The 72,089-nt window shown below is 37.6% G+C and overlaps 2 protein-coding genes and 1 non-coding gene across 6 annotated transcripts in view; 1 reads left to right on the top strand and 2 right to left on the bottom strand.

The window, feature by feature from the left end:
• The window catches only part of LOC103713386 (AT-hook motif nuclear-localized protein 1), a 13,037-nt gene extending 6,829 nt beyond the window's left edge, over nucleotides 1–6,208 (bottom strand). The window contains exons 1-2 of the mRNA XM_008800293.5: nucleotides 5,392–6,208; nucleotides 3,988–4,055 (exon numbers count right to left, since the gene is read on the bottom strand). Coding sequence (XP_008798515.2) covers nucleotides 3,988–4,055; nucleotides 5,392–5,827 — 504 coding nt within the window. The 5' untranslated portion in view covers nucleotides 5,828–6,208. The remainder of the gene's footprint in view (nucleotides 1–3,987; nucleotides 4,056–5,391) is intronic.
• Nucleotides 6,209–11,849: 5,641 nt separating this feature from the next.
• On the bottom strand, nucleotides 11,850–53,626 carry LOC103713385 (metal ion-binding protein). 4 transcript variants are annotated; one of them, XM_088717541.2, is made up of 21 exons: nucleotides 52,929–53,626; nucleotides 49,235–49,366; nucleotides 48,997–49,068; nucleotides 44,061–44,131; nucleotides 43,872–43,971; nucleotides 43,663–43,761; nucleotides 36,496–36,622; nucleotides 36,019–36,152; nucleotides 35,871–35,930; nucleotides 35,459–35,694; nucleotides 34,604–35,033; nucleotides 33,973–34,296; nucleotides 33,240–33,848; nucleotides 32,910–33,083; nucleotides 31,257–31,343; nucleotides 26,560–26,790; nucleotides 26,202–26,485; nucleotides 25,840–26,118; nucleotides 22,512–22,634; nucleotides 13,265–13,456; nucleotides 11,850–12,488 (listed from the first exon to the last, which is right to left on the bottom strand). In XM_088717541.2, the coding sequence occupies exons 1-20, from the start codon at nucleotides 53,121–53,123 to the stop codon at nucleotides 13,324–13,326; spliced, it is 3,900 nt and encodes a 1,299-aa protein (XP_088573667.2). In that variant the 5' UTR covers nucleotides 53,124–53,626; the 3' UTR covers nucleotides 11,850–12,488; nucleotides 13,265–13,323. The 4 variants fall into 4 exon arrangements, with proteins under 4 accessions (XP_088573667.2, XP_088573668.2, XP_008798513.3 ...); XM_088717542.2 differs by lacking the exon at nucleotides 22,512–22,634; XM_008800291.6 differs by lacking the exon at nucleotides 31,257–31,343.
• An 11,095-nt stretch (nucleotides 53,627–64,721) lies between these two features.
• On the top strand, nucleotides 64,722–64,802 carry TRNAL-AAG (transfer RNA leucine (anticodon AAG)). The gene has a single exon. It is a non-coding gene; the product is annotated as a tRNA-Leu (tRNA).
• The last annotated feature ends 7,287 nt before the right edge of the window (nucleotides 64,803–72,089 follow it).

Genomic DNA, 72,089 nt, shown 5'->3' with positions numbered 1-72,089 from the left:
ATGGAAAACTTAGAAGTCAATTTGAGTGGGAAACACAGGGAATGATAGATCATCATCCATCAGGGGGTAAGGTGGTGGACTGAAAGTTCCAGTACACCCAGGTGTATAGCATCATTATTTTGGAAGAAGTTGCAGGTAGAGAACTTCAGTGAAAAAAAAGAAAGACTGCAAGCTACTCTCTCCTTTTTCTTCTTATTCTGCTTTCTTATCTTTTCAATCTTCTTCTGTTCCTTTCCATTTCTACCAAGTCATATTCATTGTTTTAGCAATTTATTTCTGATGTTACATAGCGGAGTACTTTTAATCAGATCTGGCAAACAGATTTGATAAATCTATTGAAGAGATTCTATTGGTGGCAGATCTGTATTTAAATTTGAAGTTGAATTAAACAATCTGTTGGTGGAAAGACCAAATACAATTAGATAATTCAGAAAGAATAATCTTAAAATTAAATTGAAATCATTTACTCACAAATAAACTCTAGCATCCATAGGAGTTGCATCGCAAATGATGAGCATATTGTGAACCTGAAATGGGCCAGGACAGCTGACCACCAGGCCAGGCTTGGTCTCAATGGGTTGAACCTTGGGCTTGGTCAAGCTTAAACTTCCAGGCCAAACTAAATTTGAGCAGGTTTAAGCTGCACTCTGCCAAACTAGAGGCCAGCTCAACAAATATCACATGACAAAGAAATGAAACTCACATGCTGGGCTACCCTACGTTCCCAAAACTTTTCTCCAGGCTATGAAAATGTCATTTTTGAACAAGGTTGAAATAAATAAATTTCTCATATATCACTCTCCTATATTCCTCTCTTTCCCTCTCCTCTCCTCACCCTTTACCTCAATCCATGCAGGTATGGAATTAGCATATAGCCGCTCCATCCACACCTCAACCACTCATATGTCATGGTTTTGCTGCACCCTAAGGATCACAGAATGACCGGCTCCCTCAACCCACTAATTGGATGTCTTCCTTCATAGCTCCATTGTAATCAAGTTACCCACCATGTCACCAACTCTCTCTCTCTCTCTCTCTCATGCACTTCACCATCCACCCCCCCCCCCCCCCCCTTTTCCTCTTCGCTCCAAAAACTAGCCAATCAGCCTTTAAGACACCAGGAGCTGTTGTGTCACCCCCAAGAACATTTGCTTTCCATCCTTTATCTCCGTTGGCACCCTAACTTATAAAGTTTTGGCCCTAAGAAAAAGAATTCCAACTAGGCTTCACCCCTACCTAAAATTCAATCTGCCTTGTGTCGGACCAACCCCTCATCGTCAATTCAAGTTATAATAAGGCTAAGGATGGCGTGGGCTTGGTCCCTTTCCAACTCTTGCCCACATCCAACCCAAAGTCCTTTTGAGTGCATTTAAATGAATTAAAAATTGTTGACATTGATTTTGATGAAGTCATTGTTAACCGCTTACCATAACCATGATGGTTACCTCTCTTTATTTCTCTATGCCTATTTGGTAAGACAGAGTAAATGGGTTTACTGAAGAAATACAAATTCCCCATCCCTCTTGCCCCCCTAAAGAAAAAGAAAAAAAATCATAGCCAAGATGTCAATGATTGACTTTTGATGGTTGATTAAAGGGATATTGACAACTAATGTCTTAGTTGTTTGATGAATTTAAGTTCTTGGTACTAGTTTCAGCAAGAAAAGTTTTTTAACTTCCGCATCTTTTTAGTTTTTATTCCCCATAGGTGGGTTTCAAATTTCCTTCTTTTTCTATTATATGGAGTCCATGCCGATGAATAGGCACCATACTTTGCTTATATTATTCAATTCTCTAGTAAAAGTATAGCCAAGTGAAACATCTAAAAGAAAACTATTCGATCCTTGTAGACTTGCTTGTAAATAGTTTGTCGGATATGTACGTATTCCTTATATTGCTGCTCTTGTTTTTCTTGCTTCAGAAGTGGATTTATTGATAATTCCTCAACCATATAGTCAGATATGCCTTCTCAAAGGGGAATAATTACAAATGACCATGAAGAACATTGCATATGGAGCTCACCAATAGTAAAAACCCTAAACTAGGGCAATTTGTGAGAGATAGAAACATGATGAAATAGCCATTTAGGCCCAAAATATGATTAAAAAAATTGTAGCAACATTAATTAAACTAAAGGTGGCTAAAGATAGGTTTATGGTATCAGACATGAAAGGGGATGTCAGAGGTAAAATCATTGAGGCGGGCACAACATTTGTGCCCCAAAGGATGCCATGTCCATTGGTGAACCAAGTGCTTGAGGACACATCCGTATGGTGAAAGATTAAGATGTAATTATTTATTTTAGACAGGTTTCTGTTTAGTTTTCTTCAGTGAAAGTAAACTTGTCTCCAATTGATATAATAGGATATGGAAGGACTTGGTTAATTATAGTTTTAACTTTTAAGTTTGGCTTATGCAGTCTCCAATAAGAGGCATTGGATTGGTAATGGTTGAATCCCTTAAAAAATAATAATTGCAACCAACTACTTTTAGGTAATAGAAGGTCATTGGACCAGACATGACACTTCTTGCAAGGTAGATACAAGTTTGATTGGTTTGTTCAACCATTTGACAACATGACATCTCTGATTTCACCTATTTGTATCTAAAAGGAGTTTTGACTATTATGTTCAGTGGTTTAGGGAAATATCAAGAAAAGATAATTCAGAAGCAATAGAAAGACTTATCCATATACCATGTTTCTATGGTGCAAATCAAATAGGAAAACTATACAAATTATGTATATTAGAAAGTATAAAATAAAACATATTTAAGAAAGCTATATGGTTTAAAAATTCCTTAATCATCATTGTCCAAAGCTATATGATTATGTCAAGATATTTACTTCATGGTTTAGAAGTAATAGATTAGGAATCACGTCTTCATATTTCAAAGAAAAACAAAAATATTGCACAACACCCAAAAGAAAACTCAAGAGTTCAATTGACTGATTGTAAATTTCACATATCAACTACTTGTGAGAGTGTGGTAGTACCTGTGTGTTTTACCAATAAAGGGAAAAAAAACATATGACTGCTACATCTATGGCAGTACATCAACATAATTCCTGGAGTCTTTAAGCATAGACACTACCAAAATACTGTTTATTGCTTCCAAATACATCTATGAAAGTCTTAGGTGCAGATTTCTATGCTCTGACAAGGTAAAATAAAAGCGACCACTCAATACAGCATCAACGCTTTGCTATTTACATAAACAATTAATTTTTCCTATATAAGTTTCCAATCAATGAGCATAAGTGAAATCATGTATTATTTGATCAACAAATGCAGTAGTTCCGCAAATCATGACAGCTTGGAGGAAAAAAGGTCAAAGAAAGTTATCATGATTATGGACAAAGCTTAAAGTTTTAATTCTGAATGCCTTCATTACAAGAGAAGTATGAGACAACAACAACCATAGGTACCATCACTTTGGCGAAAGCATGCACATCCAACCAAATCAACTTACATAGATATATCATAAATTTGAAGATGTATTTCAGATAACTTAGTTCAAGGATCTGACTAGTACATGAAAGCAAGCAAAAAAATCCTCTAGAATAATGTTAATATGTGTACCAGTCACTTAACAATGACTGCAAAATCATGGCAATGACATTATGAGGCCAATTGTTATCTTGTATCAGACAACGAATGAGAGAATGTAAACACAGCACAAAAGTTACTTGAAGGCATGAAGAGACAAACAAAATCACATATATATAGATACCAAACTGGCTCCAATGGAGATTTAACATTACTAAAATCCACATCATTTTCACTAATATTCAATACACCTTACTGCCGGTTCCACTCAAGATTCCATTAACAAAGAAGAGAAAGGACTTTTTTCTATCATACCCTGTTGTCAAATAATTATAGCATATACATAAAAGGCAGAAAAGGGTAGATAGGTACTCTAACATCCAGTATGACAAATAGAAATTCAATGAATATAAGGAACACAATATTTAGAATTATAATACCTCGCCAGCTGCAACAGTGATGACATGAGGTGTGAAATTTGCCCCAGCAGAGCACGCAACCATTTCACCTGTAAAGAGAGTTTAAAAAATATAGCAAACCTGTAGAAATCCCCAGGTATGGACTCATGTGATAGATAAAACAAATTTAAGAATAAATTTTTGCTACTAAATGGATAAAGTCACTCCCAAACATGTGAAATAATCACACCATGAATTTCTGTTATGATATAGCTGCCAGTTTTAGGTGAGGGCAACTACAGGCAATAACCAGGTCTGCCGCACAACCTGGAAGGATGGTTGGTGGGATGGAAAACATAAATTATTGCTTATGTGGTTAAATCACATTCAACCAGGATACTGCTTTCCAATTTTCTTTATGCTTAGGAGTCCAGAGGAGAGGGAAAATCAAAGTTCTGATACAGGAACTGCATTATCTTTGAAGAGTATAATAAGCACAGAGAGCCTATTAAGGGAAAATCGAAGATTTGATACAGGGAATTGCATTGTCTCTTTGGTGCATAATAAAATAGGAGAGCCTAACAACGTAAAACTACATAAACTATGAAATGATTAATTGGATTCAAGCAGTCTGACTTCAGCATTGTTCAGGAGAAGCATTTGTACTGGTTCAGCATAGAACAACAATACCAACATGCGCATTATTTTATCAATATAAACTAAGTCAAATGATACTATCTTCCTCTGTTTTTTGGGGGTCCCATCACTGACATTACAGCACCAAGCCTATCTTCACAACCATTAGATAAATTATAACCTAAACTAACTATTTCATGCATGAATCTGATTCTAACAGCCCACAAGGTGGGGTAGCTCAAATCTCAATCCAATATCATAGTCACTCCTAATTCCTATCTTGTAAGTTTTCTTCAGAGCTTATGTACAAAATTCTAACGCCAAATCAAATGAGGACTCTGGAAGATTCGGATTTCGTAAACCCCGCAAAATTTGGCTTTTTCCACAAGAAATAACCCCATTCTCAACAGATCAGGTGAAAGAGATCTCATTTACAGGTCCCACGCACTAATTTCCAAAACCCTGTATCACACCCCAATCTGAAAGGTCCCAACTAAATTCAACCGATATGAGAAAGAGAGAGACAAAGAAAGAGACAGGCAGACAGACAAACATTCATATATTTACAGACCACTAATTTCCAAGAAATTCGAAACCAACTGCAGGCGAAGCAACTTAAACTGCAGTAAATATCAAATCCTGAGTTTAATTATAATTAAAATCGTTATCTGACAAATAAAACCATAACCTTCAAACAAGTTTCCAAGTACCAAGCAAAAACGTCTAAAAAATAGGACAGTAAAAGAGAAACAGATCGCTCAAAATTTTCAAAGTAGAACTAGAGAAAGATGGAGTTTTAGCACATAATACCTAGAGATTCCAACTCGATTGCGTGTTGTGGTTTCTTGACGAAATCCCCTGGCCGCCCTCTACCCCGCTTCATCCCCGAAGGCCGATGGTACTCACCGGGAGGAGCCGACGCCGAGATCGGCTTCGGACTCAGCGGCATGAGCAAGCTCCCATCCGGCCCGTACTTCCTCGGCCTTCCCCTCTTCTTCTTCACCATCCCCAAGCCCACGCTCCCCGCCGCCGGCCCCACCGCCACCACCGTAGGCGGCGGCGCAGTCGTCCCTCCTCCCGCCTGGCTAGGGCCCTCGCTCCTCGCCGCCGTCGTTGTCGCTTCCGCCGCCGCCGCCGCCTCCAGAGGCGGTGGCTGCGGCGGAGGTTGGTAGCTTCCCGCCGGCACCACTGGCGCCGTGACCGCCGGAGCCACCTCCCCTGCTGTCATGCCTTCCCTCCCTTCCATGCATAGATAAGCTCCCGAAAACCCTAGCAAACCCCACTCTCAGAGCTCCAAACGGATCAAAACAGAGCGCCTGATCGCGATTCCAGAGACCAAAACCAATGTCTTCGTAGCGTTCGATTGCGTCTTCTAGGGTTTTACTGACCTTCCGCCATTGGAGAGCAGAGAATAGCTCGAGTGACCAAGCTCCAATATCGTCGCCAAGACCTCCTCTCTCTCTCTCTCTCTCTCTCTCTCTAATTAGTCAAACTTCCCGGTTCGCTTGGGCCGCCTCCCGACTTCTTCTCGGCCTGTCGGAAAACCAGTGCTCCCTGTCGGAAAACCGCTACCGCCTTCGTCGAGCCCCCGGCGGTTTCGGCGATCCCTCCCAAGCCGCTTGGCAGCGAACAAGAGAGGAGGGGAAGGAAACCAAACAACTACGAATTGGGGGGGAGAAAATGAATAATATAAATAAATAAATAATAGAATATATGCATTGATGGCAGATATTTATCAAATTGGGAATATTTTAATCCGACGAGCCACAAAAATCGATGGGGGGGGGGTTTGGATTTGGAAATATTTATTGGGGCGTCCATCACGAGGTAATTTACGATAAAGAAACGGTGGAGATGGGATAAAAGGATACGACTTTTTCGTATTTTTTTAATTGATGTTTCCAATTTTGGGCATTAAATATGGGGGGGGGTTTAAAGCTGTCGAGCGAACGTTGGAGGCCCGCCTTTTGCCTACCCCTGACCTGCTCCTTGTCCTCTTTTGGTCCAAAAGAATTAAAAAATTTAAACCATATTATGACTCTTATTATCAAAACAAAAATTCTAACGATATTACCCCACCTGTCGTCATTTTTCTCCCGTTTCTTCCGGTTATGTGCCGGCGAAGTTATGCTATGCAGCTATACATCGAGAGGAATATTTGATCTATCAAATTTATAAAAATAGATAGCTATGATTGATTACATAAATAGCTAAATGATGTTTGCAGTATAAGATATAATTTTTTTAGACTACAAAGCAGCATCATGCTCGTCTAGTTATGGTGAGGATTCAAGTTTATCCAAAAAAAATTGTATATTTTATTTGGTTAATTAGGTTTTTTTTTTTTTGAATGTGGAATATGGGTTTGTGGTCTAATCTTTTTTTTTTAAATTAGGATAGTTAGTCCAATGCGATGATAATGTAATGTTGTTGCGTCTAGATAAAAGCCAAATGTTTCATTTGTTGTGAGTTGCTATAGTATTATAATCATCTATTAATTATAGAATATAATTTTTTTAGACTATAGAATAGAAGATAAAAGTCCTGCATGGTGCACGCAGTTAATATGCAATTCATAAAAATAAACGATTATGATTGATTGCGTACATAGCTAAATAATGCATACAATATAGAATATAATTTTTTCAGGCTATGAAGTAGCAACATTGGCGTTTAGTTATGATCGATGAGGAACCAAGTTCATCGTAAAATTTGTATCTTTATTTGGTTAATTAGGCATAATTATTTTTTGAATGTGGACTATGGGATTGTGGTCTAATCCTTTTTTTATAGTTAGTCCAATGCAAGATAATGTAATTTTGTTGCATCTAGATAAAAGCCAAATGTTTCATTTGTTATGAGTTGCTGCAGTATTATAATTATTTATTAACTGGATGGGATTAATTAAAACATGGTATTGGTATTTTTAAAATATTAGTAATTTCCATCTTCTGCCTTTTATTTCCCTTGGTTGATCTGGTCTTTTGATTATCATCTAGAAATATGCTGATACAAAATATTCAATTTTATTTTGTAATTTAGAATTTTTAAAATTAATTTTTTGAACTATTTATGACTAACTCAGAAAATCTCTATGAAGTGTGTGCGTTTTGTTTGTTTGTTATTCTTATTGCCTTTCTCAAATTTGATTTTATATGAATAAGTAAGCAGATGTTTCATCTTATATTCGTTATGTACTTTTCATATTGTAATTTTAGTTATTCAAAATTTCTCAAAACTTTGGTGAATTTTCTATATTTTCTCTGAGTTTTGAATCTTCACCTCTAATGAAGTTGTTCCCTAGTGCCAAAGCATTATTATTCAAAAACCAATTTTGTTGAATTATTTCATCATTGCGCTAATGATCGTTTTAGCTGTTATTATAGCTTATAACATCAAAATGACAACTTTTTGAAAGAGATTTTAATAAACTGCATCATATATATCTTATTTATATGATGAAGTAAATAAATAATTTATCTTGTAGATAGTAGTGTTATTTTCCAAGCCCATCATGTTTATAATAGAATAAAAATTACATATAAACTTACCCTTAATGGATCAAATAGGGAGCCCATGATAATAAACTACATTAATTGAGGTGCAGATCATAAAATATAGTTCAAGAACTATTTATGAAAGGAATAAAGAAAATAATAGGGACAATGATGAGGTGCTTTCATCACCTTTAGATGACCACTAGTCTCCTTCTTTTCTCCCGGATTCTCAAGTTCTCTTCTCCTTTGATACCGCTTGCTTTAATCTTTGTCGCTGTGACCTTTGCCCATTGACCAAGCTTGAGTCCTCCCTTCACTTTTTCAATCTTTTGGCTCTTTTCTCAATCTAACCTCCTATCTTTTTCTCTCAGAAAATAAGCTTGGTCATTGCATCTTTTTATTCCCTGAAACCCTCTCCTTTTCTCTTACGTTAACCTCCTCTGACCCCTCTCTACACTGCCAATTCGAACAATTACTTCGATGCACTGCCTTCTCAATAATATGCTCCACTTTGACTTCAATTATTGCTTTTTGACTCCACTACGTTGTTGATAGTATTTTCCAATCTCACTATTTAGACCTTGTTGTAGGGATGTCAAGCTCAACATGGAATAAACTCACCAAGCTTTAAATTTGGTTCATATGATTGAAATAGCTTGTATCCAAGGCTAAAAAATACTTGGCTTGATCAACAAAAAAAAAAGAAAAAGAAGAGTAAAGTAATTATAAGTTCATCTAAATCAATACTACTGTTAAAAGGGCCATGTTTGCATTAAAATAAAAGAAATTTGAAAGTTGGTTGTTTCTTGACACTCCATTTAGCTGTACAATTTAAATTATCAAAATATATTTTAATTATTCAATAATTAAACTTTCTAATGTAACAAAATGATGCAGACATGTTCTATGTTAAAAGTAAGGATTTATTTAGTGATTTGGAAGCCCTAACAAGAACATTTCTAGTACTTATAGTAAAATTTTGAAACTCCATCCGCCTCTAAAATATCCATGCTAAATGCTTTTCAAAATAAAATATTAATGGTACAAATATTTTAATGATTTAAACATAAGTATTTACTTTATATTTTAAAAACATCTATAAAAGCCCCTTTTATGATAAATAATCTCAAAAATATTGAAACTCCCATAAGCCCCAAGTTCATATTAAATGCATTGAATTATCAAACTTTTGTTTTCTTTTAAAATTATATTAGAAATAGAGGAAGTGAAACCTCTTACAAATTTCCAAATATCAATAAAAATATAAAATCCACAAATATGGTAATCGCCTATTTCCTTTACTTAAAAATAATGTCTTTATTTTCTATTATAAGGAACATTAGAGTAAAACTTTTACTAGGTCTTCAATATTACTTTTTATTTTTTATATCTTGCATATTCAATTCCTTTCTTTACTCAAGTTATGAGGCTATTCTACTTGTTTGTACTTTCATGTAATTTATTTTTCAGATTTATTATTCTTAAGGCTACCATCTATCTAAAATCCAAGCAAACCCTTAGTAATAAATTATTATCTTAGTGGTGCCATTACAGTAGTAGATAACTAAGATAGAATACCAATAAGAGAGTCAAAATGTTATAATGAAACTATCTTTGAATTACAATAAATAGCACATAACATTATTTGTCATTCTAAATTTCCAAAATTAGCACTAATACATTAAGACCTTTTGTATCCTATCAATGTTAGAAAAATAAAAATCATTCAAATGACCAGCTCTAACAATCAGTCATTTTCATGTTTACTTGTATTTTTAGCCAATATATAATAAAAAAGGTGATTTTTCTCCATCACAACTCCCACTATCATTTGCTAGAGCTCTCGTGGCAAAAAAATATGTGATCCTATGAGAAGTTTATGAAATATAAGTATGCATATTAGATAGTGGAAACTATCTCACCTCGATTAAATTAATGGGCAGATATAATTTTACGCTAGTTGAAATTAGGTCATCCCTTTAAATAATTAGCTGCCAGAGTCTCCACCAATGCTATTTTAGAATCTATTTGTAATGCTTTTAGTTCAGCTAGCAATTAGACATCATGCTCCATAGCCCACTTCTTTCTCATGTCTTGTCGTCCCTCTAGTTCAGTAAGGAAACTTTTAAATATACTAAAAAAGTGGTATTTTAAAGATGAGATGTGTTAAAAGGGAACATCATCTTTTTCATGGTATAGGAGGCAAAGGTGCAAGTAAACATTAGAAGAAGTCTATTTGGAAAATAAGATACTTTTGGTGATTTGTTATGAGATGTACATTTTATAACACCTAAGCATTATAAGACAAATTCTTACTTTTGAATATTATAACTGTTTGATTATAAAGACTATTTTTACACATCATAATTGCATATAATGGCGTGAACAATAAACAATAAATGCCATAAATATCCCATATTTAAGGTATAGATAGCATTAAAACTTTTTTTATTATAATTTACTAGTGGAGTCGCCAAATTTTCAACTGCAAATATGCATTAAAGTGAATAAGCCATATTACTTTATAAGATTACCATCTTATGGATACTAATTTGGATGCATATCAATTGCTCTAAAGTTGTAGCTTCTCTTAGAGGTGCACCTTTTATATTAGTGATGTCTTATTAGTTATATACTTCAGAGTCAGATTCTACCTTCATTATGGTTTGGAGGTTATGGGTGTTCAAAGAAGTGGTACCATCTACTTTGTATCTCATTGCTTGTGAGCCTCTATTTACATTTAAAAAAGAAAAGCATCTACACTTATTGAGATTTATTGAGAACACTATATCTAACTTATAGTGTATCTATCATATATAATTTTGTGTAAGTATATATGTAGGTATGTAAGTAGATATATTTGTCAATTTAGAGAAGAAAGCAATTTTTTTTAAAACATAAATCCAAGTGAATCTTGAATAATCATTAAGAAATAATAACAAATAAGGATATCCATAACAAGCAGGTGTTCTTGTGAAGGATGATGGTGATGTTTCTCTTCGGACATCTTACAAGGAGACATAATTAAACTGGAGGAGAGATGGAGTTGTATTAGTTACAAGGAGAAGACTATCCAACTATGAAATTTTGCTCATTATATGGAAGGGTTATCTAGTTGTTTGGGGCTCCCCCCTAGGATCTAAGATTTGTTTTGGAGTTGCTACATAGCTAAGGTACTAGAAGCGTAGATAATTGGACAAAGCCTATGGGGAAGGATCTAGTTTAATAATTGAAAAGAATTTATGAGCAGACCCTGTCACCCCTGCTACAAAAGAACGAAAGGACAATGAGAGTGGTGTAAGCACCTAGTATTCCTTCTTTATCAAGTGGCTAGTGGATGGGATTAGGGTTAGGGTTTTGGTATGAAGAAGAGAAGGATGGTGGTGAGGAAGTTGGTTAGAACTTAAGAGAGGCTCAACCGAGGTAGAGTTTCCTTAGCTATTTCCAAATTCTTCCTAATGGTATAAAGCCCTTAGGCAAGCTTTATTCAACTAGTTCCCTCATTACAATAAGTTTAGTTCTCCTCTGGTGGCGGAAGCTAAAAATGATGGGCAGAAGAGAGAGAAGGTAAAATTGCAGTCAGAAAATTATAAAAAAAAAAGCTACCTCTTTTGAGAAAAGGGAAATCTTGGTGGGAGCTTTTGCAATTGGCAATGATGTAAGTTATTTACCAAGAAGGGTTATTAAAACATTTCAATAAAAGCTGAAAAATAAACAATGCATGCCCTTCTAAAATAACATGAGAAATCTCTGTGTCACAACATATGATCCTCACCATGAAAGCTTATGCTTCAACTTCATCAGTAGCAATACGACAAAATATATTCAGCGGTTGACAATATGATCCCACCATTAAAGCTTCTTGCTATTAGACATACAATAGATCATTTAAAGCTGGTATTTACATCCACATTATATTTTACACCATCATAAAGATAAGAGATGGGACCAGTGTACCTCCATCTCAATAGGCCGAGGCTAATGTGATGGAACATATCATCCTAATATGAAGCTATCTAGAGCAGGTTTTTCCATCAGAACTAATGAGTTTCTGTGTACATGCAGGGGTTGAGCATTGCTGGAAGCAAAGAATTCTTTCCCAGCTGAAGCTTAGGCAGCTTAAGAAGGATAATATAAAATAGTTAACCATCAAAAGCGATACCCTTGGTTTGGTCTCAATTCTGGGGGAGAAAATCCTTCGGATGATCCAGCTGATCGTTGCAGACGCCTTCATTTGTTACAATGAAGCCATAGCGATTGTGGCTGCTAGCCACAACTAGATGTGCCATCAACCTTCTAGAGCTAAGCTATAATAAGCCAGTGGATAGCACTGTGTTGCATCACCTATTAAGATGTCTCTCTCTCTCTCTTGTATGCCAAGCACACCCGGATGATAAATGGCCTTCTGCCCTGCAGAATATATGCACAAAGATTATTTAAGATATGTAAGCAGGGTGATGCCAATAACAATTTATAGTGCAGGAAAACTTGCTATTATACAGCCAATATAATAAAACAAGTGGTATTGCCAAAAATGCAGATAAATAATGACATCAAGCTATCCGCACTCTTCAAGATTTTCTCTCATAAAACCCCTATTTTCAGTTATATGGACTATCATGAATGCTTTTTGCATCATTCGGCCCTTGCCATTTTATTTTGCTTGACAATTCATTCTGCTTAGGAACCGTGACTGTCATGGTGCAATATTGTCTCTCTGAAATCATAAGATAGCTAACATTCACATCAGATTGCACAAAGAATACATCAATACTGCCAGATAAAATTCTATTCTGCAAAAATCAGCAGAATAAATGACTTGGAGAGGTGGGTGTAAGAGCTGGCACTGTCAATTGATAAGCAGAGGGAAGGGGACAGACATGCACGAGGTTCATAGTGTTATGGTTCTTATGAAACCTTGCAAGGTCTTCTCAGATGACTCACCACAATCAATTTTGGGGAAAAAAAGAAACTATAATCAATAAAGGTATAGATGCTTTTATTGGGTCTCAATCATTTCCAAAAAAGATGGATACATCATAGCCTAATCTAAGATGCACAGGTTGCTACATCTTGGAAAACTGTACACCTATACATTGGGGACAGACATGGTAATTTTCTAAGTGTTCTAAATTAAATCTCCTTTTATACCTAGACCTTTCTTTTTCTCGCTTTCTTTTCTTTACCTCTTAACAACTTCACGAGATGTTGATATAAAGATTCCACATGACAGCCAAAAGATCAGTTATTTGTCCAATCTCAGGTTATCGCAGAGGTGGCCAAGTTCAGGCCTGGCCTCCATCCATGATGCAAACCCTGTTTCACTTGGACAAGTGCAGTAGAGGTAAGACCTGAAAGTGATCAGAAAGAAGTATCTCCTGAAATGCAAAAAAGAAAAAGTAGCAGTTAAAAGGTGGCATTCTAAAGGGACATCTGAATACAAGTTGACAAGAATACAACTGAACAACATAAACATAATATTGCTATCATAAGATACACACATGGTGGAAGCTTCAAATAGGTAACTGCCGAAATCAATTTAAATTCCAGATATTTTAATATGTGGTCTTAGTCAGGACTACAGCTGAAGAAGATAAAATCTTGTGTTTAATGATAAAGCAGCATTTCGGTGATATTTGAAAACAATAAACTACAGCAAGGCATTAAAGGCTGCATATTCCCCATAAAACAAATACATCAGCCCTGCCTTCGCTAGGTTCATGCATCATACATCTCAATCAATAGAGACATGAGCCTTGTGCTAATTATTTATTGCACCATGCTGAACCATCACCCCATGTACACCTACCTAAATATTGAATCATCATTTCTCCCAGAGCTCCTTATGAGAATTAAACACGGACTTCTCTAAATGGTACATACCAATTGTTTGACCTATGGTTTCAGATGGTAATTATATGTGATTTACATAATTTCTATGTTCGTTTCATGGTAAGAAGCATATTAAATAGATGAATCTTGGTCCCCCAAGCCTACAGAAAAGGGTGGGATGGAAACCAATGAAGTATTGGATGAAGATGTCAAAAAAAGAGTTGGGAAACTTTCCAAGGAAAATATGACCCAAAAGCAATCAGCATAGCAAGCTAGTAAGAACTGTCTGTTGCCTGATGTTATCATGTTTAAATTACTTACATATCCAGCTTTAACCATGCAATTAAATACTCAACCTAATAAAGTAATTAATAACAAAGAACTCCATATGTTTCTTCATATATCTCCATCCAAAAATGCCTTCTTTGTCCACATTTGTGTACCTAAAGTGTTCTTGGAACAAGCCCTCACAGACCAGTTTACTGTTACCATATCAAAACCTTGTGAACTCACCAAAGTTATTGGAAAATCACTAAATGAAAAATATGGGTGTTTGGAGCATCTGAACAGAAACCAATACAAAATCACTGATTTACGTGTTTTAACTCTATTTCGGACTAATTTGAAACAATATTGGATTCAAATGATACACATGGCTGTTGACAAGCTCACTTTGGATTACATTTGAAAATTGTAAAATAGGATAGCACGTAAGTACTAATGTCATTGTCCATCTTTCCATTTTAAGTTAATATGTTTTTAATTTCCTTTGAAGAATAATGCATGCATGAAAGAGTGAACTAATCAAGGTCCGCCGTGTCGATACCGGACCCCGTACCGGTGCCATACTAGCACAATGTCGGTACGGTACGGTACGGAGTTTTTTTTTGGTGTACCGAGTGTTGGTACGCCAACCGTACTGGGTACCGATACCAAACCGGTACAGTATGGTATGCCCCGTACCGCTCGGTTCGGGCTGGTACGACATCCCATGGAACTAACACACATATGAATGTACGCATGCACAAAAGAATGCATGTTAACATATTAATCTTGAATACATTTGCTACTGGGATAAAGTAATAAGTTCTAACATACACCACAGGCACACTAAAAATGTATTGTGCTAAAATCATTACATTGAATTTTCGAACTTTTCATGTCTTAGTTATCTTTTCTGATTTTGTTATTTAACATCAACTTTGAAATCTTTTTTTGCTGGTTTTCTCTTACTTCAATAGAAAAGAGTTGAAAAGGAAAATGCAAAAAACACTGAAACTCTTTGAACTATCACTTGGTCAGAAAATATCCTAGATTGATATTTAAACTAAATCAAGACATCTTTGCCTTAATCACTATCTCTAAATATAAATGTTTTCTATGAATGTTGCTTATATTTTCCCCAACATGCGGAACATGTTTATCTCTGATTATTTGCACAACCTATTACTTCTACATCCGCAAAAGAATAAATTCTCTCCAACATGTTAACCATGTTCACCCTCTGAATTCCGTAAACATGATCTCTCTAGTCGACCAAATGACATATCAGAGAAAGTTGTCACCTTTGCATCCACCATTGAATTTCTTGTCATAACTGACTAGAAGAAATGATGTGAAGATTGTTGTAACAATGAGAAGACAACACATATAGGGATGGGCATTGAGTAAAGACACTTTGCTTATTTAACTCCATGTTATTGTGTCATAGTTGAAGTTGTAGAGGACATCACTTATACAAGATATTCCAAAGTTTGGGGACTAGAACATGTTTTCTGGTATGTTGCCAAGAATTAGCATCATTGTTGTCCTCTTGTTTTGGGCCACAGGCCTATTCTACATAGGTGGTGAAAAACCATTTTAGGTTCATACCATGGCTTATTCTTGAGTGTGTGTAAAAATGAGCCTACATCCGTTTTAGGCACCTCCTTAATGCTCAAAATGCCAAATTAAATTTCAATATGGTCCAAGACTGGACCTAAATAAAACTAGACCAACTTGCCTGGCATGATTTTTGGCAAGGATTTTCAGCCCATTGAGCTATATTGGGTCCTAATTTTCAAGCAAGCTCAAGCTAACTCAAAACTATACTAGCCAGACCTGAACATAAATTAATTAATAAATTATTACAATATAAAGTATGGCCATTACCCTACATCCCCACTAGGGCAGGCATGCACTAGACCTAATCACCCCTTCTTCGTTGCCCCTCTTTGTTGAAAGCCAAACAACAGACCACCTCTACTAGCAGATGGTCCCAAGTCCCAACATTATACATCCCTCCCACCTTCTTTGGCCTTACCTCAACATAGATTGACATCAGCACCCTCTCACCTTGTTGTTCATCATCACCTCACTATCATCATTCCCTTCACGCCCTTCTCTCTCTCCTCTTACCTTGCCATCAGTCAACACCTAATGACAAATCCCCATCCATCCTCTCTCTCCTGCCACCTTACCATTGATTGACACCACACTCCTCTTTCTCACTTAATTCCCTATGTTTCTTCATCAATGGAGAATTAGGATTTTGGTTTTTATCAGGCCAAATTAGGTTGGACCTTGGCCCAGGATTTGAAAACCGGGTCTAGTTCATGCTACAGATGTTAGGCCTATATTTGAGCCAGGATGAGATCAAGCCAGCCTATTTAGCCTTGATACCTAATCTTTGTTCAGTATAGTAAATGCTAAGATCTAGTGAAGACAAGCTTCACTTATGTGGGTCAAGGGTGAGCGGGCCATGAAGATAAAAAGAATGATACAAGAGTTATTGCAAAATGTAAACAAAGAATTACTGATTTTATTTTTCACTTCTTTAAGTGCTCCAAATCTGAAATTATCTCGAGTTTTTTGAGAAGTAATTATGCTATCTTAAGAACCATTACAGTTACAAGTTACAACAGTTGTCCACTAGGGATTCCTTTGCCGAGCCCCTATCATCAAGCCACCAACTTCATTGGGCTTCAGATATCGGACAGGCATGATCCCCCATGTATGGCCTTACAACTTTGAGGAGACTCTCTATTTGTGGTAAACATTTACCTGGACTTGGTTGTTGCAACCCCCTTATTGAGGAGACACCTTTCAACCAAGTTAAGAGGCTATGATGGCATGTTCGCACCTCTTGGAATTGTCTACCTACCCAAGTAAGTTTTGGGCCCAAATACCTAAAATAAGGAGGATATGTATCCAAATGCCAAAATTAATTACCATGTTTAGTAGTTGTGATAGAATACATCTTGTTTATCTTGATGAAATAGAGCGATATCTATCACAATGCCAAAAACATCTACCATGTTTACTTTCTTTCTCTTCTCTTGGGGATTGTTGGAGGACTAAGGTCATCCAGTATAGGTTTTTATTCAGGAAAATGGTTAGAGTTGGGTGGATAGGGACGAAAGATTCAATCCCTTGTGTGTATTTACAATAGAGGGAGAATCAAGGGAGCAACAATTCACATCGGATGCGAGGAAGGGAAAAGACCACGGTTTGGCCCCACCAACAATACCTAAATCTCATGAATGAACTACTAGAGCCACACTTGGAATTTCTTTTTTCATTTGTTTAGGTTCTTCCTCTTTTTTATTTGACTTTTGTTCTTATTCCTTTTGCAAACATTTATTTTTGTCCTTCCACTTACCTGATTTTTGTCTTTTTCATCTAATGCCTTTTTCTTTGGGTGCCTACTTGGCATAACAAATTTCAACTTTTTAATATTTACAATTTTGCATTGCCAAATTCAATATCAAAAGCAAGGTATATCGAATCGAGGGCCGAACTGCTTGGTTCGGGCAGTGCCAAACCGGCCCGGTGCGAAACCGGGTCGGTTCCCCTAATACATTCGGTTCCGACCCCGTACTGGCTGGAACCTCTACACTCTACAGAGCCGGCCAGAACCGGTCCTTTACCAATCAGAACCGTCCGGTAAATGTCCAAACCGGCCGAAACCGGTCGATTCGGTGCAAACTGGCCGGTTCGCACCGAGTCAACCCGGTTCCGAACCTAGTTGACACTATCAGGCGTTTGTTGGGAAGGCCCAACAGCATTTTGAAAGCGATGGCTCTCTTCGCCACTTAAGTGGCTAGCTATCCAGATCCTCTTCCAGACAGTCTCCTCAAATGGCCGAGCGTAACTAGTCCACCTTCGCCCTCATCCATAGCAAGTAGAGAAACCGTTTGACACAGCAACGCCTCAACGACCTTGTATACATGTTTACTACAATCTGAGGTTGAGGCTGGAGTGCATTCAGGAGAAAATGAAACTCAAGTATATAGATCCGATCCATAGTGCTTTTGTTGATGATGAGGATGATCTTATGATCGGATGACTTGTGGGCCAATAGTAGGAGCCAGAGTTTGATGAGCGAGGATCGCCTCCACGACCGGCCAGTTTCGTAGCTAGCGAGGCTAGGGTCGATGTAGGGCAATAGGCTGAGCACAATATTACACACGTTCTTCCAGCTGATCAGCCACAACCATAGAAAAGCCGGTCATCACATGACTCCATGTCCGAGACATTCTCTTAGAGATATGATTGAGAGATGCTTAGACGAGGCTACTACACTATCCGATCGACTTAGTCAGGAGGACGATATACATCCTCCCAGTATAGCCACGTAGAGAGGGGCAGAAGGATAAGAAGGCAGCTGCCCAGCATACCAAAAAAAAAATAAAAGACACCTGTAGCCCCAATGAAGAGTGTTGAGGAGTCAGTACACTTAGATTCAGAGACCAGGAGTAGGAGCAATGACAGTTCTGGTGGTCATGGATTTGCCGGTCAGAGAGGGAGTAGAGGATAGGAGACCACTATTTATGAGACAGCTGCAGGGTGGTCTTTGATCAAGGATCGCCGAACCGGTACCAGTCGGCATACCAGTCGGCATACCGGTCGGCATCGGTACCAGTCAATTGGCATACCGGTCGGCGTCGGTACCGATCAACTAGCATACCGGTCGGCGTCGGTACCAGTTCGGACCGGTACCGAACCGGTATTGAACCGGTTTGCCCAGTTCGGCAATTTTTGACCCCTATTTTGTAATTTTTTGAGATTTTTTTCTCTTTTCAAACTTTTTCTATAAATTTAAGTATATTTGGATTTTTTTTGATGTTTTTGTGATTTTTTTGGATGTTTTCTGATGTTTCTATGATTCCGATTCAAGCTAGATGATGCATCTTATTTATTTAAAATAATATAAATTATAAAATAAATAACATAAAATATCATCAAATCAAGATATAATCAATTACATACTTTTAAAGCACTCTCGAATATCTAAAATCGGATCGAGTGGCGATGCTTCTCGTAAATATCCAGATCATTAGCATAATGAGGCAGATCAACCCACTCCTCTAATCAAGCGGCGTTGTAGTCTTGTATGCTCAACCCATGAGGAACTTGCGTTGGACTATAAGCACTCTCGGATTTCTCGCTGGAGCTCTGGCTCTGAGAAGTGTCTTCTAGCTGATAATACGGCTGTGGAGGGATCTATTCGAATATACCGGCAGCAAAATTCAATCCGTGAGATGCTCCGAGCTACATAGGATAGTAGCCACCGGAAGATGCCTCATATGCACCATATCCATATCCGTATCCGTATGGATCCTGTGGCTGCGAATAATATGACCCAGTATACGACTCGAAACCTGATACGTCTATGGATCCTACTCCACATGCAAGATTTTCTGCAGTTGCACCATATCCTCCTGAATGACTTCGAGGAGCCCATCTCTTATATGCAATCGTATCTTGCGGGCTCTAACAGATCGTCTACCATGGTCCCTATCTTGTGTAGCATGCATAAACTGAGACTCACCGGTATATCGAAGACCAGCTTCCGACTGTCTCATAAATAGTGGTCTCCTGTCCTCCACTTCCTCTATGGCTAGCAGATCAATGACCACTAGAACCGTCATTGCTGCTGCTCCTAGACTCCACCTCGACACTCTCCATTGGGGCTTTTGATTGGGTTGGGTAGGGTTGGTTCCGACATGCATCAATTTGGTTCCATTTCCAAAAATCAAGAACTAATAGGGGATTGGGTTGATTCCAGTTTAACCTCTAACCTGAACCAACTTGACCCATGTGCACCCCTAATTAGATCTTTGGGGATTAAAGTTGGGCAATGTAGGAAGGAGAGAGTTCTTAGCATCCAAGGAGCCAGAGTAAAAGTGTCTATGTTGGTGCTCTAGTTGTTATAGCCACGATAGGGGAGATCTAGCAATGGTGGTAGAGGAATTTAAAGGGTAAAAATAGCAGTTTAAGCCCGATGGAGTACCGAAGATCTTTGCTTATGTCTTTTCCTCCTTTTTAAGCTAAATGTGTAAACCATGTGAAGATTAAAATAGACTAGATCAAATGGTTCAAGTGGTGGAACCATTTGGTTAAATGGTTAAGCATGGATTTCTAAAAAACTCTAGGTCAACATCTAACCCAACCCATACATATTAACAAGGTGATAGGCCCTGTCCAATCCCAATAGGGTTTGATCCATTTGTCCCATTTTTAAAAATGTATGTTCGGTCTTTGAAATAGTTTGAATCATTTCAACATTTCTACTTTTATAAGAGGTCTAAAATTTAATTTTATATAGCTTTAATATATTCTATTTTCATTTCATATAGTTTTTATCTCATGAATACTCAATTATAGATTTGCTAACTAGTTGGTCCAAAAGCTTTAAGAACACGAAAATAAAAGCAACAATTCATTTTAATATATCTTACTAGTATTTCTCAAATATTTGATAAAATGCGTGCCCTTCTTTATAATCCTCATGGATGCATTACAATATGACTATTTTAGCCATTCCCCATAAACAAGGCGTTATTTATTAAACAATATTTATACACGTCACTCATTTAGTATGTTCTAAAGAAGTAAAGAACCTAATAAAAAAGAAGTTAACAACAAAAATCAAGAGTACTACAAAAGCTTCGAGAGTTTTAAGCAAGATTGGCTAAAACCTGAAGCGGTTCCATGACTTGTACTGGCCAGGTACCGTGCTATAGTTCAATATCACTGGGTTTTAAATACCAATGAGACGCTGGGGCTTTCCACCATGCCAAGGGTCGAGATAGGGAACCATCCCTTGAGTGTTGAGATGGGAGAAATTGGAAAACAGACAAGGATGTGACAGGACATCCACCATCCTAAGTATTAGAATGCGGGATGTCTCGTTCTATCGAAAAACTGGGATAGCCCCATCCCACGGTATTTAAAACCTTGCTTTATTATATTAACATACTATATATAGCAGTATACTAGTTAGGTATTGGGTTCACCTAATCTAGGGATTTCATAAACCAATCTAGAGAAACAGAGAGGGGAGGGAGTGGAGGCACGAGTCTAACATTCTACCAGCATGAGACGACCATTCTACTAGTGGCTATCAAAGAAGGTGGTGGAGGTGGTGGAGCCTATAGAGATCGAGGGTGTTGAGTGTGATCAGTGACAATGGAGGTAAGTGGTAGGGTTGGCACCAAGACCAAGGCAATCAAGGGCACAGGCCTACTGTAGGCATGGATCTAAACTGTTAGATGACATCGAGGGCCTTGAGATAAGGATTGCTAGTGGAGTGGGAGTTCAGCCAATGGATGTGGTGGAGACCAATGATTGTTGTGCCAGAACCGAGGCCCGGACCAGTTGCCCAACGGCACGGGTCGGTATGCACCGTGTCGTTCCATGCTAGGCTCACTGACACAATAGAGGAGGCAGAGAAGAGAGAAAGGGAGAGAGAAAAAGAGAAGGAGAAAAGAGGGAGGAGAGAGGAGGGTGGCAGCATTCAGCGAAGGTCGTCGGGGAGCTGCGTGAAGGGGCGGAGGAGGGGTTCCGCCTTCGGTTCTCCTATTTCGTTCGAAACAGGGTTCCGAAGGAGACCCCTTTTATTTTCAAAATTAAGTGAAGTCGGAAAAATTTGAAAATAAAAAGGACCCCCTCCGAGACCCCTATTTTGAGCGAAACAGGAGAATCGGAGGCAGAGCCCATCCTCTGCCCCTCCACGTGCCTCCCCAACCTCCGCCGGCCGACCACCACCCTCCCTCTCTCTTCCTTCCTCTCCTTCTCCCTCCCTCTCCGTTCTCTCTTTTCCTCTGTTTTTTTCTTCTCCCCCTCCATCACCAGTGTTTCATTTTGGTTGCCGGAACCATCTTGGTCTACCGCCGGTAAGGCTCGGTACATCCGGAACCGGGTGGTTTGGGATGGTTCCACCAACCATGGTGAAGATAATCTTGGAGGCAGAGCAATATGATGATTAGAAGCTCATGCTTTGGAGGTCATCTTTGAGATCATCCAACATGGCTGCAACTAGAGAGAGGTGAGGAGCAAAAGGAGGTTGGATCAAGATGGATGGGGAATGGGATGGGATTTTTCTAAATAGGGGTCAATTCAACCAAGGTGCATCGGGTCAATACTCCCTGAAATGATGGAATTGGTTCCAAGTGATTGGTTAGGAACCTCAAAATGCAAGCATTTGGTCTAAGGGGAATAATCTAATATATTAAGCTAGATCTCAAGCTCCAAAGATTAGACCATTTGGTAGAGCACAAGAATGACCCAGCAGCAAGATGATACAGTGAAACCTTGAATTTGCAAAGTAAGACTAACCTTAGAGCTTTAATTCCCATATCCATGAGGTAGGACCATCTCTCATCATCTTCACTTGGACATTTCTCCAATTCCTTTCTATAATATAGAATATCATCTCGTAAATGACCAGCACCTGCACACCTTTTGAACAATTGGAGCAAATCTGAGGTAAGAACTAGCGGACAAAATATGGAGGAGCATGAAAGGCATGGGATATAATACCCTTACAAGCATAACATAGAAGAGACATATATTGGGCTTCAAAATCAAAGTGGTGCTAAATGAGTCACTTAAATCAAACATCAATATAAAAAGCAAAAAGTATTAATGGAAGCACAAGACCCTTTTCAACTATGGATAAGAAAAAACAAAAAAACACGTAAACATGTGTGCAAGGAAGAATGACATATGACATGTAAGACTTCAACCATCTAAGAGAGGATATTAAACAAAAATGAGTGAAAATACTGAACCTAATATAAGTTTAAACTTGCTAAGTATAGTTGATACATTCTTGATCTGCAGAACCAAGTGGACAAAACTGTATCATTGTCCAACACTTCACAAAATGGCAATAATTTTGTTTAACATGGACAAGGAAAGCTTATCAGAGAACATGAGAAATAAGAATACATGACCAGATAAGGATAATAACCCAAGGAGTGAAAAATTAACAAGTACAGTTTCTTGCAAATTGATGACGGTCAATTATCCATCCTACATGCATAATATTGCATGGGTTCTCAAATGGTAAGTGCAATTTGCAAACAAGCACAGCATAGTCACAGAAAGGTTATTCATATATGTAGGCAAACAGGGTTTACACATAGACAGTTTGGTCAGATGAAGCATACAAACACATACACAAAAAAAAGGAAAAAATGTAAGGAATAGCTTGCTTCTCAAATAACATAATTCATCATGAAATGAACCATGAAATGTCAAGTTTTATATCATGACTCTTCTAATTATTAAAGTTTAAATTTATTATAGGCAATCATTTTCTAATATATGGAAGTACAAGTACCTCTTGAAAATTTGCTTTTTATTGGGAGGTGAAAATTGAAATAGAGTGTGTGAGGAAATAATAATATGCATTGGACAAGAGAAGTAGATATGATGAGGGCAGAACATTGTTAAAGAGACAAGGATGTTAGTCAATGAAGAGAAGAAACTTTAGGTGATAAAATAGTTGAGAAGATTGGATATCTAGCATCCCTAGGACATGAGGAAAAACGGCTGTGGATAGTCGGTAGGTAGTAGGATAGGAGAGTGGCACTGGTGATGGAGGATGGGAGGCCAGACCATGGCTTATCTTCTTATATGAAAAAAATCCTGTACATGGCCAACAAAAACATCATTTAAATGCATTTAAGAAATACTAAACACATGATGGAATCGAAAAAGAATATAACTGTTGTTGAGAAGAGGGTTTAATTATTGTACAAGCTATAAAAATCTAAACAAATTTGGTCTAGTCAGATGCTGTGGACCCATGTAAAATGCATCTTCTTGAACAGTGGGCTAGAAATTCAGATATAAACTATTTCATTGCAGCAAAATTCTAAAAATAATCATAAAATTATTGAATTATTTTACACACTTTCCTTAGTCAAAAGTTTTCCAAACAATTTTCGAGCCTTAAATTTAATCAGAATTTATCAATGTTAATGGTTTCTATGAGTTATCAAAAAATTCCAGTATTAATTCAAGAACAACTTATGAATTACAAATTGATGATGCTATGTGTAACTTGTGATGGTGATATTCTTGCTATAAATATTCTCTCTACCAGGCTTCTTTTTACATGAGCAAATTTATAACCATATTAATTGTGTTTGTATTTCATCCTGAACCTGAGTAGCTGGAATCTTCTACCTAGGGTCACCCACCCTCAGAATCTTTCCAGAACCTTAAAACTGCACCTGCTTGTTAAGGGCTTTCTTACTAAAAAGGTTTCAAATTATCCAACTCCCTGCACCCCCTCCCACACCCACTCCTAATTTTGGCAACTAAGTTCTGAACTTTCTAGGCAAATTCTCCAATTTTTGCCAAATTTTAGATCTTTACCTCTGTAATGTAGACAAATTATTTTTGCATGCCAAGCTTGCAATTTCTATTAGAAGTTAGATACCTCGTGAATTCTGGACTCTACTTTGTTACAGAGCTGACATTTCTTTTATCTTCTAAAATTGTTGTAAGCCCAACACACCCTTAACAAAAGGGTGGCCCATTGTACGAAGCTCCTGCCACTATAGGGTCAGACAAGGGTCAAATGTATGCAGTCTTACCCTCATATCAGGAGAGGTTGTTTCTATGTTTTGAACTTGTGACACCCAAATTACAGCGGAACAACCTTACCATTGAGCCAAGGCTCACCTTCTGCCAAACACAACCATGAGACACCCAATATCTACTCCAGCATTTGGACTACTTAGCACAACTACTCACCTATCTAGCCAATGGGAATGGCAGGAATGAGCAAGGAGGGCAGAGAGTTTGTTTTTTTCTGACTGAGCTCCCTCCCCAAGTTAATGAACTCGTAAGATACAAAGAAGGTTTCTTTTTCATCTTATAGATGAACAGCTTCTTTTTTTTTTCTAAGTGAGATGAATAGTTCCTTCTTCTTGAACAGCCCTCCTCATTCCTCTTCCTTTTTCCATCTTTGTTGCCTTATATGTCAGCTGTCTGCTAAATAGCTTCTCTCTTTCTTAAGTACAGATGAATAGTTCTTTCTTTCTTCCTGCTCTTATTCCTTTTCCTTTTTTCCAACTTTGTTGCCTTAATTGTCTGCTCTGCTTTACTGCCAACACCACCACTTCTTAGAAACAAATAGTTCCATTCTTCTTGCGTGGAGAAGGGACAACCTTTCTTCCTGGCCTTATTCCTCTTTCAAATTCCATCTTTGCTGTCTTTTGTATGCCTTGTTCTCCTCATACTGCTACAATTCCTACCCCTTCGCAGACTCATCCTCCTCTTGCTACTGCTATCACTACCACTACGACTTCTATAATACTACTACTGCTACTACTCCTAGTACTGTTGTTACTGCTACTTTGCCGCTGCTGCTGCTGCTGCTGCTGCTACTGCTGCTAGTAACAGAGTATGGCAAGAGTCAGACGTTAAGAACCTTAATTGAAAGAGTTCTCAAGATGTTCCTTTTATCATTTAAGCTGTTAATTCTCATTTCTAATTATCTCTAACCTACAATTTGTTTAATAGCATATGCTATAAACTTTACCGATGGCCAGACCGAGCGCTTCAATGCCTTTTAAGCATATCTGTAAGTTATCCATGAAAAGAACCATAGAAATACGTTATTTTGCTAGTATTTCAGGTTGATTACCTTTCAATGACAGTGTCAACCTCTTCTTTGCTCTTGGGGCCATAGACCAATACTCTAGTAAGGCTTAGTATGTCACGGTAATCACCCTGTCTGATTTCATCTTCATGAGAAGCTTGATAAGGAAACCTCCCAGCAGGTGATGTTGATACAAAATGTGTTTCCACTGTTTGCTCGGTTGCAAACTTCAAATCAGCACTTAGCCCAAGACAGGTAATAGCCATCGCATATGCAACACCACCAAATCCTGTGTGGGAAACAAAAAGATAATACCTAGCAGATCTGCAGAGAATAACTTCCGTTATATTCCATAACAAAAAGTGGTGAGACAACTTTCCAAAGACAATCATTAATTTGATACATACTCATCTCTACAATACTGGATTGCATCAACATCTGTAGCTAATGCTTCTCTTTCTCTTGTAAATGGTATCCTCTTGTATTCGATATCGTAGCCTCCACCTTTCAAGGCTGCATATACTTCAGTAGGTGTCTGGACATCATCCAGCGTAATGTTTTCCCAATAACCAATCACACTTGACTGATTCGTAGTGAGATTAAATTCTTCTCGATGCAAAAGCATTCGGCCACCTGACTGTGTTACCTCAGCAAATATATCCTCTTTCATCCTCGCTTCCATGTGTTCAACCTGCATAAATCACCAGATGGGAATTGTGAGTATGGTAATGGTTATTGTGGTAGGGGTTTCAGCAATCTACCCACCAATGGGCCGGTGATTCCAACATGTTTAAGTGTATCAACAGGTTGATCAAGTTCTCTGAGAACAAATGGTGTGCCCTTGATGTAAACAACGGCTTCTTCTCTCAGATCTATTACCATAACTTTACGAGCAATATTTGTGTTTGTTGTATCTTTAGCACCTAAATAGGAGAGCACTTCTCTAGCACCATCAATTGTTGGAGTTGCCATGCTATATACAGGGTATGCATCAACCTGAAAGGCAATGTTTTAAGAACTAAGGGCCATGCTGGAAGATGAAAACTTATTATCAACACATAAATTCTCAGAAATATATTCAGTAAAATTACATATTAAAAAGTATTATGCTAATTTTCTTTATAAATGATCAGAGAAGAGAGGGAATTTTAAAGAGATGATCTAAAAGACATAATTGAACACAGATGATCTAATACAGAATGAAATTTTCACAGCAAAGCGGAACACAAAATCATATGAATGCAGCATTTGCATCTCTTAGAAAAAAATGTTTATTGAAAAAGGCCTAAGCAATGTTTGCATCATTTCCTGCCTCAAGTGAAGGCCTTCGTTGCCCAGAATCAAGAGTCTGAGAATGGGTGCAGGTGCAGATGGAAGAAAGTGAATTCTTTAGAAACACTTTTAGTAAAAAAGTGGTCAGGAAGCAGGGGTGGGTTCATGATTCCAGGAAGACTCCAAAGCAGGTGCATTGTCGTAACTAGAAGTTTTGGCTACAAAGGGTGAAGACGTGAAGTATTCTTAAATTGCCTCGAAGTGCACTAAGGAATTCTTTGGATACCTAAATCAGATCAGATGTTTCCTCTTAATCCACTGAATCAAATTAAATTTGGAATCTTGAAGTCCATTTAGATTCTTTAATTGCTGTAGGACCTTGTCCTCTAAACCCTCTTTAAGTCAATCAAATTCAAAACCTAACCATTCTATTTACTTAAACCAAAGAATTTGTTATAACAACTGGTCCTCTGAATCCATAAATCAGGTCAGATTGGATCTGAAAGTCCTCGCATTTTCAAACTCGTCAAGAACATTCAAAGTTTAGAAGATAGTCAATTTACATCCCGTAAATTCAATCATTGGATAGGACAAGTAAACACTTAGTCCTTTAGCCCAATAAATCAAATCAAAGACAGAATCAAGTTCCCTTTAGATTTCTATAACTTAATTTGATTTAACCTTTAAATTGCATCCACTTGCAGAATTAGGGCTGGGACGGAATGAAAATTTCATTTTTCACTCCATTCTGTCATTTTGTTCACACAAAAGAAATCGCATCCCTATTGGAATTAATATTTCCTCAGATAGAGGAATGGCAATTTCATTCCAACACGGAAGGAAGGTCATTTCCAATCATTCGGGAGTGATTTGATACTGTTGGAATGCACCAAATAGCAGCACTGATGATCTAAAAAGAAATAAATGATATCTTTTGTAAAAATACTAACGGCATTTATTGTATAAAATGCGAATAATGATTTGATTAAGTTGAAATTAAAAAATATTACTAAACATTGTAACTATTTATTGGCCAAAGATACATCCTCCAAAACTAATATAAAATTGATCCATTTCCAGAATATAACTGGCTTGGAATCACCATTTTCTTTTCTTGCACTCCATTTCATATCAAACAAGGGAATAGCAATGCCAATACCAATTCCTATCAGGCTATCAGCAAACATCACATTAAAGCCTGGAAAACAGGTCTAATGTAGAAACTAAACATTTTCATCATATTACCAAAATCAAATTGGACTTAGACTTTGCAGGTACTTAGACCCAACCGGACTTCATCATTATTTGCATTGAATCAAAAAATCAGAATCCAAAAGTAAAGTCAAGATTCCTAAAATCAAATACTTAAATATGGAAACTATAAAACTGCAAGTTCGTAGAATACCAAATCAAGTTCTTATGCGACACATGTAACTCATGCAAACTAAATATTAGGCTTTGTTAGATACCTAGGGATCCTTATGGTATACCCCCTTCCCCTTATATTATGTGGCTGAAAGCAAACATATTACTTATCATCTAAAAGAAGATCGAACCCTCAATTTAGCATCTTTTCTTAATACTATTCCAAAATCACAACATTTCACTTGAACATTTAAAATTTTTTCTATGAATTGATATTTTAAAATTTAATTCTCATTTTCCTTGTTGATATAATTAACTAGGCTGAAAATTATTTAGATTTATTTTATACAGGATTTTTTGCATGTATGACTTTATAAATATCTGAAATTGCAAGTATACCCTCAAAAAATTACAATTTGTGTATATACTCTTATAAAATATTCTTTTTACATGTATAACCTTATAAATTTGAAATATCATGCATACCCTTACAATTTACTATAGACTGTACACACTTACCATTATAAATTATTCCTTTTTGTGTATATATCCTCACAAAACTACTATTTGCATGTACACCCTTATAAATTACCCTTTTATTTGCATGTGTGCAAGCAAAAAAAAATAATTTAGAAGGATATGCATGCAAAAAGAAGCAATTTATAAGGGTATACACGTAAAAAAAAAATTTACAAAGGTATACATGCAAAAAGAAATAGTTTATAAGAGTATACACGCAAGTAATAAATTTGAAGGGTTATACATTAAATTTTAGATTTTTATACGAGTATACATGCAAAAAAAATAATTTATCAGGGCATGCATACAAGAAGGCCATATATATAGAGAGAGAAAGCAATACTCACACCACGTAATAGTGCATCTATGGCTCTTCATCAATAATTTTTTTTTACTAGAAGACCTAGAGCTAACTATCAAGCAAGGTTTGTAAAGCAGTACCAGTGATCTACTAATTAGGTACTAAGTCGGTACAGTATGGCCTTGTTGTCTAAACCCTAGATTTTGGAGAGCGAGAGAGAGAGAGAGGGAGGATTTGGCCTAGATTTTGAGTAGGGTTTAGAGTGGAGAAAGGCCCTACTGGTAGCTAGCGAAGCGACGGAGAAGATGGTGATGGTGAACATAGTGGAAGAGAAGGCCGACATCCTACCGGCAACCCATATAAAGGAGCGCATCGGTTGGCTACAGGAGCTTCAAAGCCGAAGGCAAAGATCATCCATGGATGGAGCGAGCAAGCGATCATGAGAGAGAGCAATGGAGAGAGTGCACGTAAGAGGGGCAGGGAGTGAGCAAGTGTTGGGGGCAAGGTACACCGTATCGGCCGAATCGGGTCGTACGAGGCGTACCGTACCATACCGATTCGGTAATCTAAGGATTTCACTCATTTCAGAATGCTTATCATTGAAGGAAAAAGGAGAGCGAGCGGGGGAGGGAGGGAGAGGGAGGGCCGGCGGAGGCCGGCTTTACTTAAAAAATTTAAAATTTTTAAAGTCGCGGCCGGACCCCTGTTTCATTCGAAACAGAAGAACCGGCTGCGACCTTGCCTCCCGCGGCCCTTCACTGGCGTCCGCCACCCTCCACCAGGCTCTCCCCCTCTCCCCCTTCTCTCTCTCTCTTTCTCTCTCCCACAAAACCATGCCCTCGTCGGTATAGGCTCGGCACGGCCCGTACCAACTCGTGCTGCCAAGAAACCGGTACGGTGCCCAGTACCAGTTTCTCCGACCTCGGTTCAGTGCAGTATGTTCCAAACCGGGTGGGTTAGGTCGGTCTTCAAACTTGCTATCAAGACTTTAGGCTATCTAGACACACACTTCAAGAAATAGTTCATGCATGTTTTCCACTAGTTGCAACTGGTTCAAGTAGGTGAGGGAAAAAATATCATTTGATATTTGTTTTGATATCCATGATCTATGATCATACAAGGGCCCTCTTTACCGTTCTATATACATAGAATGTTCTATTTGTATAGACATGATAGACATGTGCATCTAATTTTTCTTGTCCATTAGATCTCAATTCTTCAGTGTGAAATACCGTAGTTTGGTAGCTCGTAAGGCTTATAAACTTGAGGTCACAAATTCAAATCTTGTTGCTGCAACATTGTTTTGTCAAATTATTAGAATTTAGGAGCAATTTTGTTACCTAGCCTTTAATGACCACTTTTCCCTTCCTGGAGGTTATATATTGGTTTGCCACATACACCATATTGCCTAATAATAAGTGCACCATATGATGCCATAAGGAACCGACACTCCATGGCAGATATACTGAGCATCAATACTAGGAAATGACCATCAACATTCTACCAGCACAGTACTAGCAAAAATATGTGGAGCTTGTGGACCAAGCTAGTGAAAATTCACTACAATCCACCCTTGCTCAAAATTGATCATAGAAAGTCAGGAATACTTGATTGAGAGTTTGAGACAATTGACCTATTATTGACCCCATCAAATTGAGGTTAGCTAACTTGACCTAGCGAAACGATGGATTGGGTTTGGATCGAGCACCTGAACTTGGTAATATGTTGGCCAACTGCCTGAAGGAAGAGAAACAGGATATGAAAATTTTGAACTCATTGCGTACTAGAATCTCACATCCAACAAACCAAATAGTACAAAAAATATAGGAAAAGGTCTTCAAAGTCTATCGATCTGGACATCATTATCCCATAATTTTTCAAAACCCACTAGCATGGTCCAACAATCAATAAGCGAAATGACCAACCAAAAGGAAAGCTTTTTATTTTGATCTCATGGCCAAAAAACCTAAGAGACCTAAAAATAAAATAAGGGAGGGATTCATACCACAACCATGTTGTGAGTCCTCATCTCCCTTTTCTCCAATTGCAACTCCCATGTCCAGCTCCCAACTCCAAAAAGAAGCACTCTCAACTAAATAAAAGGATATTTGCCCAAAAAAGGAAAAGGAAAAGAAATGAAGACAACTTCATTTGAAATTTTGAATAGATAATAATTTTAGGTATTATTCATGGCTGCTTTATTTTATCTTGTTATTTGTTATTTATTAGTTGCTTTCTTTTGATATACAAACAGGAATTATATCTTTTCTCCAGCTCCCAACTACCAAAAGAAGCATTCTATCAACTAAAAGAAAAGGAGATTTGCCAAAAAAAAAAAAAGAACGAGATAGAAATAGATTATAAAATTTATTTGAATACAAATGTATCGTATTTTTATCTTGTTACTTGTTATTTATTAGTTGCTTTCTTTTCATATATAAACAGAAGATCGATGTCTTCTAGTTGTTAAAATTTAACTAGGTTGACCCAAGCTTGACCAGGTTGGCTATGGGTTTATATTATTGACCTTCTCAAATCCAAGACAGGTTAGGATAGAATTGAGCATTTGTTGACCCAATCTTACCCCAGTCCACATTTAGTCTTAAGTACCAACACCTAAAGCATGCACGTTGGTATAAAACTTTAGTATAAGCTATCATAAGAAACTCTTAGATAATTGAAGGATCCTGCATTTGACATATGACAGCAATTAACCTAAGCTTGAGCCAAATTGACAACTTCAAGCCTCTTAGATAGCCGCAGAGTTAGGAAGAGAGGAAGAGAGGATTGGGCAAGAGTGAGAGAGATTACTAATTGGTCAAGTTAATTCCATGACACTTGTTTTCCACAACTGCTACCACATTGAGGCCCCATATGCCCTTGTTAAGGTACAATAACAACGAAAGAGCAAGGAGGGGGGCTTCTGGAGGGGAAAAGGCTAGTAACGGTTGGGATTTGAAAGGTTAGGAAAAAGATCCAAGGTTTTGAAAAACAATGGTACAAAGGCATATTGTATTTGTCACATAGCAATGCCGTGCAACCTTGCATCTACTCATGGTTAGCCAGCATAGATGATACCCGGGGTTGATACAAGGTGGTAAGCATGCAATATAGGGTGGCATGGTCATGTTTTCATATCTTGAAAATTTGACATTAGGTTGAGATTAATACAAGCCAAGCTTGATAAAGCCTCGCCTCTTTGCACGTAAGTGGAAGGCTGCGTACATTTGACCCTCCCCGGACCCCTAATGGCGGAAGCCTCATGCACTAGGCCGCCCTTCTTTTAAGCCTGATAAGCCTTGATTTAAGGGCCATAATATTTAACCTTACAAAACCCATTTGTGTTGATGGTCCTTTACTCCTTTATCTCAATGAACCAACATTTACTGCAATTCTCTTTCCATATGATTTAGATGATCTTTCAAATAAAAATTCATCAGCTTCTTCATTTTGTTTCATGTAGCTATAAATCCACTTTGGCAGAAATGACCATGTAAATTCAAAGGCTTTAAAGCTGTCAAGATGTGTGTTGGATCAATTTCTAGAATGTTTAATCCTTAAAGGATAATCAAAATGTGTTATTGTAAATTATGAGGTGTAGTGATTATATTAAGCTTGTATAATGATACTCATATTAGATTCAACCAATAAAACATACCTTGTAAACATGGGGCGTACCCTGGAACCGTATGCGGCTTGAGGTTCGCTGTCCAGGAAAGAAGTACATTTTAAGTATAGATCCTTTTCCTAGAACAGAACCATGGCGGGCTTTGATTATTGCTTCCATTACCACATCGCCATGCTGAGATTCATATAATAACTTAGGTTCCTCCTGGAGACAATAGAACCATATTCATATCCACAGAAAAAAATTAATATCAGACACGACAAAGATTTGAAACAAGATTTTTCGAAATTCATTACCCAACAATGCCATCACATGAACATACACATAAAAGACACTACAAAAGCAGAGAAAGAAACTTACAGGTATTGTAAAAAATTTTCCAGGACGTAATCTTATGCTCCATTTCATTGTCTGAATCTCTGGCCTCCTATGCAGCCAAGTCTTAAAAGAGATCTTAGTTTCACCTTGACCACAGAAACCATCAAATGCTTCGCTTCCAAGATATGCTGAGAAAGCAATTAACTTGAAGTAACGCTCCAAGTATTCAGCACCACGGTTTAAGGCAACCCTCCTCACCCTCGGTTCTACATGTTGCTGATTAATTACCTTCCTGTAATGCAGCACTGCTTGACGTATGTTCTGCAAAGCTGAACATCTATTAATAATAGCATCCAGGACCTCTCTGCACTCAATCCCATTATCAAATAGTCTCGTTATCTTCCGTAACAGAAGGATGTCATTGATTCCAAAAGTGTGTTGTGGCTCCTTAGAGCTTCCAGATTTAACTACATTTAAATTTGGGGAACCATTATCGCATACAGCTTCTTCACCACTTGAGGAGCCAATATCCAACTCTTCATGGTAACTACTAACATCATCCAACTGCATTCTGATAGGTCTCCCATAATCAATTCTAAGCTTTAGGAGGCAGGCTATCACAGTGCCCGTCGTCGTTCTGCCTCGACCCATCTGAAAAGAATAAAATGATCAAAATCAATATTAATTGTGATACATTTACTTAATCAACTAATAGTCCTGTGCCTACATCAAGCGTCAAAAGAAATCCAAGTAACTATAATAACAGGAATTATACCTGGCAATTGAATACAAAAGCTGTATCCTTGGAAGCAAAGGCAATCTTTAGTGCTATTGTGTCAAAATCTGAACTTTTGGGAGCTTTACCATCAGTAATTGGCACACGTGCATATTTAACAGGGAGGCCTTCAGCCTCCAAACATTTGTAGACCTCCAAAGGAGTTTGGATAGATTCAGCATTCACATGTTCCCATGCATCAAATATTTGGCCATCATTAGTTTCATGAATCACCATGATGGCACCACTATAACGCTCTGCCTCCCGTAAAATGTCCTCCTTTAACCGAGCTTCCATTCTCTCCACTCTCTCACGATCAATTCCCTGAACACTCAATGCCTTCATATCATCAGTTTCCCTTTATAGTTTGTTGATGGATGAAGATCACCAAATGCATACATGTCTCAGCAAAACATAATATCATATAATTGCAGTAGAATTGCAGAATGACGAGATGATGGTTTTCAAAGGGGAAAATCAAAAAATATATGACAGATGCCCTCTCCAATTCTAGAAATCAGGCTGTCTCAAACCTTAAGCTCAAGGATATAATTTGTATTCTTCTATAAAACAAGCAAAAAAAGATTGAAATTTACATAAAACAACATGAAATGAGTTTAAGAAAAATTACCGTATACTCTAGCATGTTCTTGTATGGCCTTTCCACCTCACGCAGTACGAACGGCTTACCATTTATATAGATAACTGGCTCTTCTCTCATATTGTGCCACAAAACCGGACGTCGACCCTTCTTACGACTTATATTCTGAATGACAGCTCGAATACCATCAATTGTGGGGTTTGCAACACCATAAACTGGAAATCCAGGAACTTCTCGAAAATTAGGAGCACCCTCCACTCTCTCTGGCAAACTAAGATTCTGACAGCCAGGACAATGATCACTTTTTAAGACGGTCTGACTTCCAAGAACTTCTCCATTCCTCATAGCAGCAACCACACCCATTTCGTATGGACGGCCATCAGCAGATTCAGCAATTTTCATTAAAGAAGGTTTCAAGCTTGAATAGCCAAGCGCACCCATTGGGTCTCTCCTCAGCAACCTAGATGAAGATTATGAGCATTACATAGTCAAAACACAAAATGTCCCATCATAGAAGAAATAAATCGCTGGTATAGGCGGATGAAAATTGAATATAACGCAAGCTGAACTGGAAAGTGTAAACATGATTCTCGTAACTGGTCTACCCAAATGCAATTGATAGAATAAGGGTTCCAAGAAAAAGTAGTTACATAATACAACACATTAAATTTGTAATGGACTAGAAAAAAGTAAATACCCTATCTGCAAGCATGCCATTTTGTAGCACTTTTGCTTTCAGATTTAAACTTCAGAACTTAATAGGCCTGAGCAAACTAAATGAGGCCATTTAGTAAGGTTGGATCATGTGCATATACTATTCTAGTTTTGAAGGTTTTGCAATTTGCAGCCTAAAAAGAAACTTATAAACATATCTCTGAATTTTACCTGCGAAGTATGCTATAAAGTTCAGGCCTTGCTCTCATCCAATCAGAAAAACTTATTCGGTCCGACGACGTGTTGCGAAGAGCAGCTCTCTCAGAGTGAACATAAACAGCAAAGCAGATGAGAAAGTAGTAACGTTCCAAATACTCAACAAAGAACGAAAGTGATGCCTCTCTCTTCATCTCATCTGGTTGGCGAAGGATACTACTGCGATAAGTAGCTATAGCTTCACGCAAGTTCTGTTGAACAGAATGTAAAGTAAGCTTTTCAGAAGATTTCTTATTCTTCTTTATGTAAATAAGCTGCGATCAGAGCTCAAGATTGAAGATGCTAACCTAGGGACCATTTACAGATACAAGCACTAAATAAAAATTAGACAATTATTTGTGAATGCAAATTATAGGCAAGCAGGTACCTGCATAGAGTCACATTGATCGATGACTTTATCGACTTGCTTTTTACCCTCTACTCCACCCTGCAAGAAAGATGCCTAAAAATATTAAATTCTGTATTCTTGAGTGATAAGCTCGAGAAGCTAAAGGAAGATAAATACGATGTTTTACCTCTAAGACACGAATTAAGCTTCTTATGACAGCATATTCACCCCTACGTACTGCCTCCTCAGAGTTTGGTATATTATCAGTAACGTCATTTCCAGCCCCAAAGACCTTCCCAATTGAATTTGTCCTTGGAATACCTATTTGGCCCAAGTATAATATAAGTTTAATTTCTGCACCAACAAGATAAGAACTTTTGAAAAAAAAAACATGCATCAAAGAAAAACAATATTGGTTTCCATGATCAGATAGGATATTTAGCAAGTTACCCTAATAACTGGATCATTTCTGATCCACCGAGATTCAAAAAAGGTCATATAATAATTAATTTCTGTTAAAACTCTTTGACACAGATTTACATCTGGCCATGTGACTTGTTTTAACATTAGGCTGTTATGATAAACTCTCAAAGGTCATATGACCTGCTAAGGTGCCCATGGAGCAGAAATGCTGACAAGTCATTTAGAAAGTGAAAAGCATTACCTGAAGCTCCTATGCGATTGAGATAAACCAAAGTAGCTATCACCATTCCAGTAGTTGTCCTTCCCCGACCCATCTGACAGTTAAAAACTATTTCGATATCTAGGTCAACCTGAGAGATTCTATGTACCTGTAACAAATAAAGTATTATGTCATCCAAACAAGACCTTGGGTGTATAACATCTTTTCTAAAACTGATTGAATGCCAGCTTATCATCCAATAAGTGCACATAACATCAGAATGATAAGAAACATAAGACACAATCCTAACCAAGTAAAATCTTTTCCACATGGTACAGGTCAGCTATTTGTACCAGGCCTGCTTAAGTCTAGTCTATAAAGGACCTCTCTAGCTTTCATTGCATACAACTTGTCACATGGCCTATCAAGCAAGGTTTAAGAGATAGGCCATGCTGGCTCCATGTCAAAAAGGTACCAGCACACCCCAAATGGGGAAAACAAGGCCCAAACATCCCTAACTGCAGCAGATCAGCACAGGTCTGTTGCAAATTAAGCCCAAATCAGTTGGTACCAACCAGTACCCAGCTGGACACTTCAGAGGGGCCTTTTTTCCCACCAACTGGAGGTGGAAACAACAACAGGGATTGGAGGTGAGAAAAATGAAAAATCACACATTTGGAGCTTTAATTGCAGGATTTTGGACTACAAACAAGCTTCCAGTTAGAAAGTGGCCTCACTCCCCTTTTTCCATTTTCTTTTAAACAAAACCATAAATAAAGGGAAAATTGAAGAAATTAGGTAGGAATTATATTATATAGATAGTGTATGAGCACCAGATTCATGCCCTTTAGCATGAATCCCAGATTAAAAGCAAAGAAATTGGGAGTTCTGGGTTGAGCACCAAAATCTTCCCCAAACTTCATGCACATCAAAAAATAACCCCAGCAAATTGTGTTTATTTGTTTTATCACCGAATATGTTGTCAAGTAGATGCCATCTACAACCCTAGCAGAATTTTTTTAATTTGATCTTTTTTTAAAGTTAATATTTGTATATAATAATTTTGAACAAGGAATGCCGTATCGGTCGGTACCTGTGCATACCGACCGTAGCGTACCAGTACTAAACTGGTATGTAGTATAAGGGGCATACTAAGTGTCGGTACACTCAATCGGCCTTTGTACCAAGCATACCTACAATAATAGATTGGTACAGATATAGAGTCCAGTACCGAGACGACATACCTTTTTTAGAAATTTAAATGGCTAAGTTTTCAAGAAAATATAGTAGCATGTTTGCACTAGCTATGTGCACATGCTACCAAAATGAGGCAGTACTCAAACCCATTGTTCGTGACATGTGGAATTTATAACTCACTCATGCCCAGGACCTACTGCAGTATATGGAGCAAATGAGACAATAACAAGTGATACCACAAGTACGACACTCCAACAGTACCACCTCTACCAAGTCCACAACATTAGGATAGTACCTGATGAAGATATATTTGACCCATTAGGTCCTTGATGTGGCAATATGGTGAGGGGCTACCTTCCTAATCTCAAAAATATGGTTCTTGCTCCTTAATAGTGGGGTAAATATATTTGTTATTTATTCATTTGTCAAAACAAGTGCTAATGGTAGATTATTTCATCTAAAATGTTGATCATATCTAGTATCATACATCAAATTTACTCATTTCTAGTAATTACATTTCAATTGTTAACGCACAACTATAGTTTTTCAATAGAGTTTTAATTGTGAGTTATGTGAAACCATATATTAAACTAGCAACAAAAAACAATAGCATATAGTTTAAGATGGTTATGGTGTTTAAATCAATACACCTACCATATTTATACTAAAATATAGCATTGAAATAATACAAAAGAGAGAAGCTCAAAAACTAAACAAATTTAGAGCCAAAAGAGGTTGTAATGAAATTGTACTTTTTGATACCATATTCCTCAATATTGAATCTTTGCTAGCAGGGAATCTAAATTCCAATTGGTTCTCAATTGCTTTGCTTTTCTTTACTAATCTAGGGAAATATGACCTCAAGTCTTTCCTGTTATCAGTATGAAGGATAGCAAAACTAGTACCGACAGTTGTGCTGGCCAACAATCAATACAATATACTACTAGTCCGTGCCATATCGAACTGTAGTGTACCAGGACCACTATGAAGGAGAGGAAGAGGGCTGAAGAGGAAGGAGAGGAAGAGGGCTGAAGAGGAAGGAGAGAGAGGGGACGCCTCACCTAGAGACAAGATTTGCCATCTCGGTATCGGACTCCATACTAGTACCATCCTATTACAGTGTTGGTACACGGTATGGTACGAGATGGTGGGGCATACCGAGTGTCAGTACGATACGAGAGTGCATAATAGTTTGATACCGATATGGTACGGTATGCCCATATGAAACAGTACCGACCGATATGGCAAACCTTGCCTGGAGGTATGAATCGATTCATAAATGTATCTCCCAAGTACGGAGATCATAACCAGAAAGGACGGGGATCAAAAAAAAAACTGGGAGGAGCAAGCATCGACGGTAGCAACTGGAGGAGGGAGAGAGGCGAGGGTTCAAAAGCCTCGGATTCTTGGCACTCTCGACTAGGGCTTGAGGGAGAGAAGAGGAGGGAGAACCATTGATTCTTGGTAAAGAAATCCTCGATTTCTTATCGACAGCGAGAGAAAGAGAGGGGGGTTGGAGGAGAAGGGGTTGGAGGAAGAAGGATCCATAATGTGGGGTTCGAAGGGTTTCGAAGGACGCAAGGGGGGTGCAATCGCAAGCAAATTGAGCGTTGCAGGAGGCAAAGGGGCCAAAGGAAGAGGAATCTGCAATTGCAACCCGAAGGGGGGGGGGGGGGGGGAGGGAGGAGGGGCAGCATAGGCGTTCATGAGCGGATCAAGCAGATCTCAAACAAGAGGGTGGGGGGCCTTTTAATGGGTTCAACCTCTTAACAAAACGAACTGTTTTAGTTTTCTGTCGATTTGATTCATTATGCCCCGAATCAAACAATTCGAGGTGGTATGGCAAACCTTGATCCCTATGACATAGCCAAGTAAGGGGATGGAAAACCTTGATAAGCATAGTGTGTTATAAACACAACAATGAGTATGCATGCACATAGTACAAATATACGTATGTGCTTTATATAAGAAATCTTTTAATAAGCAAGACCTTAAGGAGTGCTATACTTCAAATCAGTAATTAAAAATATATAACATAACTACAAACCAAGGAATATTGAACCATGCCGAGCAGGCTGGTTCGGAGCACCCATTCACTCATGCTCCCATCGCCCTCCCCCAAGGTCCGCCGTACCGACCGTACCAACGTACCGGTGGATGTCGGTACCAATTTGAACCGGTACCGAATCGGTATCACAGATTCGGCTTGATCCACACATCCAAAAGCTCCAAAAAAATTTGGAACCGGTACGAGCCAGTACGGTTGGCCGGTTCGGGTCAGTACCGATTTTTAATACCAAACCATACCGGTCAGATCTAGTACCGGTTCGGTACGAGCTGAATCAGCCGGTACGGGTCGGTTCAGCATTCCTTGATACAAAATCGAACCAGTCAATTATTGGCATGGTTCATGCTACAAATTCAAAATGGGCACCAGTTTAAGGTTTAGGGCTTCATTTCTTCCTTTCCTCACCCATTCACTCATGCTCCCATCGCCCTCCCCCATCTCGCCGACTGATGACCGTCCTAGTACACCGACCATCTCCCTCCCTCTCCCTCTTTCTTTAACCCCTACTTTAAGGGAACTTGATTGTCCCAAGAGACGGAGCATCACATCACTAGGACGCCAGCCAAGACCACCACGACTTTAAAAGAGAAGACCCACATGTTGCTGCTCAAGCTCCGATAACCCACTGTGGCCATCCATTACAACCTGTGAGAGCTTACAGCCGTCCAATTCCTCTCTCTCTCTCTCCCTCCCTACCTCCCTCTCCTTCATCTCCCCCCCTCTCTCTAAACCCCTCCCTTTTCACAGTGCGGTGTTCTTGGCACATCTTTGTTTCGAACCAATCCCCAACTCTCTCCCCTTTTTTTTTATTTTCGAATTTTAAATTGAAGTCAGCAAACATATGCCGGCTTCATTTCAAAATTTGAAAATAATAAAAAATGTCTGAAATGGACCAAAACGAAATGGTACCGGTACCTGTACTAGACCATTCCACTGGGCAACTGGTACAGATCCGATACAGCCAGCCTTGCTGCAAACCTATTTTTAATTTTTGATATTAAAGTCAGTCTCTGCATCATTCATTTCCATCTTTTGGTTTTGTTTTTTCTCTATGAGAAACAAAAGAGGTTGTATGTATCGAGTAAATATTGGAAAAAAGGCCGGACAGTTGTCCCAACCATACATGCTTACTTTCATGTGCATCACCAAGGCCTAATGGCCTAAAAAGCTTGCATTGATATGAATGTTTGGTGATCCTTTTTTTCTGTGTTCCCACATGTTGCATGTGCAGAATTAAAGCTAACATGGACATAAAAAACAATCTTGTCCCATATGTTAATTGCAAGATTTTTGAGTTCAAATTTTCCCCTAATTCATATCCTAGGAGAACCCCATGATTTGGAGAATGCTTTTATGAATAATTCTTTTATTCTTTCCACTTCCTTTTCTGTGGAATCTTTAAGGATCCATGCCTTATCAAATCAATATGGGGAAAGCTTTCTAGATCCTGCATTATGCCCAGATCTAGTCCAAGGACAAGCCCTCTGAATTGGATAGTGCCTTCAATATTTTTTCTTACTTTCATGTGAGTCTTCTTCGCTCTCACTTCACTTTACCAATTCTTCGTCCTAGACTGAGACTTTCTCTAATGAGGCAATGACTAGCTTTCATTGCACATCACAAGACCGTCTGAAATTTTTATGTTTTTGTCAGTTCTACTTCTAACCTCCCTACAGCAGATATTCTAAGTTCTAATCGAGCTTTGATAGTTTATGATTAAAGTGGACACATTTATCTTCATGCCATTGTAAACGGTCATAACAAGCAACAACATCACTAAGATAAGTCCAAGAAGTTCAATTCCAAGATCTACAAAGAACTTGAGTTGTGATCTGATCACTATTATCTGGCATTTTTGAAAGCTTCCTTTTAGACTTTTTGACTATTGTAGGCTATAAGCTGCAGATCAAGTATGATTGTTGAGAACAAGAGTTCATTGACAAATCTGGCAAAATCAGGCAAAGGTGACACAAGTTGGCTCCTAAATAGAGCTTTTATATGTGGATGTGGTGATTCAAAACAACAGCATTTCTTAAGTTATATATATTACAGGTCTAGTCATTGTAAAGTTGACCAAAACAATAAATTGGTACAATCTTTCGATCAAATGGGCAATGAAGATAAAAATGTAAAGTTTCTAAATATATGTAACTACAGATTGATATATGGAAGCAATGTGTGGAGGATGAAAAGAATATATGGATATGAAGAGGGACAAAAAGTGGGTCCAAGATCATGGTATGCCTCCAGAAACAGGAGATAGTTTCTGTAATTGAGGTGTTTTAATCAGTCTATCAAGTCATCAACATTCCTATCATGCTATAATTCCTACAGCCTGATGCTCTGCCCAATACTGAATGGCCCTACTCATGTTAGGAAATTGCCTCTTCTATCTCATTAACATGCAACAACCATAGGAAATTGCCTCCTCTATCTCATTAACATATAACAACCATACAACAACCAGGTACATGTTCACTTAATTCAATCCAACATTTGCCGTCTCCATACCAGACCCCGTACCGATGCCACATTAGCACAGTGTCGGTACGGTACAGTACGAAATTTTTTGGTGTACCGAATGTCAGTATGCCATCCATACCGGTACCGAACCGATACGGTACATCCCGTACTGCCTGGTTTGGGCTAGTACGGCGAACCTTGATCCAATCTATGAGCATTCTTTTGGGCACTCATTCAACCATCCTAAGATATCAACACTAGCAACAATATATAACCAAAACCTGTTTACTTTTTCCTTATACTAAAATATATACAATATGCAGTATCAACATATAAACAAGTTGTATAAGCATGTTTATATTGCAAACTGCAAAATCACCAAAGGCATGACATAGGCGAGCAAGTTTCATGTCAACTCAAACAAACATAAACCACAGATATTTATGATCGTTAAAAAAAAAAAGAGAGTAGGAGACGTACAAACAAACAGAAAAAATTTTAACCATAGTATGCCATACCGGCCCGTACCAGCCGGTACGGGCCGATACGAACCGGTCCGGGTTGGGACCGGTACCAGATCAGCGTGGAATCTGATACCGGAAGCTTTTCATTGGAAAACCGGCCGGTACGACTGCACAGGAGCGGTATGGATCGGTACGGGACCGGTACGTACCGATCCGAGCCGCCACCGGTACGCCGACCGGTACCGATACGGCGGACCTTGATTTTAACAATATGTAAAAGTACAATAAAATACAAGAGATTTGAAAAATTAGGGGTATGGGTCTTCGAGTGTTTGGCAAGACAAGACCTTGTAAGCTGGATGATTAATGCCAGTTAACCAAATTTCTGAAGTATAAAATCCCAACATTCGAGTTTTCATTAAAAGCTATAAGATGATCATAAAGGACAATGAATCATTTTCATGTCTTGAACTACTATTATGGGCCTGGACCTTACACATCAGTAAGAGATCATGTTTTGTCCATCTTTTAATTTGGACTTCTTTCGAGTGTTCTAGAGTGGTATAACATACTTATGCCATTAGAAAGAAGGTTGCAAAATGAACCAAGCTGAGTTGAATACTGAGCAGCTCTCAAGTCCTTGTATTAGGTGGTAATCAAACTCGAGCCTAGGTTGAGAACATATACTTAGATAAGGTTTAAAGAAAACAAGCTTCAACAAACTTTCATCAAGCTGAGCCAGGCCTCTATCTATTTTTGCAAACCCAAGGTGTTCAGGTTCAGCTAACTTTTGAGCCAAGCTCTAAAAGCTGTTTAAAATTTTGACTAGTTTCCTAGTTGAAAAAACTCAAACGAGCGCGGTGCTGAGCTGAGACTAAGTCACTAAACTGTTCATCAACAGTTTCGCTCTATCCTTTTCTTTCTGATTGTGCGCAAGCTTGTACAATTGCGTATTTCTATAACACAAATTGGAGGGTTAAAAAATAAATATCCAAAAAAAAAGATGAACAAACTAACCAAATCATCAAAATCCCCTTCTTTCGGGGATTTCTCATCTGTAATAGGAACCCGCTCATAGTCAACAAGGTATCCTTCTTCCTGTAGTTCTTCATAAACCTAACAGAACTTATACTGATCAGTAAACTTAGAGTATTCAGAAATATGCAGGTGACGACTCATTCTAATAGCCATCTTCCAGGTAAAAGGACTGGCATCAACAGTTATACCTCCAGTGGTGTTTTAACAGAATCATGCATCACAGGTTCCCACTGGTCCACCATCTGACCATCTGGCAGTTCATCAGTTACAAGGATTTTATTTCCATACCTGCTAAGTCAAATTAGCAAATAAGAAATGCCTCTTACAACCATTTTCTAATAGCCAGTTAAAGATAAATGTTACATATGTAATTATACCGCGTGGATTCCAGTAGGATGTCTTCTTTTAGGCGAAATTCCATTTGTTCAACTCTAGCCCTGTTGATTCCCTAAATTGACATGGAGAAGTAATTTCAAAAATATGAATCAAATGAAAAATTAAGGAACTCGTAGTAATATGAAGAATACAGGTAAGACATCAATACATGATGAGTTGTTTTAAATTTGTAAGCTTCTTATAATTTAATTAAGAAAATGTCACTTTCTTCACCTGGACAAATTGAAACAGGGAAACAAATCAATATTAGAAAAAAGAATAGCATGAAGATGAAATTTCCACAAGTTATGCCCATGAAAGTAAAGCATAATAAAACTCACCCAACAAGCCTACTTAGATTTATTTGTGTCAGTTACATGAATCAAGGTATAATCTCACAAAGTTAGAAAATATTTTAAGACCAACTCTTGGACTGACAAGGATTCCATGAAATAAAAAGTAGGTAATAATAGAATGAGAAACAAAGGGATGAAAGAAACCTGGTCCCTCACCAGCAACAAATTTATAGCGCTGGCCACCTCAACACAAAATGGAAATCAATACTCCTAGAAACTCTTATACGGATCAATATCCAAAGATTTCCCATAAAAGAGGAGAGCTCCACAAGGATTTTCACTTATACTACTTTGAATCAAGAACCGACATTCTTATCCAAACTGGAGCTATCTTGAAGTCAGTTGTTTTTGGATTAAAAGTTTCGTACTCTCAGACCTTCAGTCATATGTATCAGAGAGTGCATCTACTTCCATTGCACATGGTTGTCTTACTTAACACCATCAAGAGTTTTTTTCTTCCTCTGAACCATGAACAGGTAAACCCCTTCAGACAAGTCTCAATGAAAAGACTTTCCATATTTCACCATCTAACCCAAAAAGTTTTTAAGCATACTAATGCCAACAGCAACTCCACGTAGTCTTCTAGGAAATGCATGCTCAAAATCTCTTCTGCCAACCTCAAGAATTTCTGTCTCAGCTATTAATTTCTCACCATAGCACTATTTATATTGGTCCCTTACCGCTTCATCAATCACCACATATCCACAAGCTGCATCCCGATTACCACACTCAAACAGGTTTTGCTAATTCAAAAAATACTCTGAGAGGCCAATGTCTCCAATGTCAGCAGCATTTGATATCTGAGCAGAAGATTCTTCTCCATGTTTCTTCAACCAATAAAATGGCTAGAAGTTTGGACTGCTTGATTTTTGTTGATAAATTGACCTCCAAGTCCAAATTGTATTCAAATACAGCCATAAGACATGGACATCAACCCAAAGGATGCCGACGTATCATTCGCTTATATTGCAAAAATCTCATTCTCAAGATCATCTAGATTCCTCCAAGAAGTTTGGTCCACAATTGAGTCTTCAAGATCTGATGACAGAGGCACATGTAGGATTTTTCATATTGTCACTAGTTGGTTGTTCTGGTGCCTCCAACCAATAACCATTAAGCTTTTGATAACTTGGTTAATAGTGTTTGCCAAGGAATATTCATCAATTGGAAATTGTTTTAACATTGCATCTTTAAATTATTCACTCTTCTCAACTGGTTTCTCCAAATCTGATGCATCTTCCATTACAATCTCTTGATCTGAAGGATTGCCGCTCATATTTATTTATTTTCATTTTTCTTTTTTATTTATTTATGGCCACACCGAGGATGGAATCTTTGCAATACCAAACTGAGGAGACTATTGTGTCCTCGGTTGCAATATTTTCAGACTTTCATTTGTGCAAACACATTATTGAATGCCTGGGGTTGTTAAATATGATCGCAAAATAGCTTTGCCTGATGTTAGATCATTTCTAACACTTGTCATTCATCATGCATCTGGCCAAAAACCTTCATCTCGTATTTGGCATGCTGAAGCCCATTCATCTTCAACTTAACTCTTTATGTCATCTATCAATTGGTCAATCCTGATAGTTATTAACTTTAAAGCATCATATATGAACAGTATCATGCATTTTCCTCGAAACAACATATTCTATTTCATATACTTAATTTTGTAGATACATTTGTTGCTCCGAGCAACACTTACTAATTCTATTCCTTGTAGAACTTCGTCCTCGTCACTTTACATGCACTCAATTCTCAAGTCTTCGGAGTCCAGTCTGTAAATAGGCAAACAACTCTTTCCAGTCTCTTTAGAACTTTTACCAATTCTTTCTTACAACATTTAAAGGTGTAGATGGCTGATGGAGGGCATGTAATTTAAAGGTTATATTATCCGATTATCGTTATGCAAATATTTAAGAAACCATTCAGTGATCGTATAGTACCATGGCATTCTCAAATAAAAAAGTCCATTGTTTAGAAACTTGATGCTTCTGTATCAATTCCATCTTCAATAGCCTAGTCATTCTAGAGGGTTGTCAATTCAAAAAGAATGATAGATCTAGATCTTCTCTTAGAAAATTCCTGGTAATGCTCATTTTTTATTATTTCATTCTAATATACAAGGAACTCTTAGAGTTCCAACTTCCAAAGACCTGGGTATATATTATGAAATATTTTGTTAGTGAATTTCTAGGCTAACATAATTTTGTATGAGAAATTATTGTAAGATAGTTATTTTTTGAGACCCTTTTTCCCTTCATTAACTTAACTTGAAAGTATGAAAATTCAACTCTAGTAATGTGCTAAAGTACATGTCTTCTACTTTTTAACCATGTTTAAATATTCTGGTATTATTTGCCACAAGGTCCACCGTACCGGGTCCGGTAGGCGTACCGGTTGCCTACCGGACCGGTACGGGCCGGTTCGTACCGTGCTCCGGGCGGTACGAACCGGGAAGCTCTTCCCCGCCGGAACCGGGGAAGAAGAAGAGAACCAGAGGGAGCGCGGGGAAGAGAGGGAGCGAGCCCACCTTTGGCCGCCATCAGAGAGCCGCGGAGGGGCGTCGGAGGCCGGTGGGGGGCGGCGGAGGCCGGCGGGGGGCGGGGGAGCCCGCGGGGGCGCTGCGGAGGCCGCGGCCGCGGCCGCGTCACTGTTTCGAAAGAAACAGGGGCCGCGGCCGCGGCCGCGTCACTGTTCCGATTTGCCGACTTCACTTAAAATCCCCAAATTAAAAAACGCGGCCGCGTCCCCTGTTTCTTTCGAAACAGTGGATGCGGCCGCGGCCGCGGCCTCCGCAGCGCCCCCACGGGCTCCCCCGCCCCCCGCCGGCCTCCGCCGCCCCCCACCGGCCTCCGACGCCCCTCCGCGGTTGTCCGATGGCGGCCGAAGGTGGGTTCCCTCCCTCTCTTCCCCGCGCTCCCTCTTTTTCTCCTCGTCTTCTTCGTCTCCGGCAAGAAACCGGCCTGTACCGGTTTCCACGGCTCCGCCGTACCGGTAGCTGGCCGGACCGGTTTGTACCGGCCGGTACGGGCCGGTTCGGCATACGCTGATTTGCCAGATCATTCTTCCCTCTTGTCAACAAAAGAATGGTGTAGCTATACAAAAGCACCATATCCTGGTACAAAATTTCAGGATGCTAATGTTAATAAGAAATGTTCCTCAGAGTTACAAAGCAATTCTTAGTGCCTATTAGCTCGTGTCTTAAATTTCTTGATGTACTTGATGGGACATCAATTTAAAGGAACATGTTCCCTCGCATATGCTTTATCATCTTTCACCATAGATGTTCAAATGTATTCTGTAGAATTAATCCTGTAGGCTAATTTCACCATTCTATCATAAACACACAAATGATCATCCCTAAGCATATCCCTTTGGGGAAGGGGTGATTCCTTAAAACATGGTCAAGAGACCACATTCTATTGGAAATGACCAGGGGAAGCCAACCAACCCATCTGGGTCTGGTTGAAGGCTCTTGGTATGAACTCCATCCTCTGACGATGGAATTTCTGTTTCCAAGCTTTAATGTCTTCCATTGTGTTTAAGATGGGCTACAGAGGGGATTACAACAAGTTTAGCAAGATTATCTCAACTCACTACCTTGTCAAGTCAAATGATCTCAAACAAGTCCAAGACCTTTTCATGGCTTTAGCTTCAGCTGAGTCCAAGCCCTGGAATAGTTAAAGTGACATGTATTTCCTGACATCATATTAACTGATGCCCCAAGGCCAGCTAGAATTCAAATTATGCCTACAGCCTTCACAATATAGTTTACAGTAAACTTGATATGGTGGATAACACCTTATTTTTTGCATTAATATGATTCATCCTGACAATTGTGAGCTTCTAGTAGCATATTAGTTGGCTATATTAACTCATTATGGAGCATTGCAAGAACCAGAGCCCATGTAGGGTCTTCTGCACTTTATACTATTTTTGCATCTGTCTCTTTCTACCTTCTCTCTATGATTTTTTTTAATTATTACTTGACATGACTCAAGGATGGATGGATCACTATTGGTACACTCTAAAAAAAATCAAACTAGATACAAAGTTTCTAGACGAAAGTACGAAACAAATGAAGCTTTGCATGGTGTTGCTTTGTTGTCTATTTACATACTGGAAGCAGATTGTGACACATAATTTCAGAAAGAAAAAGCGTTAAGATTTTCAACTATCCACAAATATGGATTAGTCCTAGCTCTCATATCATGATGTAATCCTCAATTTATAAAATGAATTGCAATTTTAAAACTGCCATATGGTTTAATATTATTTGAACAAGACTGTCAAGATATCAAGTTTCTATAACTAACTCACTCCACTACCTTTGTATAAGAAACATCCGATAGTATAAGTCTAAAAGGCAGATGTATAACGCCAGAAGCATGTATTCTTAGCTTTCTTTTAATATTTACTTACACAAGCTGCTGATGGAACAAGCAGAACATTAATTGTACATGAAAAATAGTCAAACAGGTAGTTACTTGAATGAAGTATAATAATAACAAACAAGAAGTCATTACAAAAGATGAAAATTATGTTGATGCTAAAATGAGATCTACTCTCAACAGACCGTATACTCTAGATTGGAAAAGGGCCTTTCAACATCTCGTAGAACAAAAGGACGGCCGTTGATGTAAACTACCTGCATTCAACAATTTAAAAAAAGCAAATAGTTATCCACTAGTGTGAACACATAAAGATTGGGTAGCATTCCTAAAATCGAGCAGACTAAGTACAATTTATTCGATCCAAAGATATATGTTCTTTGTTTCATACATAACTAGTTTTCAATAACAAAATAATCTTACAGGTTCTTCTCGGAGGTTGTGCCATAGCACTCTTTTTTGCTTCCCATTCCTTTTTGCCCCAATGTGATTTAGTACATTCCTTATACCATCAATGGTAGGTATCGCGACACCATGAACATGCAAGGAGCCAGCCTAAACAAAGTGGAGATGACCTTAAACAACTAATTGAATAATCATAAGTAATAAAATAAAGCATATAGAATGTGCTTTATCATAAGTAATAAAGCATATAGGACAAATGTGCATGAAAAAGTAGTAAGCCTCGAAATAAAAATGTTACTTCTCAATTAGGCAGAGATGTATAGCACGCAATGTCATGTTGTACAAGTCAAATAACAGAGAAGGTTATAAGGCTAAAGGTAGAATATGTTGCCTTAATATACATTCAAAAAAGAAAAAGGTGAAACATTGCTTCCTAATATTTCTTTTGTTAGAATGCATGACGTTATCTGCATTGATGCATATGATATAATACCTCCTCATGTACAACATAACTTATTCTTTAATATTTTCATGGTGCAACATAATTGTAATTATTTTTTCGATTTGCAGCAACATATTAAACATGTCATCCTTCTGCCTTGTACTAAAGAACATCTCCATGGCTTTAAACAATTCCAAGGTCAAAGCATGCTAAATAGAGGTACAATGATTAACTAAATGTAGGAGGTACTAGAGTTAGTTGCTTGATGTTACTCACTTTTTCAAAGTTATAATTAAGGTTATCTACAATGAAGTTCTAAAGAGACAAACTAGTTGTTTAAGCATAAATTAAAAGCTCAAAAGGCTATTTGTACTCAACTCAACTAAGTCCCAAACTAGGTGGGGTCGGCTACATGAATCCTTTTCCTCCATTTTCCTCTATTTAGGGTCACATTCTAAATGATGTAGAGATATTAAGTTCTTCTTTACTACTTCATCCCAAGAGATTTTCAATCTACCTCTACGTCTCTTTCGTTTTACATGTATCAAAATACTCTTTCATACTGTTGCATTCCTCAGCCTACATTGTACATGTGCAAACTCCTCGACCTATGTCGTAAATGTCCAAACCATCTAAGTCTTCATTCTCTCAATTTGTCTGAACTCTTTAAGCTTGCCTTCATTTTCCCCTTTCTTTAATTTTATATCTATTTACGAGTCGAATAACACTGCTTACAGATAGATCTTTCTTGAAGGTGTTGGTTAACCCTGATAACTTTCTTGCAATTTTCAGATACCAAGTATTTAAAACAAGTTCTATTTTCATTTTGTTGATAGACGTGGTGGGATCCATGAAATGATTTTCTTCTTTTAACATGTGGACTCTATCAAAACCCCTATCATTCTCTAGACCTTCTCTTTCTCTAGATGACCTAAATCAGATTTTTGGCTTCAAGTAAAATGAATCTTGGTTTATGCACTATATCATGATTTCCAAGCTGGAAGAAAATACAAAAAACTTACACATCTAGCTGTATAACATAATAGTTTGAACATGGTTTGTCGTACTGCCTCACACCGCCCGATATGGGGCGTGTCGTACTGTCCGCAATAAAACTAGTACGAAACTTAACTTCAAGTCGGTACAAGCCCCGTACCGTCAGTATCGAGGCATATTGCCCCGTACCGGCAGTATCGACCTATACCGAGACGTGAGACGTACCGAGGTGCGTAGCGGTCCGTACCGAGATGTACCGACCTGTATCAAGGTGTACTAAGATAAAAATTAAGAAAATTCATTGGAAAACTATTTTGAAACAGGTGTGTATCGTACTATACCATACCATATCGACAAGGTACCGATACGATATCCAGTACCAAGATTATAGACCTTGGGTTTGAACCTTTAACTAAACCAGCGAGCTTAATCCCATCTAAAAAGGTGGGAATATATTTGTATCTCCTCAAAAAATTATATATAAAAAGCTAATGAATGTGCTGGATACTAATTTCATTAATCAAAGAAGAAGCAGAAGAAGAATAATGTAAAATTCAAAAGCTAATGAATGCTTTGGATCTTGCTTTCATTAATCAAACCAATATTACAGATAAAATGCAGAAGACTTGAAAGTTTTAACTTTTAATAGACTAGTCCATTGAAAACTATACTAACTCCTTTGTTGATTAGGAGTACTGCGAGTAACATGATATTGATGAATCATGATAAGGTATTGACAGTTAGGATACCATATTGTGTTATATAGTTCTCTTTGGACTTACAGGCACGAAGATGATACTTACATTTTGGGAGGAAGGTTGGGAATTTGAGATAGTACATATCAACTTTTGGAGGTACAGCCATGAATTCAAAACTTTGTACAGTATTGGAAATAATGAGGAAGAGCTATATATTTAGATGTATCAAACTATTAATTGTTGATACATTTTTTAATTGGTAGAATGATGGCATGTGTCCTGTTGACAAGTTTTTGACTGTGCTGTGCCAATGCCATCTGCAGTACAGGTACAGTATCTTACAAACCAACTGATAAAAATATGTACTGATTAGGCCAAAACTTTTTAAGGTGCATTTATCTAAAGATTTTTCAATACGTAAAATTGTTATACTGGTATCTGTTTGTTATATAGAGTTGTTGACATGATATAATGTGTCTCATTCAGGAAAGGTTTTATTGTACCATGTGTTTACCAGATGATATTTCTTATCTATAAAGAAAACAGCAAGTGATATACTAGAAAGTAAATAAAATTTTAACAAAAAACCTGCAATGATATTCATGGAAGTACTTAAAGTTATAGCTTATGCTCTATGCGGAAATCTTGCATTTAACCAGACAGAAACTTCATATGTGAGTCTATTTATTCTGTATAACTTTGATGGACCATAAACTGTGCTAATAGGTGAGGAAAGTAATTTTAAGATGCACATGATATGTTGATGGCTTTGTTTATGCTGCTGCTACGAAACAAGAGAACTCATGCGACATGCCTGAATATCCTGATCAAGACCATGACATGGGTCGCAACAAGTTGCCGTGCATGATTCCAGTGCATATCTTACAAGACACAATATGCCCTAGAGTAAGAGACCAAAAGGAAAGATTATCACTACCGACCATTAAAATGATAGCATAAAAGATTCAAATCCCTGAGGTCCTTTCCAGTGTAATGCTTTCATCGCATTCTTGAATAATGAAATTTGACTACTAAAAAGCCTGATCTCGCCGGTGCACTTAAGACAAATAACTAACAAATCAATGAAGTAGCAAGATTCGATTTCACAATTTTTGAGCTCATGCAAAGCATGAAGCGAGGTACATATTTGTTGGTTAAAATGTCCTGTTCACCCGAACCATTTAGGACTGCTACTCAAGTCTCTAATCGGATGCTTGCTGTCATAGTATTAAAAGTCATGTACATGCACAGTGTATCGGTGCAACTGTTGTACTCTCGCTTAAAAGAAAAGCATGACAACATTGTAAGAAGCTTGTGCATCGGTCTCTAATCAGTCCCCAAGAATGCGACGGATCTACCGAAGATGCGCGCACTATCTTAGCAATCGGTGCATCTAATGCAAATGCCGCTCGATATCCCCATTAGTTGCAGTTTGCTTCATCAAAAGATTCAAATTAAACAAAAACAAAAATAAAAATAAAAGGAGAAAATTGAAAAGAAAAAAGAAAAATGAGGCAGCAGGTACCCAAAATACCGACAATTTTCCGTGACAAGAAGGAGAGAGAAGGGGTCGGACCTGCCGATAATTGGGAGCACCGTCAATTTGGGGAGTCAGACGCTTGTTCTGGCAGCCGGGAAAATGATCGCTCTTGAGGATGGTTTTCTTGCCAAGAACCGACCCTCCCCTGTAGTTCATCACGTGCTCCGGCTCGAACGAAGCGGCAGTAGCGCCCGCCGCGGCGGATGGCGGTGCGTTCGACGACGTCTCCATCGGTCTCTGTCTCAATCTAGTCCGAAATCCAGCCCGCAACGTCTCTTTCTCCTCCCCCCTCAATCTATTCCTGCGCCGATTTCCAATATCGATAGGCAATAGCACAGCGGAGAGGCAGCAATCAAAGGAAGAGGAGCGGAAGCACGGCGGAGGAAGAGAGGCAGGATGGAGGATGGTGTGCGTTGGTTTTCTTAGGGAGGGAGGGAAGGAAGAAGGCGGGGAGGGGAAGACGACAGTCAGTTAAAGGTCAGGGGGAGTAAAGGGTGGGGGGTTGGAAAAAGGAGGGAGCACCGATGGAACGGGGGGCGGAAGGAGTGATAAGGACAAGGGACAGCGGTGAGCCGTTCTGTTGTGGGAGGTTTGGCGGTGAGCAATCGGGACGGGCGTGCGTTCTGGGGCACCGGTAGTACCCGATCGTAACATCCCCCGCACGAAGAAGAGAAGAGAGAGAGAGAGAGAGAGGGAGAGGAGAACCGTGCGTGTATCACGAGAGAGAAGGAGGCGAGGTTTTTGGTACGGACCCCCGGAGGATGAAATAGAATGGGGGAGGGATATTCCCATGGTACAACCGCGTTATGCGATGCCGCGTCGTCCCTCCAACCAAATCTCATTATCATCGTCTCAACCACCTGCTAACGGAAACTGTTCATCTAAAGCTATTTATGCGTGCACGTAACAACTGAGAAAAATTATATTGCAACTCGAGAGAGATATCATCGCTTTTAGCACATGATCTTCGTGGAAAGTTTTTAGATAAATCCAAAACTTCGTTTTTGCTAGAGAGACCGGGATGGTTTATTCAAACCTGTTTCTATATTTGCAAGATATGTGTTGGGCTCTTGTTTATTTTATCTCCCTATTTTTAAATATCATCTTATACGTGACAATTTAGTACCTCATCCAAAAGTACTAGTATCTGGCATAGGTCCAAATCCATTGAAATCCAATTATAAGTATTCCATAAATCTAATCATGAACATAATAATCGATGCATGGTCAGTATAAATGGATCTATGTAGTGTCCACTAGTGTATATATTCATAAACGGGGTTTGTTTTGATACCATTTGCAACAACCTATAACATCATAAAAAAAAAAATAATTAAAAGATATAATTTGTGACTCTTGATCCTGTATAAATATCCAGAAACTACCTATTGTATTGCTGATGTGGAATTAAATACATATTTGTATGGGTCCTCACAATGTGATAGCCATCCTTTAAACTAATCCTTTGTTAACAAATTAGTAACCATATCTACTTGTTTATTATTTTGATAACAATTTTAAGGAGTAGCACTTTTGAAATGACGTATTAGCAGTTTACACAATGTGTGTGTGTATATATATATATTAAATGTTAAATATAAAAAGAGCAGACTTTTTCAAGCTTATATTTTTCTGAAATTTTTTATTTTTTTAGAAAATTTAGTTAAGAGATTATTTTGCTTTCATCTTATGCCAAATACTCGATTCTAGAGTCTCAATGGAAAGATTCAAAATTTTAAAGAGAAGAAGTTCCTCTCTGGTGGTATATATAGAACGTTCTCTTTGCGTGTGTTTTAAAAACTAAATAAAAACTATACAAGAGAGATGCCATCTATTAGCTCAACAAGTTTGGCATCCATAGTAATCCAAATCATTTTGCCGGACAGTCTTTCATTACTTTTTCTCTCCATGGATAAAATATACATCACACATCTTGTTTAATGTTACCTCTTTGTTATGGACTATTACCTTATGACAGCCATCATCTAACCTAGTTTTTTCTCAACCAAGTAATAGCTATATCCCAATCTTTATTATTTCGACGACAATTTTAAGGATTAACACTTTTGCAATGACATGGTAGATGTATGAACTATGTAATTTATACTTCAAGATAAGAAAACAAGAAACTTTTTTTTGGAATATCTAGATTTTTAAGCTTTTTGAAAATTTTTAAGGGAATACTTTTGAGAGATTACTATGGTATTTCATATTATATCAACACTAGATCCCAAGCCTCATGAGACAGGCTCAAAATTTTAAAGAGTGGGTTCCTCTCTACTTCGATGTAAAATTTAGTTCTTTTCGTATTTGTGTGTGAGTGTATGAAAACAAAGAACTACAATTCTAGAGAGAGTTGCCATCTCTATCAGATCAGCAAGTTTGGCATGATCTCCGTAAAACCTTTTAGATAAATCCAAAAGTTCTTTTGTTAGAAAGTCCATGGGAATTTTTTCTATAAGGGTTGGGCATCCATCATACATCTCCTTTATGTTACCTCTTTATTATAGAATATGTCCTTCTCAAAGTATCTTCTAAACTATATCTTCTCAGCCAATTAATGACCCCATCTAAATCTTTACTATTTTGATAATATTTTTACTGATTAAACCTATCTAAATCTTTACTATTTTGATAATATTTTTAATGATTAGCACTTTTGTAATGGTTCATGTAATCTACACTTCTAGATAAAAAGAGCAAACTTTCTAGATTATATATTTTTCTGAACTATTTAGAATTTTTGAGAGAGTTTATTTGAGAGATTGCTCTAGACATTTAATACTATGCCAAAGTCTAGATCCCAAGATTTAAGGGAAAATTCAAAACTTTAAAGGGTGGGGTTCCCCTTTTAGTTTAATGTATAACAATAACCTCCAATTCGTCTAGTGCATATTTGATTGTTGTTAAAATATTTGTAGAAAAAGAGGGAAATAAGAGAAAAAGAGAGAGAAAGTAATTTTATTTCTCTGTTCCATCATATTCGGTACATCTCAAGAGTTATATATACTCATGTACAGACTTCATATAAGAAAAATAATATAAGCTAATATATAATCACGCTAACAAAGAAAAATATTATAGGTAGCAATGTGATTCCTAAAATCGCTCTAATAAGATCATGCTTACAAAAATATATATATATAGGTTGATATAGAATCATGCTAATAAAAAAATATTATAGGTGATGTGGGTTGTTATGTGATCCTTAAAATTATACTAAAATTCTTTCTTAAACTCAAGATGGTACTATAGGTGCCAACATAAATTGGAAAACTAGATCATAAATGTATCCAGAAACTGATATACTAGATCAAGAGCTGAAGCAGCAGCTTAGAAATTGACATAGTGGTATGTTAAGAGCTGATATGGTAGCATAGAACCTGATGTGGCAAAACACGGGCTGTTATAGCAACTCAGAAGCTAATGTAACTGACTAAAAGTTAGCATAACAATTAACAACTCAGAAGCTGATATGGCAAACTGATGTGTTTGACTGACGGGACAAACTGACATGTTTGTCGAAGTGGCTGATTGACTTGTCTGATGATGTGGCAGTGAGAAGACATATAAAAGATGACAGTTGCAGCAAGGACAAAGCTTAGAGAGAAGACAACCAAAGGTCAACGATCCTTGTAGACGGAGGTACCATGGAAGAGGAGCATTGGTTGATTAACTTGTCTGATTATGTAGCAGCGAGAAGATACATAAATGATAACAGTTGCTGTGAGGATAGAGCTTAGAGAGAAGATAATCGAAGGTCGATAATTCTCATAGATGGAGGCACCTTGGAAGAGGAGCAAGAGACTTCGAACCGGAGGGTAAAGGATCTGAAAGCCATAAATAAAATCGGAGATGGAGAGAAAGGGACCGAGCCATAGTGAGGAGAAATGATCGAAGATCTGAAACTGAGAAGAAAAGTGGCAGAGATGAGCTACAGATCTCTTAGAAAATAAAGGATCTTCGGATATTAATTTAGCAGAAATATAGGATATACAGAAAAAACAAAGGATCTGCGGATCCATCGAAATATAGAGAATCTTCAGGTATTAATTCACCCAAGAACAAATATCAATAGATCGACAATGGAGCTCTTTAAAGCTTCTAAACATAACAACGACGGCCACAATAAAAATGGACGAGATACTGGCGGCAGGTTAGATGATCAGTGGCTTTGATACCATGTTAAAATATTTGTAGAAGAAGAAAAAATGAAAGAGAAAGAGAGAGAAAAGTGATTTTATTTCTCTGTTCCATCATAAGATACATCTCAGGGTTATATAAGAAAAATAATATAGGTTGATATATAATCACGCCAGCAAAGAAAAATATTATATGTGATACCTAACTATTATTATTGATTGATGCATCATGTTAGACCTGATGAAATATCTAATATTGTTAACTCTTTTCCTCTTCTCTATCATACTCTTTATCTTTTATGGATATGTTTCATCAATTCATTTTGATGCTACATAATGCCAGGATTTTGAATTTTTTTTTCCTTTTTTCCTTCCAAGTTAACAGAGGGAGAGTGATTGCAATTGAACCATAATGCAAACAACCATGTGAAATCGTTGTTTTGCAATGAACTTTTTTTGAGTAAGTTCATCCACTAAGGGATCAAAATTTTGGCATTCTAAACTATTGGAGATTTAATGAAGCAAAATATCCAATATTGTCTAGGATGGTTCGTGTATCTTGGCAATTCATATTTCTACCATTGCATCTGAGTCTGCCTTTGGCGCTACTAGTAGGAGTTTAGATGATTTTGTAGTAGCCTATCTCTAGATACAGTTGAGATATTGATATGCACACAAAATTGGGTTTGAGGCACCTTGCCTCATCTTATAAGTTCAATTTCTATAACTTCCATAAACTTTATCATATACTGTGTATTGAAACTTTTCAATTTTTAATTTCTCAATTTTTTTCATTTGTAGATGGCCAACGTCCTTATAATACTGATGATTAGCTTATGCTGGTAACAATCATCTTCATTATTATGTTTACATTACTAAAAATATTATATTTTTTATGCATAGTTAACTATATATCTAAGGGAAAAAAGGAATTTTATTTTGTAGCTATTTTTCTATCAAGTGCAGTCAGGGTTGTGGTGCGACTTTGCTAATTTTGAGACTTTGAAGACTTGCAATATATGCTTGATGATTATTTTGATCGTCTGTAGACCTTATTGTTATATGCTTATTTAGGGACTGATTTATTAGTTACTTTTGTTAAAGGTTGTTTTGAATTTTGATCTAGAGCTATTTTCTTTTGTAACTTTATCTTAAAAGTTCTTGGTAGTGTAACTAGTTGGCTGGAGGTTCTTTTGTTAGGTACTTGAAAGTGAATCAGTAACATAATAGTTGTTTCTTTGGTAAAGTGAAAGGGATATGAATGATATTACATTTTTTGTTTGCAAAAATCAGTTGCTAAGGTGATAATCCTTATCTGCTGCCAATTGCAGTAAAATGCTCATTTAACATATTATGAACATCCCTTTTTCATATGGAGGAGCTGAAGAGCACTGTGATCTTCTCTTTGCAAGGCTTGAACCTCTTGTCTCACAATTTACTGCTTTCTATGGAGTGTTTTTGAATCTCATTGCTGTATGGATAATATCTATATTTTCCTGCTACAAGTATACTGATTCTTCATGCTTTTATGCATGTAATGTGTTGTTCTCCTTTTCACAGGGTGTAAAACTCACTCGTAAACCAGAAGAACCAGATGTCATGAAAGCTTTACATTTTGAGCGAACTTTAAAAGAAGCTAGGAAACTGGTGGAGCAAAGTTCTGAAAATTATGTAGGTAATAATGTCATTTTTGCTGCCAAAGAAGAGCTTAAGAAGATAAAACAAGATATTGAAGTGCCAAGAGCAGTTATCCATGATAGAATATGCTGAGATTTCTAATATGCAGGAGGAATTAAGAGTAAGCTAGTTTTTGGCACTTGGTTTTCTAATTTCAACACTTGTTCCAATTTGAAATAAATATTACATAAATATATCATCAAAACAAAAACTGGATTAGAAATATGCTGCAACAAGTGATATTTTGAGATCTGATATGTAGTTTATATAGTTATATTATGTGTTAATCTTTTATATATCTTGGATCAATGAATCTTGACATAACCAATTCTAGAAAGTATACATAGCATAGCAGGAATTTGTCTCTAATTTTGAGGACCTACAATGCGAGGATTGAGATGGACTTCATAGAGATTGATTTGTATGCTTCTATTGGATTTGGGATACGATACAAGATATGGGCATAGGTATTCTTATGTAGTGTACTGATTTAGTGTGATGGCTTGGTCAAGCGTCCAATAATTATCATAATTAGGTTAAGTTATATAACTTATATTATATATGTGCAGCATTTTTTGGTCGTCCCTATATTTAGGATTTGTTACAGCATGATACAGTCATAATATTTGCATCTGTGGGACCTTTAAATTTGTTTTGTTAGTTGTCAGAGTACTTTAATGAGAGCAACTTGATTTTTTTTTTGGTTGTTCTGCAGAGTTTGGAGGACAAGCTCCAACCTAGGAGGTCCATTTTTGAGACAAAGTTGATTTAGAGCACTATGTAAAGACAATTTATAAATTATCAAAATATTATTCTTAGTAGATCTTTTTATATTAATAATATCATCATTCTACTATTTTGCTTTTCTAAATTTGGCATTTTTCTCCTTAGGATATGCTCAGACTTTTGCATCATATATGGCAAGGAATAATGCATCCACAAAAATGCAGTTGATATTGGGATATTGCCTTTGCATATAGCAGCTTGCTGCTTGATGAGCAAACTCTGCTATGAGTTCTTTACATTTGTTGAACTTGGCATTATCAAAACTAGATTCCTTATTATGGTCTATGCATACTTTTCTAGTAGTATATTTAGAAAAAATAATAATAGATGCATTCTAATAAATTCAAAAAATATCACTACTGAGTAAAAGGAATTAGCATCGATGCAATTTTTTTCTACTTTTTTAAAAAAAGTATTGCATACATGAGCAAAAAAAATTTCTTGTAATTAACAAGATTGATCCTATCTTTATTAAATTATTTTGTAGTGACACCAATATTTAATGCTCAGGCACTTTTACTTATATAGTCATATATAATCTGCTTTATGTAGTTTTTATTCGTTGCAAAAGAAACCAATATTGTATGTAGAATATTGCTCTATGTATCTTCCTAACCTCTTTTTTTTTCTGCCCGACCGTCATGTTTCTAAGGCAATCTGGTGGTACTCGAGCTCCTCTACATTACAATGATTGATGTTTTCTGGTTTCAGGTGTATGGAAACATTCCAAGAGCAAGGGACATGAAGTCTACGACGCTTCTTGTGAGTGAGAAGGCCAGGAAGTATGCAATAGTTGAAGAACTTGATGAAACAATCACACTTAAGGATGGAACCATTGTTCGAAAGTAACTCAACTTTAAAATGTGCTTGAATGTGTTGCTGCGTATCTGAAGTACCTACATCTTCTTTTTTTTTTTTTTTTTTTTGGCTAAAAACAAAAATATCATACCAATCGTGTATGAATATAGCAAAAAAATTTAAAAATTAAAATATTTCGGAAAGCACTAGGCAACTCTGCCTCATCCACAAGTTCGACGATGAGATTTTTCTGTACCATTTTGTTTGAACCACACAAATGTGGGTCCACAAATTAATAAGGGTGCCTTTCATCCTTAAGCATAAGAATCCCAAGAGCACCATCTCAGGTATCCCCCATCTGTCCCATCCGACAAGCTCTCCCATGTCTGTACTACTATTTTGAAACCTTAAAGTAAGTTAAGGATTTTGATTGATGGTGAGAAAAGGAAAAAAAAAAAAGCAGACTTCTTGTCTGCTGATGATTTTGACCCGGCACTTATCCCTGCAAAGACTCTTCATAATCCAGATGATAAGAAGCCTGAGGACTGGGAATTAAGAGAGGCCTAAGATTCCAGACCCAGATGCCCTAAAGCCTGATGATTGGGATAAATTGTCAACAGCATGTAAAGTCATAAGCAGTACGAACTTTTTTTTGTTTTTTTCAAAGAGAAGTTTGATGATTTATAATCTGATAGGGAGCTTAAGCAGTGCTCCTTTTCATAAATCTGTTGAGTGTATAATATTTTGACAGGGATCCGACCCAATGCTGATCCGGACCTAAATTTTTTTGGTTAGGATCAGATTTATACATGGTGATCTGGCTCAAATAAGTTGTTAGATCAGAAATTTTAGCCATCGACCCAATCCAAGCTGATCTTCTATTGAGTTAGGTCTTGGTCTAACATTAGAACCTAAAAAAAAAACTAGGTTGGATCGAGGTCACTCATAACCTGATCAAACCCAACCCATTTGCATCCTTGCTCGTTGCTGAACTAAATCTCTATAAGAAATGTCCACATCTTGGATAACTTCCATATGAAACTCTTTTACATCATTTGACTTCTCAATATGGATTTCCTATGACTGAATCAATTGTAGTATTCTTTGGCTCTTCTTGAGCAATTTTAGAATCAACTAGTTCTTTAATCACGATCTTTTCTGAACTTAATACAACATCCATTCTAATCAAGCTTCTTTTGTTCCGAATCTTCTTCCCAACTTTATCGATTCTTGAGCTGATCAATTTGTCATACTTGGAATCTTCTGAACTCGATCCATCCTCTAACTGATTAAGGTCTCCCTTCTTTAAACCTTTATTTTTAAATCAATTCTGCTCTTCTTTTCGATTTTCGGAAAGCCTAGAACAAAAATCCACGTTTTAGATAACTTTTGTTTGAGATATCTCATCTTGAGTGGACAACCATGGGAATATTGAATCACATTCCTACACATTTGCACACATGCACAATAAATTACTAGAATCTCTAGAACCATGTTGAACATTCAAATGGTTGCTCTGAAAATTGCACTCCCAACAAATCTAATTGAAGCTGCATACTACTTGTCTTTATTTCAACCTAGCTTTGATGCCTGGAATAAATCAATTGCACTGGCCAAGAATCCAAAACAAACACCAAATACAATAATATATTTGTAATAAAGAATTGTGAGAAGAAAATAATATTGAAGAGAGAATTGTGAGAGAAAATAATATTTTATTAATAAATAGTAACAAAACTCATAGCTAGAAACTAACCCAATTCTCTCTTCTTCATGACCAAGATACTCAACTTTCTCGCCACAAATTCTCTTTCCCTCACATGCTCAAAGATGCCAGGTTTAGAGCCCTCCTCACAAATCCAAAGGCTGTCTACAAGTGAGAATACCCAAAGACTTGCATGTCTTAGATGCACTTCCTCTCTCCTTTAAAACTCTCACATCTCCTACTCCAAAGTAAACACCAAATCCAAGCTATTTCGTCTTACTCTAAACTTTACATGCTGAAAAATAAGAATATTTTAGTCATTTTAATTTAAAACCGTTAAATTTTTTAATAGTGTTAGATAGCATGGATATATATATATATATATATATATACACAAAAATAAGGATAAAAAGGGCAGAGTAGCAAAACAAGTTTTTTACGAAGGTATACATGCAAATATCAATTTTGGGAGTGTATTCATGCAAAATTTGATATTTAGAAGGGTATTCATTCAAAAAAAAACTCTTTTTTTATGGAAATTTATTGGTATTCCTTGATTTGAATTTACACATCTCTTAATATTTTGGTACACCAGCTACTTGATGCCTTAATGTTCTTCTTGCTACTGGATATTCTATGATTTGAAGTTAGGTCTCATGATTTTGTTACCCATCCTACATGATATTTTGTGGCTTTTGTCATTTTCCTTTCTTATATACTTGATGTTTTATTATTGAAATAATACCTAAATGCTATTAGTGATGGATCCATCATGTTAGACTTCATGAAATGTCCAATATCATTAACTCTTGTCTACTTCTATGTCTTGCTCTTTTTTCTTGGTAAGTTTCATGATTTCAGTTTGATGCTACATGATTTTTGATTGGACATGTTTTTTTTTTTTTGCTAAGATGGGCAAGTCAGACTATCCAAGTCCAAACACACCCAATAAAATAAAAAAAATAGAATATCATGAAATGCCCTGGGCAATTCCTCTTCCCGGGTCCACAGGGTACTACTAGAGTGATTGGCCATAAAAGCAGCCACCCAATCTGCAACACTGTTGGCCTTCCGGAAAGCGTGCTTAGCCTAAAAGGTCATCCCCTTCCCGCTCATCGACCAAATGTCCCGAAGTAGGGGGTGATCGCCATCCCGGCCACTCGGACCCTTTAGATCCAACCTATCACTGTGACTGAGTCACCCTTCAAAATGATGGAGCTGGCCTGCAATACCCGATGAGCAAAGCGAATGCCCACCCAAGCTGCACACAGATCAGCTCCAGGAACCGTGGTATCCAACGGCTGACAACTGCCTACCGCAACCACCCTCGAGAGCGAGTCCCTAACCACAAAACTTGCGCCCCCTCTGTACCCTCCGTCCAGTACCGATCCATCGAAGTTAACTTTGAGAAAACTCGGAGGTGAGGGCTCCCAGGTGAAAAACACCATCCGTGGCGCTATCTGAGCATGATGAGAGTTTCATATATTCCGAGCTATCAAAGGCCCGCCTACCGGGATAACTCGAAAGAACTCCGCAGCCAGTACTCGGCCCTGCTCCACCTCAAGCTGCGGATACAAGCTGCATTCACCGAAGGTCCGAGCATTTCTAGCCAACCAAATCTAGTGGCGATGCAGATCGCTCCGAAAGCCATATGACGCAACTGGGGACTACTAGACTCTCGCCGGATGGCCTGCACGAACTAGTCCCTCTCGCCCCAGACCTCTTGTGGGAACCCGGATAACTGCTAAGTTTTCCTCGCCCACCCACACCGAAAGAGCACGGGATCGACAGTCTCATCATCCCACACCAAGCACAATGTGGGGGTATGCTTCCCCCCTTCTACTCAGGATAACTCTTGTGGGTAGTCTGTTCCAAACCACCTTCCAAAGAAATAAGGTCAGTCTCAGGTGTAGCCCAAACCGCCAAACCCAAACACAATCTGGGTCGGTATCGTGATCCAACTCCAAGACCCAGGCGGCGTCCCCTACACTGACCCTGGTCCTACAGGAGAACCGTCAAACTCGGACATTTGGTCCAGCGCACCCCGGCACCGGAATGAGTCGCACCGACTCAGCCAGATGCACCCCAAACACCGGCCTCAACCCATCCCACTCCCCCGACATTTTTTGTTTCGCTAAGAGTAAATCAAAGTGATTACCCTTTCAACCGATGCATAATATTAAACTTGATAAAAATGTCTCATTTTTTAGTCACTGATGCCACTTATTGTTGAAATGTTTTCCATTCTTTCCTATACTTGCTTTTGATGTGTTCTATTGGGAATGCAATGGAATTACTTTCCATTAAGAAAGTCTATGGTTTCGTGCATCCAAGCCTTACTTTCATGTTATGGCATTTCATGCATCCATTAAGAATTTTTCTTTTTCATGTTCTAGTTGATGTTGTTTCTTTGTTCCTGCCAAAATTTATTGCAGGAGCAGCCCAATCCATTTGGGGGGCCTAAGGCGAACTCACTAAGAGAGATCTTTTTTCTTTCTATTTTGTCTTTGAGATCTTTTCTGCAGTGAGCTGGCCTAAAGTAAACTTACTAAAGTGGGCCTTCTTTGGGCCGGAGCCTTAGACGAGTTGCACATGAACTTTATGGAACTTTTGTTGGTAATTTATTGGGGGCCTTGATTATAATTGATGATGTTAGTAGTAAGTTGGATTATGCATTAGATTATACATTAAATAATGTAAATTTGAAAACAAGCCACAAACGTTGAGATGGCCGAGTTGGTCTAAGGCGCCAGATTAAGGTTCTGGTCCGAAAGGGCGTGGGTTCAAATCCCACTCTCAACAGTTACATTTTTCAAATTAAAATATATATTTTTAAAGAAGGTCTTTTTATGCTAACATTTAAAAGATTAGCTTCAAATACTTCAAACCCATTCTCAACACATATTTCATGGAGAATTTTATCTACAAAACTAGTCTATAGTTCCTCAAAAGAAATATTTCTATTTGCTAGCATTCAAAGGGTGATCTTGGGCTTAATCCTGAGGTTTAACATCATATATATATATATATATATGTCCGTCTCTAGAACTAAATTATACTTTTCAAAAAACATTTTACACTAATGTTGAAAAGTATCCAAAATAAATTTTGAGTTCAATCCTCGGGTCTTAGCATTTTTCTTTCTCCTTTTTTGATCGAAAACAAAAAATTATGTGGAAGAAAAAATGAATCAAATTAGATCAACTTGAATCTAGAAAAAAAAATCAGTTTAATAAAAAAAGTTCTATTATCAATGAAATATAAATTTTAAATTAGATTTTCAAATTGATTTTAAATTTATGTACATTTTTACAAAAAATGATTTTCATGATAGTAGTTAAAAGCATTTGGACTTAATTTTGAGCCGAAATATTATGTGCTAGAATTTCTCATCTTTTCTTTCAATCAAACATAAAAGGCTATTTAAAAGCTAAAAAAAGTAACAATTGCCTTGCTAGCATTTTCTATTGATAGCATATCAAGAAAGAATTCAATTAGGATTCAAAGTGTCTATAAAAGGCAACATATTTCGTTTCAAAAAAAGTACAATTGCACTCTCTTTTTTTAGGAGTGAATAAGTATGATTTTTTTCCTGATTTCAGGCCTCGGAGACTAGGTGCATCAAACCAACCTCCAAGGCTTTCTCATTATAAATAGTAAGATATTCAATCATTTGTAACTTTTGTCTTAGAAACTAATTTTCAAATTGGTTTGTTTTCCCTAAAGTTGCCATTAAAATAGTAGAGATAGAAATAGGCTCGACCTAAATTTTTTGGTGGCATCTATTTTATCGTTTGGGTCTCTATATTATCTCTCCTAACCTATATATCTTGAAGTTTCATATAAATTGGTTGCCATCCACTAAGTCATTTAAATTTTACTAGCATATTTTAGTTATAAAATAGGTTTAAGTTAACACATAGCGTTCATGTAATGCAAGCCGTTAACATCTAGTTAATAGAGACGGACAAAGGAATCACATATCATTTGATGTGTAAGTTTAGGGACGCAAATAAATGTGCAATTTAAGGGTCGCTGCCTAGAACTCAAATAAGGTCGAGGAGGTCAAACTTTAGTTTTCATTAATTGAAAACTCAAATGAAATATTTTATCTAGCATGTATTATGAATTACTTTTAAGTTTTAATATTTTGAGTGGATGGATAATATATATTATAGACTTCAATAGTTTGACCGACTTTCACCTTTGAAACACATTTGTTATATAATTTTAAACAAAGAAGCAATAATTTGAAATTGCTATAGTTGTCAATTCTCGACTGTAGAGTTCCTCTTCCAAAGAACAACTAATTGGGATGATTGGAATTGCATATTACTTCTTTTTTTACCTTGAGCAAATCCGTATTCCACTGTTCCATTGCCTCTCCAAGTCTCCCTTCATGCCCTAAAAAAAGAAAAGAAAAAGTTATAGAAAAGCCTATCACTTATCTCTACCTTCGAGTCCTTACTTTTTATATAATTACATGAACTGATGGTCCAAGTTCAAAAGTTTAACATTAGTGATAGGTGAAGAGTGTCCAAGTGTCTCCATCTCTATCTCGTAAGAGAACAAGAGTGTATCTACAATATATTTTTAAAGTTTTAGTTTTTTGGATGATAATAGTGGTACATTGCTTAAGCCTCAAGGATGGATGAAAATTTAGAGTCAGTGACCAATATTGAAGGGTATTATATTTCTCTTTATTCTTAAAAGTAAAGCAATTTAGTTAATACGAGAGAATCTGGGCACCTTTTTGACTTTTATTATTGTGATTCCATAGAATCCATTTAATATATTATCTTATAAAAACTAAATATTCATTTTGTAATGAATAGTCAAAATGATTTAGCATCCAAATTATTAGAGCCAATTTTAATCCCCAGAAAAAATGGCAAATATCATAATTAGGAAGAAGTGAAAGTGCATTATGTTATGGAATAAAAGGGATCCCACTAAACATTGTCTTTTCTCCTGCTTCTTAGGCTCTGATTTGGTTGCAAGATGGAAAATTAGAGAAAAGTTATGCTTATTCCTCAATATCCCACTAAGATTCTTTTACTCAATAGATAACTCAATTCTTTTTGGTTGCAGCATATGCTTTTCCCTAAAATGATTACAAGAACATTGACAAAAGGTATGTAGAAAGTGTAAAAAAAAATCCTCATTTTAGGGGTTAAATCTATTTCATCCCTCCCCTTATAATAGTTTTCAACCCTCTAACAAGGGATAAAGGTCTTCAATTAGATTATCTTTATTTGGGAAGTGTACGCAAGTAACTACCAAGGGATAGGGTTCGGTACTACCACCAATAGGGAAGGCCAGGAGAAGAGAATGATTCATAGTGGATTGTTTATTGTTATTATAAGGGAAGGTTGTTTATTAAGGGAAGAGAATCTTGATCATTTATAAAGAACTTTATCATTAGCATGGAAGAGATGACAACAAAAGGGTAGAGTGGAAGGTGATACACCTCAGAAACGACCACAATTGATATGGCAGACTGATCAATTAGAGTTCACCACAAAGCCTCCGATCAATTAGTCAAAGCCTGCCACATGGCCAACTAAGAGGCACGCGGAGAGTCCTTCAAATGTCGAATTCCTTTTCCAACTAGTCAAACTTCGGCCATGATCGTGAGCAGTTTCCATAACCGCATAAGCAAGATGCACAGAGAGTGATGCGAGGTTAAACATCTGCATATGACCTTTGAATCGTGCAATGGGCTACCAGAAATGGCGATTTACATGCCCAAATTTCTCGGCAACGGGCACGAACCCTGGCCTATATAAACTGTTCCCAGATGATCCTCTAGGCAAGGGCTCTCTAGTCTCCAACGTCCTTGTAATATCGCTTTGTCGCTCTCACAACACCTCCACTGTTCCTAGAGAGTCAGACCACCACACTATTCTTAGAGAGTCTGTCTAACTTAGGCATCGAACGGTTGCCCACCACACACTCTCCAGCAAGAAGACTTTTTCATATTTGTTGTTTCAAGTCACATTCGGCATTAAAGTAAAAGTCTAAGCACGGTCTCCTCTTCCCTGCAACATCTCAAAAATGACCAGCATTGGAGGTATCGCCACCCAAGCACAGTGATCACCATCTCACTACCTCAAAAGCACATTGCAACCTTCAACCAACATCTACAGTTTGAACGGCCTAATTTTCAAGCCCTTAGCAGCTCAATTGGTGGAAATGAATGGCACTAGAGGAAGAGTTTGTAATCCTACTACCAAAGTTTCCACCAGACTGCAGACGACTTATAACCATGAAGTCTAAAGAACTTATTCAAACTGGGTCCAAATCCTAGCTTTTAGGCTGCAAGAAGAAAGAAAAAAAAAATCTATAGAGATTTTTTTTTCTTCTCACAGAATTTAGGCTGGATAGAGTTTGGCCGAAACAGGGCTATGCTTAAATGAATGGCCTAATCCACAAATTCTATAAAAATTTTCAGTCCAATCCTATAGAAATCATCAAGCAGATTTGGAAAGAGAAGAAAGACATAAAAAGTAAATTCTTTTTTGACCCAACTCAAGTTATGCATCCATGTTTCTAACACGGCAAAGAATCTCTTTTTCCTTCTCTTTTGCAATTTAACAAATTCTTGTAGAACCTTTACAGGAATACTTATCCCATGGATGTCACATTTAATAGATTCAGCCATAGCATCTATCTAGAGCAACAAATCAGAACCAGTTCTGGGAATGATATGGAAGCAAACTGAATGCATGCCCTGGACAATGCGTTACTTCATGACAAAGAAGTAATTTATCCTTCTAGAAGAAGAATCAGCATGAGAAAAAGTTTTAACACCCAACTCAGCTAGATTCTGTTCAAATCCAACTACTGAAAAGAGAATTTGAAACCACACCATGAGGCACCAACTTTCCTACTTTCAACGTGTGAAACTACAAGATTCGGCAGGCACTTTTCTTTCCCTCTCTCGAACTAAAGTCATTGTTGGGCGGTGTAATTTAAAGAAAAAAACCAACGTAAAGTAGAAGATTACAGGAGGGATGTGAAAGAATGCTTTGAAAGTATCAAAAGCTGCCTTCGGCCTTCAGGTTACAGCACACTAGATAGATATTCTGACCACCCACCTTCCTAGATCCTTCAGCTCTTTGAATCGAGTCAGTCAACTAGGTATTCCGGCGTGGCCGCTGCAAAGCTGGAGTGCCATTTGACGAGAGCATCTTTGAGCCAGCTTGATATAGTTTAGCAAGTATGACATACTTACTGTTGCCACTGAAAATTGGTACAACTGAGGCACCGAGGTGCCTGAGGTGGTACTAGGAAGAGGAGATCGTGCTTGGACCTTCACTCCAGCAGCGCTAAATTTGACCTGAAATAGCAATAACGATGAAGAAGTCCTCTTGCCGGAGACTATCTAGTGCAAGACTATATGAGACCTAATTCAGGCAGATTCACGGAAAACAATGAAGATGTTGTGAGAATAGTAGAACGACAGCACAAAAGCGTATAAGGGCTCGAGAGCACTTACCTGGAGGGTCCTCTAAGATTTATTTGTATAGGCGAAGGTCAAGGCTTGTTGCCGAAGGATTCGGATGGGCGGATCAACCGAACATTATGCACGGGTATTTCACTCGTGCATCACGCCTCGCGCATCTCACTGGTGCGACTGAGGATACCACTCGCAGCCGTAGCCAAGGTGTTGCAGGCTAGAGAGAGATTTTGAAATTTGAAGAACTTTTTGCGCACTTTTAGGCTAGCCATATGAGGGGCTTTGATCGGTTAAGTGAAGACTTCATGGCGAGATCTAATTGATCGGTTTTCCATGTCAGTTGTGTTCAATTTCGAGGTGTATCAAATATATATGAATCACATGAGCTTCTGAAATGTGACATATCTGGGTTTTATTCTTTCAGCCCTTTTCAGTCTTCCAAACATCAATACCAAGCGATAAATACAACAATCTTGGTTATAATGCATGAGTTTCAAGATAGACTAATTCCTGCTGATAATATGACTAGTTAATTTGGTTTGTTCATAAGGGTAAGTTGTGTGGCCCTCCATATAAATCTTAGGCTTTCATGATACAAATCTCAGATTTTTGAAAGAATATATGCATGTATATAAATATGCATAAAAGACCAGAATTTTTGGATATTATAGCTGTAACTGTACATATAATTTATCTTAACTAAACCTATTCATAGGTTGGGTCAAAGACTCAAAATAGGCTTTGCCCAAACATTAACACAATTTACTTAGACTCAAGCCCAACCTGGCCCGGCTTTTGAGCCTACCTCCCAAGCCTAAGTCTAGCCCTTACTCAAACTTCGGGATTTGGACCAAGCCTCTGGCTTCATGACCCTTTGTTTATTTTTAAAAAAAATATACTAAAAAGGCTTAACTATATTTCTAAAAATGCTAAATATAAATAATCAAATATTGTCAACAATATAGAGCATATCTATTACCCTATTAACTTCACATATTAATAATAACTGTTAATTAAAAAATCTGCAAATATATAAAATACAAACAAATAATATAAAAAATATAAAAATTCATGCCGGGTCAAGCACGGGCCAGGCTTTAATCATCAAGCCCTAGCATGCCTCATTTTTTTTTTTTGTGCTAAAAGAAGAGGTATGGGGGAGGAAGGGACAAGCCCACCCCCGCATAGCAACCCCCACTGAGCCTCCGCCCCGCCAGGAGAATGTTCGATGCGGGCGAATCGCCCTGCGCGTCGATTAAAATGTGATGACACTGCTTGGACAAACCTATTTTCGGGCTCAACCTAGTCCATCAGGTTTGAAATTTTTGGCCTGAGCCCATTCAAAAGCCTTCGGGCTTGAACGGGCTAGGCCGGTCAATTCCTAACCGAATTAGATCACTTGTCATCCCTAGGTATGTAGAATGATGGGGCAATTACCTAGCTTAATGAATTGCAAAGGCCCTAGATGAGGTTTCGCAATGCCATGTTTAATTTGGTCAGAAATTGTTTCAAAGCCTCCGTGCTGCTTCTCTGAGGGGTTATTCAACTGCCGTCAAGCCCCTAAAAATTTGCATCTATATAAGTGAAAAATCTTGCAACAACCTTGAGGCAAATCCAGTCCAACTTCTTGAGAATAAACTTCAGTTCAACTTTAAATGGATAGCTTGTGGCTCTACGCTGACTTCAAGCAATGTAGTGCAAAGCTAAACAATAACGTGGAACGTCGCAGGAAAAGAAAAGAACAGCAAAAACCAAAGCAAAAACAGCGTCTCTTGCTCATTATATGTTGTAGTGGATAATTTGATCTTGGCCCATATTATTGGATAAGGTTCACTTATATATGACCATTAGTCAAATTCACATAATCTCAATTTAGCATCGACCATGATATTTGTTATTATTTTAGATTCAAATTGTCTCAATTTAGCTATTTTTTTCCAAATAATATCCATCATACCCATTATATTGGTCAATAATGTTGTGTGTAAATTTGATCAATTATTATGCAACATAGTGAGTTAAAGTCGTTGTATTCTTACATCTTGAGGCATCTTGTGATGCTCCTAAGAGACACAAAGTCAAAACTTTCATGAATGTCTTACATGTTTGCCTCTCTTCGCCTCCATATAAGACATGTGTGGCTTCATACAGACTACACTCAGCTAAGAGCCTACAAATGTCGTATAACAACGGTCTGAAGCCGGCATCACGATTCTGGCCCCGAATCCACTAAACCACCGCGGCCGAGTCATCCTCGAGAAGAATGCAGTCCGCTTCCAAAACCCGCCTCGCGTAGGTGACTCTCTCCCCAACAGCAAAAATTGTTGTTCAACGTCACAACAATTACAACAATTATTATTTACCTCAAAAATAGCATTTTAAATTTATTATAGCTATTATAATAGAACAATAATAGAAAAAAAAACTATTACCGTTTTTCTTTTAATTTTTTTATGAATAAAAGTTAATTTTTTTTTAAAGTGTACAACTATTTTGCAGAAACAAGGTTATGAAAAAAATAAAGTTCAGAAAAAGCAGTCTTTATTTTTTAAAAAAAGTACAAGTAAAAAATAACAGTTATTATTTATCTTATAATAGGCTGCTAAATAATATATTATAATTATTTT

Source organism: Phoenix dactylifera, chromosome 3 (genome assembly GCF_051530095.1).
Source record: "Phoenix dactylifera cultivar Ajwa chromosome 3, Ajwa_hap1_PhDact_Kaust_v1.1, whole genome shotgun sequence".
Classification (NCBI taxonomy): domain Eukaryota; kingdom Viridiplantae; phylum Streptophyta; class Magnoliopsida; order Arecales; family Arecaceae; genus Phoenix; species Phoenix dactylifera.
This window is presented reverse-complemented; position numbering and strand designations above follow the sequence as displayed.

Coding starts and splice junctions, on each gene's coding strand:
- LOC103713385 (XM_088717541.2), bottom strand. CDS start 53,123: ATGGAGACGTCGTCGAACGCACCGCCATCCGCCGCGGCGGGCGCTACT. Junction 33,849..33,972: donor CTTTTGTATTCAATTGCCAG/GTATAATTCCTG, acceptor TATTCTTTTCAG/ATGGGTCGAGGCAGAACGAC. Junction 26,791..31,256: donor GGACTCACAACATGGTTGTG/GTATGAATCCCT, acceptor ATTGCCTTTCAG/GTTGATGCATACCCTGTATA.